At 36.2% G+C, this 72,089-nt stretch overlaps 4 protein-coding genes, 1 long non-coding RNA gene and 1 pseudogene across 7 annotated transcripts in view; 5 read left to right on the top strand and 1 right to left on the bottom strand.

The window, feature by feature from the left end:
• Window positions 1-1,932: 1,932 nt before the first annotated feature.
• Window positions 1,933-11,550, top strand: LOC104599083 (RNA-binding (RRM/RBD/RNP motifs) family protein). The gene is made up of 9 exons (XM_088897720.1): window positions 1,933-2,147; window positions 2,241-2,420; window positions 2,511-2,586; window positions 3,749-3,878; window positions 6,562-6,676; window positions 9,857-9,948; window positions 10,566-10,635; window positions 10,797-10,883; window positions 11,293-11,550. Exons 1-9 carry the CDS (start codon window positions 2,028-2,030, stop codon window positions 11,404-11,406), a joined length of 984 nt encoding a protein of 327 aa, XP_088753846.1. The 5' UTR covers window positions 1,933-2,027; the 3' UTR covers window positions 11,407-11,550.
• Window positions 11,551-22,668: 11,118 nt separating this feature from the next.
• LOC104599082 (putative E3 ubiquitin-protein ligase XERICO pseudogene) lies at window positions 22,669-23,662 on the bottom strand (annotated as a pseudogene).
• A 12,116-nt stretch (window positions 23,663-35,778) lies between these two features.
• Window positions 35,779-39,840, top strand: LOC104591024 (uncharacterized). Of its 2 annotated transcripts, XM_088897259.1 has the most exons (3): window positions 35,780-36,059; window positions 36,227-38,956; window positions 39,113-39,840. In XM_088897259.1, the coding sequence occupies exons 2-3, from the start codon at window positions 36,340-36,342 to the stop codon at window positions 39,469-39,471; spliced, it is 2,976 nt and encodes a 991-aa protein (XP_088753385.1). In that variant the 5' UTR covers window positions 35,780-36,059; window positions 36,227-36,339; the 3' UTR covers window positions 39,472-39,840. The 2 variants fall into 2 exon arrangements, with proteins under 2 accessions (XP_088753384.1, XP_088753385.1); XM_088897258.1 differs by having other exon boundaries at window positions 35,779-38,956.
• Window positions 39,841-45,614: 5,774 nt separating this feature from the next.
• On the top strand, window positions 45,615-56,602 carry LOC104599354 (glutamate receptor 2.8-like). The gene is made up of 5 exons (XM_088897264.1): window positions 45,615-46,065; window positions 52,898-54,225; window positions 54,335-54,647; window positions 54,946-55,355; window positions 55,782-56,602. Exons 1-5 carry the CDS (start codon window positions 45,789-45,791, stop codon window positions 56,232-56,234), a joined length of 2,781 nt encoding a protein of 926 aa, XP_088753390.1. The 5' UTR covers window positions 45,615-45,788; the 3' UTR covers window positions 56,235-56,602.
• A 643-nt stretch (window positions 56,603-57,245) lies between these two features.
• On the top strand, window positions 57,246-59,096 carry LOC148802116 (uncharacterized). The gene is made up of 2 exons (XR_016082859.1): window positions 57,246-57,961; window positions 58,046-59,096. It is a non-coding gene; the product is annotated as an uncharacterized LOC148802116 (long non-coding RNA).
• Window positions 59,097-69,236: 10,140 nt separating this feature from the next.
• LOC104599353 (glutamate receptor 2.7-like) overlaps window positions 69,237-72,089 on the top strand; it is a 4,924-nt gene continuing 2,071 nt past the window's right edge. The window contains exons 1-3 of one of the 2 annotated variants that reach the window (XM_088898601.1): window positions 69,240-69,821; window positions 70,838-70,935; window positions 71,056-72,089. The exon at window positions 71,056-72,089 is cut by the window's right edge and continues 79 nt beyond it. In XM_088898601.1, the coding sequence (XP_088754727.1) occupies window positions 69,557-69,821; window positions 70,838-70,935; window positions 71,056-72,089 (1,397 nt within the window). In that variant the 5' untranslated portion in view covers window positions 69,240-69,556. Of the gene's footprint in view, window positions 69,822-70,837 lie in introns of both variants that reach the window. The other variant, XM_088898600.1, reaches the window with a different exon arrangement.

Raw genomic sequence — 72,089 nt, 5'->3', positions numbered from 1 at the left:
ATCTCTTTTTGGTCGAGCCGGGCGCTAGACTGGTACAGCTGGACGGAACGCGCAACAACGCAGCTAAAATACCGATGCCAAATCCACCCGGCGCGTCATGACCTCCCCGCATTGGGTCACCGCCGCCAGCGCAGGGAATGGGGGGCAATTGATGGAGGGTGATTTGGCCCGACCTCGTAGCTCAGGTACACGTGGGCGTGACCTTGCTCAAACAGTGACTCAGCATGACAGCGCAACGGACGTGAGCACAACTCAAAGGGAAAGCCCCGCCGAGTTCAGCACGGCAACTCGATAGGTAAACTACTCGCCGAAAGTCGCCTTGCCCGCACCTCCTCCCCGGGGTTAAGGCACTTCGGGGGGTCCCGAGTTCGGGGCACCCTGACCCCTTTTGAGACCCGAGCTCCTCCCAATGGACCTCGAGCCACTCCCAAGCAAGAACGCACCGATTCTTCTCCGGACGCCCCGAGGCACAAAGACCTCGAGTCGGCTAGCTCGGCATAACCGACTACAAGCAGCCTGTTACTCAAAGGATAGCCCAGTTCAAGGTAATTCACAGGAGAACAGTTCGGTATACCATAGGAGGGCTTCTTGCCTGACCGCCGTACCCGACAAACTTGTGGACAACAGGCATGTCCCCCTCGCCGCGCCTGCCACCTTTAGAAAGGCATCCCACACCTGACAGATACGTACCCTGCACAACGGCCCCGCATGTGCCACCTCAGCCCTGCCTGTAATGGCTGTGGCAGACTGACAGTGGCGGTTATACCTGCCCTGTCAGAGGTCAGAGGGCCTGAAGCAACGGAATTCAGTTATAAGGGGCTTAATCTCAAGGAACAAGGTATCTTCAATCACGCGCGCAACCTGCACTCTTAGCCTTCGTTTTCCTTCAGCTTCTTACACACAATACTAACTTAAGCATCGGAGCATTCCCGCCGAGAAACCCCCCGGGAGTTCTTCCTCTTTACTCTCGTTTTAGGTACCTTTCAAGAGCCACGCGAGTGCCAGATAGGAGTGACCGGATTGCGCTACATCACTTTAGATCAACGAAGAGATCTTTACCGTTATATTCCGAAGGTTGTCGAGCAAGCTTTTCCTCGAGATAGATGAATAGAAAGAGAAGGAAGACGGGGATAAGACAAAAAGGTGAAAATCTAATGGAAGGGAGACGTATTGTGATTCAAACGCAACATGTGTCAAAAATAAGCCTTTCGTAAGCACTCCAATTGTTATAAGAATATAGTTAAATAGATTAGATAGTTAGATATGCATGCTATATGTCAGGCCCAGTCTGGTCCGGTCCGTATAGACTTAGATCGGGCTTAGACCTATTCATGGGCCGGGTAGTCCGATGGCTCGGCCCGCACCCTGGTTGGGCTTGGTCATGTAATTAGGCCCATGGGCCTGACCTCGGGCCTAACACAGTAAGCCCAACTGTGTTTCGGGTCGGGCTCGGGATTTGTCAAAAAAGCTCGGCCCGACTCAATATTATATATTTTATAAAATACATAATATGTATTTTATATATTATATAAAATATATAAATAATATAATATTTATTAAAAAATATATATTTATAAATTAATATATATATTTTTTATTTTTTTCTTTATAATTTCTCTCTCTCTATTCAGTCGCTTCAGCGATAGTAACAGCATGGGCTAAATTTCGGGCTCAGGCCTAGACCTGGGCTTCGGGCTTTTTATGAGGGCCGGGCTTGGGCTCGGGCCTTAGTAAAATTTGTTAATACATAGTGAAAGCCCGGCCCGGCCCGGCCCGGCCCATGAACAGGTCTAGTCGGGCTTATGTTTCAGACCCATAACTCCGGGTCGGGCCGGGCCGGGGCCTACACTATGTTCCTTGTCATATGTACAGAGCCCGGCCCGGCCCGATTACCCTCTACTCTCTAGAAATTAGAAAAGCCAAGCTAGAATCGAACTCGTGTTACTTTGCTCAACGAAAACCTCGTGGTTCGACAAATTGGAAGTAGAGAGAACGCCCACTCTGCTAGTGCTAGGGTTTTAACGGCCATGGCGGGTGCGGGAATCCATCCTTACCATCAACAGTGGCCGCCAGCGCCTGCTGCTCCTCCTCCTCCTCCGCCTCCTCCAATGCCCGTTGAAAACCCTCCCCGTCCTACCACAGACGAGGTAACCTCTTTTGTTGTTTGTTTCTTTTCTTTTCTAATCTTAATCCGGATGCATGGTTTTGCCCATGAACTGATATTTGATACTTGTTTTCAGGTTCGGACGATCTTTATATCTGGTCTTCCGGAAGATGTAAAGGAAAGAGAGCTACAAAACCTTCTAAGATGGTTACCAGGTTACGAGGCTTCGCAAGTGAATTATAAGGGGGAGCAGCCAATGGGATTTGCTCTTTTTTCAACTGCTCAGCTTGCAATGGCAGCCAAAGATGCTCTTCAGGTAGGATTTGCTTCAAAACTTTAAGAATTTATTTGTTCTTTTCAGTTATGGATTGTATGAAATGAAATTTGTTTTCTTTTCGTCGCTTAGGACATGGTTTTTGATGCGGAATCTAAGTCTGTATTGCATACCGAGATGGCAAAGAAGAATCTTTTTGTTAAAAGAGGTGAGTTTTCAATTATTTGGGGCTTTATTTTATTTGGCGATTTATTTCCCGATGGGCAGGGTAAGTTTACCCCCCTCTGGATGGTTTAGTTTTTCTGGGTGCTTTAATTAATAGTCTGTCCTCTGCTCCATTTCTTGGAGGGCTTTGTTTGCTAGCTCTCCCCTTTATTTGAGGATTATAGCTATTTGATTGATTTCTCTCTTCCGCACCGGCTACCTTTGTTTTTTACTTGAATGTGGTGGAAAAAGCTAAAATTTTATTTTGCCTTCCTTTCCTTTTTAGTTTGAAACAAATACAAATTCAATAAAGTTTTTATTGCCTTTGAATGAACAAAGGAGAATCAAATAATGGACACTAAACAGTTAAAGGGAAATTTAAAGAGATGAAATAATTAGTCTTACATCTCCACTTGAACCATGGTTGGTCTAACTAGTCACTAGTAACGTGTCATCATTAATAAGGAAGATCATGGACTCACACCATACAATAACTTTGAGCAAAAACATCTTCAATAGAATGGAAGGGGGTCTTACATCATTGCTCCATGCAAATTTATTCTAGTATTTTTTTGATAGCTAACAAGAAAATTTATTCTAGTCTTATAAATTAGTTGATATATTTCAGGTATGTCTTGAAGTATCAATATTCGTAGTAATGGTTACAGTATTATTTATCAGTAGTAGCTTTTATTGTTGATAGGAGAGGGGAAATAATTGCTGTTTGTGAGTTTGTCACACTTTAGTATTCCCTGATACAATCTTAGCAATAATGGCTGTTTGTCACACTTTCGTGTTCCATGATACAATCTTGGTTGAAACCCATGCAAACTGCCAAATAGATTGACAGTTTGAGAACCATCTTCTATCACTTAGCTGGGTTGTGGTAAGACATTCTGAGGTTTATAAATTTCCAAAGACGTGATACAAATTGCTTTCTTTATACCTTTATTAATCAAGTGAAAGAAAGAGGAGTTATTCAGTCTTTCAGTTTCAAGCGAATGTGTTACTTGCAGTTGCAGTTTGGGCTCAATAATAACGAATATAATGATATAAATACGTAACGCTTTTCAAAATCGTGCTTTCATGTTGCTATTCACTATTGGATGTAGTTATCTAACTAGATACATTTTAATATTTTAATGCTACTTGCATTTAATATACAGGTGTAGTAGCAGATTCAAGTTCCTTTGATCAAAGTAAACGCTTGAGAACTGGTGGTGATTATACACATACAGGTTATCCAAGTCCATCTCCATTTCACCCTCCTCCGCCGCCTGTTTGGGGACCACAGGGGTAAGAATTTATTTATCTTTTAGTCAATCTATTGTTTAGAGATCTCGCAATAAAGGATCAAAGAGCAAAGTTGCTTCCTGAAAGGGAAGCATGAAGAGTGAGTTGCCACCAACTAATTAGGTACAGTTGGGCATCGAAATAAATTAACACAAAATTGACTCCATTATATTCTGTAAACATGAGTTCTAGGCAAGGGGATTCTCAGTGATTTAATAGGTGCGCCTTAGGCACGCCTAAGTGCACAAGTGAGGGGTTTGCATCTTGCCTAGGCCCACTCACAGCCCCTTTGAAAACGTTTGTGCCTAGTGTGCCTTGCACCTCAGCATGGGTGTGAGCCTTGGTTAAATTTTGTGCTTTTTGAAGCATGGTGATTGGGTCGGGGGCTCTGCCCTTGGGCCACCCATCCAAGCCTCTTGTGGCAAGTCCAAACAAGTCCATGTTAGGGTCTTAAATTCATAATCCTTACATCATTGCCAAAAATGGTTTTATAATTTTAATTATAGTTCCTTATCTTTTAAAACATGTCATATTAAGAGAAATGAATGAACAACGTTAAAAGATAAGTGGCACAGACAGATAAGCCTCGCTATTCAGCCTCTTACAATTTTCAGTTTGGGTATCAGATGGGAATAGACTTACTTGTGAAGGTGCCCAAGGACTTGAGCCTTGGGATCCAGGGGCATCAATTTGCAATTGATGTTTACCCACTTGAGTTCAGTGGTGAGACTTGGTCCTGGGTGTCCAAGGTCCCTCAGGCTGGAATATATTAATTCTGGACTTCTTGGTTAGTGGTCAACCTTGTTACCTAACTAGGCTTCGGCCCAAGGTTCCTCAGGCTGCTGGATTGCAATCCATTATGAAGGCTGTAGCTCTTGGCAGCCAATTTTGTTATAGTTGGGCTTGGAGCCCACGAGCTAGGTTCAAGAATCCCCTATTTGGTAATGCTGTCCATTCATTCATCCTAATAAAATATTTTCTTAAAAGCAATTAAAACTATAAAATCATTATTTTTTGTGTGAAAACTCAGAACTTAAGACCCTAACATGGACTTGTTTGGGCTTGCCTCGAGGGGCGTGGCGCAAAGGCGGCTTGTAGAATTAGGAATGTAATATGTCACATTAGCTAATTGATTTAATTGAGAAAAAAAGATATTGTGGGTTTTATATGCTTGAAAATGTTTTAAGTGTTTGATTTCATTTTTAAATTCTCATTTGAATTTGCTTTACATATTATGTTTATGTATTTTAATTTTAGATAATAGGTTTTTTAAAACATTTATTTTAAAATTTAAGTTAATATTTTTATTAATATTATGTTTTATAATTTTTTTGATTTTTCTTTTGAAATTTTTGGCATTTTTTTGAATTTTTTGACGTTTTTTATTTTTTAGCTTTTTTTTTTTTAACTTGTGCGCCTTGCCTCAAAAAGGCGCCTCGCCTTGCACCTTGCGATTCAGGCGCAAAATGGCCCTTGCGCCTTTCGCTTTTAAAACACTGTCCCTACTCAAGAAGTGCTTGGGAGATGGTGATGTGGTCTGTCCCTCCTTGGCAAGCTTCACTGGAGAAGGCCACCTTAAAGTTGAACCCCTGAAAATTATTGATTTTTGCTGGGTCTGATCTGGGTATAAAATTTTACAAGAATCCAAGGTTGTTTGGACTAACCCTCCAGTTGAGGATGCCACATGGGAACCATACCTACACCTTCAGGCTTCAGCACCAATTTCCACATGTTGACGTTGTGGACAAGGCCCATATCAAGAAGGGGGGAACTGTTAGTGTCCAGCCTATTACCACTGGCCCAAACCTCCCAGTTCAGTAAGTGTTCACTTGAAGGCCACATCAGCCAACAGGCCGGCTAAGGATGTTACAGCCTAGAGGTGATTCAGTTACATGTTGACAGTGATATTTACGTGAGGGAGCTCATATATAATTGGCTCTTCTCGGCCTAATAATGAGCGAGATTTGCCCTAATTTCCCATCTGTCTTTTCTTCTTCTCCAAGGAGGGTGAGCTTCCCTCAAAGAAGCTCCTGGGTTGGGCAGTAACCCATTAGAAATCTTCCTCTGGTGCATTATTGTTAGTAGTGTGCTCTGTATTCTTGTCAATAATGATTAGGTAGGTCATTATTTGTAATAGTTTGCCCTTCATAACTGCATCTTCATGTGGTAAATTGTCTGTCAGATTGGTTATAACAATAGAAATCTGACTTGATAGTTAGGAAAGCACCTGTACAAGGATATTTTGAATTCCTATGTTCATTGTTAATGATGACTTTTTTTTGTCTATTGACAATAAAGTGAGGCTTTGATGTATCAAAAGGTTCCTAGAAAATACAAATGCCTTGTTATTGCCAATAATGTGTGAATTATTCATTAACGAGTAAACAGTTTCCCAGGGAGTAGAAAAATGGGGGGGGGGGTGTGCTGTGGAGAAGTGGAGTAACTACTTTGTAGTGTTTTTTAATTATACATCTATTCTTAATGATTGGTTCAACATGAATTTTCATCTCATTTAGATGTTTCTGAGTTGTTAGCATGCTTCTAGTTAATTATTTAATTATACATTGTAATGTTCTTTAATTATACATATATTCTTAATGATTGGTTCAACATGATTTTTCATCTCATTTAGATGTTTCTGAGTTGTTAACATGCTTCTAGTTAATTATTTTTTATTTGGACTAAGGTACATGGCTCCAGCTCCTCCACCGTATGATCCATATGGAGGTTACCCTGTTCCTCCAGTACCAATGCCTACACCTGCTCCTGTGCCAGCTCCTAGTGGTTATGCACCTGTTCAGGTGATAACATATATCACTTGTCTCCTTGATTTGCACACACATTTGATACTTGGCCTTATGTGCATCTTGTCGTCATATTAAACATGTTTCTCTTAATTTTCTGCTTCATGGTCTTTGCTGTTAATACTTTCTTTTAAAATATTGAATCTGATCTATTTTTTAAATTTTGGCATGACTTATTATCTTGTTTGCTAATCTAAGATTTATTTGAGCCACTGCAAATGTTTGCTCTTATTTGTCTTATCATAATTATACAAATAAAATGAGTTTTTTAAAGATGAAGCATGGTTAAAGTATTGATACACATCATACCATATTGTATGATGTATATCAATTTTAAGGGCTACCAAAATGCCAAATACCGGGTCAGAGCCTTTTAATAGGTTTAAACATTAATAAATATCTTAGTATATCTACTTATAAATATAGAAACTGAAAAGTTAAATAAGGAGTATCAATTGTTGATATGTTATTTTTGTGTATCTAGAGTATTGATACTTTGAACCATGAGATGAAATGATTATCTTGTTCAGTGTTTTAAAAGGTGTGGGAGGCGTATGCCTCGAGGTGTGCCTCCAGGTGAGGTGCCCCCAAAACACCCTGAGGCATATGCCAGAGGCAATGACATCTCTGAGGTGCCTCATATACCTTTTTCATGAGGCGTGCTAGAGGTGTATGCCTCGTGTGCCTCACACACCTCATATAAAAAGACGAGAAAAAAGGAAAAAAAGAAAAGAAAGCAAAGGGAAAGAAAAAGAAAGAAAGGGAGGAAAAAAGAGAAAAGAAAGAAAAGAAAAGGGGAAGGGAAGGAGGCTTGCACCTTCTTATATAAAAGATTTTTATTAAAAATAAAGAAAAATGATATACTCCTTCCACTTCCTCCTTGTGCATGGGGATGTTGGTGGAACTGTGTTTTGGCATTGTTCCATCAGGAAGGCATTTCCACTTTGGTCTTCTTACACTTAGTGGCACTTGCACGTTTTTAAACTACAGTAAACAATTGTGCATTGGGCAATGTGCGAAAATACCTCACTTTCCTGATTTCTAATGCTATAATTCAGGTAAAATGTTGAGACTTACTGTGGTACCAAACACCCTCTAGGAATGGGGCAAATCCTAATTGATGAAAGACTAGGACTTCAAGACAAATCCTAGTTGTATTGGGAATATGACAAATCCTACTTACCTTATAATTTTGTCTTTGACCTAGCTAGTAACATAATTTTGATTTGCTAACACTACTCCTAATCCAATTAGGAAAACTAAGTCTGTAATTAGGAAACCCCACCCCTAATCTAACTGCGAAAGCTTCTAAGAAGTCAAATAATCAGAAAGTAGCTAGTGAGGATTTAAAGCAAATCTGCTACTACCCATAAATACATAGAATCAATTCAAAGACACAATTCAGGAGCTACTTTGACTGTATCTCAGATTTGAAACCTTGGACATGTATGTTCCTGTATCATCCTATCTAAAGTTCTTAATAGGACATGTAGATTCTGTTTATCTTTTTGAATCAATGTAAATACACAATGACATAAATTACAGTTGTGAGTTTATTCTTTTCCTGAAGCCTTCAGTTCTTGATTATGACCTTCTACTTTGTTGAGATTATTTTTGTATGCAGAGAAGCAAGTCAACCAGTTGTTCTTTTGACTTTTTGCAACATTGTATATGTTGATATTAAAGTTCTTTGTAGTGAGCTTTAATACCATATTTAAAAATGCTTGGGGCTGTAGATATGAAAGTTAAGATTTAATTATTCATATTTGGAAAATCTAAAAAATCAAGAAATTTTTCTAGAAACATTAAAGTAGTTACTAAACCTTCATGAGATCTCTATAAGAAATATAATGGATCATTTAAGGTTCAAAAAACCATAACAAAGAACTGCAATACTCAAATAGGAAAAAAATATTTTTGTATGCAGAAAAGCCCTCAGGTGTAGGGATTTCCTTCTCTCTATTTCCCTTAGGATCATTAATTAATGATAAAAAAGGGAATAGTTTTCAATGCGCCAAGGCAAAACTATTCGACAAGGAAGCAATTAGTTGCCTAGGCGTTGCTTAATGTTCAAAGAAGGATGGAATAAGGGGCCAAGCCCTTGTTTTTGTTGTAGAAATGTCAACAAAAGAAGGGGTGGAGGCCCTGTTCTTGTTATATAAAAAAGAAAGCAAGAATAAAAACCTCAGAAATAATGGAGAACAAGGAGAGGAGCCCCTGTTTTTTTGTTCCAGAAGAAGAAAAGAAGGGGCGGAGCCGAGCCTCTGGTTTTGCTCCAGAATAAAAGAAAGGGTGGAGCCCCTGTTTTTGTTCCAAAAAAGAACAAGAAAAAGAGGAACCCCTATTTTTGCTCCAGAAGAAGGGGTTGAGCATACCTTCTATGATTGTTGATTTTACTTGTTTCTTCAAAGACTTGGAAAGTTCGAATTACTATCCACATTTCTTCAGCCTTTGAATAGCTATCAAAACCCTATTGACATTAGAAACTAATAAAAAATATGCTATGTATGAAAGAAATAAAAAGAACAATTCAGTGTATCATACTTAATATAATAAGCTCAAAATATAAAAAATATAAGAAGAAAATTTAAAAACTTGAAGAGTTTATATATAAATGCCATGGCGTTTGGGCGAAGCGATTCCCAGAAAGCACCTACGTGCCTAGGTGTCGCCTTGACAACTATGGAAAAGGGTTAATCAGGATGCATTAGCGGTTTAAGCAGACCTTGTGAAGGTTGAAGTTACATTGGATGTTTATATGGACATTTACGAAATATGGAGTTCACTGCATGGTAGTCTTTTTATGGAGGCATAAGAAAGTTCTGTATAATCATGTCATTCATTGAGAATGCATAAACTCTGACCATCTGCTTGGAGATATGCACTAACGAATGCTTTTGAGGGATTTCTTCTTTCAATGATAAAAGAAGCGTTTTCCTTAATAGGTGGTTCTTCTGGAATTGTTTACATCTAATAGGGCTATTATGATTGATGATAGCTCAGCATATCTCATTTTATATTCCTTTTCCTTGAGAAAGGGTAGAACCAGTGTTGCATGTTTTGCATGTGTTACACCAATTTTCTTGTTGAAGATTCATGACATTCATTTCTTGTCTGTCTAATTGATTTGGTAGGAGGTAAAAATATTGATTCTATCTTTTCTTGTTTCCTCTGCAGAACACAAAAGACAATCCTCCTTGCAACACTCTCTTTATAGGCAATCTTGGAGAGAATGTAATTGAGGAAGAACTGAGGAATCTTTTCAGTGTGTATGGATCTTTTTTGTCTTTTACCAATTTATGATATGTGCATTTCCTATTGCTTTTATGATTTGCATTCCCAACATTGTGTGCACTTTATGCCCAATTAATATCATAATTCCAGTAGTCTTGAACTTTTCTGTTTTTCTTTACTCTATTCATTTATTAATTAATTTATTTTTTTGATGGGTGATATTGGAGTTAAGAGAGATCCTGACTGGGTATAGGAGGAAGAAATTTACATATCGATTATCTATAAACCTAACTGTCCACTTTAAAGAAATGTTAGAACATGCTTGGGAACCCATAGAAACATTTGCAATCAAACTTGTGAAGAAACTGAAAAATTACACTACAGTGGCCAAATCTTTTGTAACAGAAAACCATAAAGTTTGCTTCCCCATTACTGTTACCCATGTACAAGGCATTCACCCTCTTTTAATTGACAAGTCCTTGGGTTCTGCACTGATGAGAAGCCAGTTTGAAAGTTCAAGGCTACAAATTTATTGTTAACTTGTTTACCTTAAGTTTTCTTAATTCCCATTGCCAATCTGTTTTTACTTTGTTTTGCTTGTTTTCTCCCAGGATTTTGTATTTGATTTCCTTTTTTATGTTATTATATGCAGCCAACCTGGTTTTAAGCAAATGAAGGTTTTGAGGCAGGAAAGAAATACAGTATGCTTCATTGAATTTGATGTGAGTAGATAGATATATTTATATCATTTTAAAAGTTGTTCAAGTTTTCTGCTTTGACAAAATTAAAATTAGACTTTTGTTTATGATAGGCAGTAATCCTATATGCCTCTTCATTCCATATTGAAGATTTTATTTGACCTATGATCATGTTGGCTATGCAGGATGTAAACAGTGCCACCAATGTTCATCACAACTTGCAAGGTGCAGTTATCCCCAGTTCTGGACGTGGTGGCATGCGAATCCAATATCCTTTGTTTACCTTGTAGTTTGGTTTTTGGTGCTAAATTTCCCCACTCTTTATTTTCCTATTATTTTCATCTTCTGTTAGGCTATGAATTGTTGTCTACCGCTTCAGATGTTGATGATCAGTTGAGGCTGTTTCATTGGCCTGAAACAGTCACCACCCATTCTATAACTTGTAAAAGGAGAAATCCATTTGTCAATTTTAGGTAATGGAATTCATTGTCTGGAGGGTGAACTAGAAAACTCAAAAGCCATTTAGATCTTGTTTCCAAGGTTTGTCTAGTCTAATTGAGCAGGCGGACTCCTCAGACTTGGATATGGGTTTCGTTTAAATATTCTCACTGTTTCTGCCTTCTCTTTTTATTCAATTACGTTATTTTTATTCTTTGTTTTACTTGACATTTGGAAACATATTCAAAGAACCCGTTTGGGAGAAGGAAGGATTCAAGCAACCCTATTGCTGCTCCTGATGCCAATGCCAATGCCAATGCAAATGGTGTTCCTCCACTAGCACTAACTTACCAGTAGCTGAAGGGATGTATTCTGCTCTTTTTCTTCCTAATGAGTTATAGGAAAAGAACAATTACTACTACATGGTAGGATGCATCATGCAGCTGTTGCATGCATTATGAACGCATGTGGTGATGCCATGAACAACCAGTGGGTCCATATCGCTAGAGGATTGACTGTTTATCAAAGATATGCATTTGCTGGCATCCAAGAACTGAATGAATGGTTAGGTTTCATGTTTGTTTGTTTTGTTGGGAAGGATTTAGGTCCATATTTTTGGACTTTGTGCAGGGACTCCATCTTGACTATATTGTGCATTGTCATTAGGAATATAACACTTTTGATAGGCAACTCTGCCATTTCTCTCTTCCTTGTAGGTTTTCATTCCATGTTTTATGAAAGTTCTCTAATTTCATTTCATGTCATGAGATGGTTAAGGTATGAACATTCTGGATCATGTCATCGGTTCATGATTCTTGTGGTCGCCTGCATATCTCTATATTATTCTTAAAAAGTACAATTGATCAGTCTTGCACACAACTGGTTTTCTTGCTGTCAACCTCTAGGTTCTTAGGCATTGAACAATAAGCCAAAGAATGTGAGAAATATATGATGCTTTTTGTATTCAGGATTTTCTTATGGGGACTTCATCTTGGCCATAACTTTTGTTGACATTACGAATGACATTTTAGTGGCATCTTTTATCACGTCATTCTCACTCCATGTCATTTGGGGAAGTGGTTCCAAGTTCCATGCCATGTCATGACATAATTGAAGCTGGATAATATCATTGGTCCATAGTCCTCATCACAATGGTTTGAGCAGCATCTCTTCATACATTCATCCACAAAACATCTGTCCAAGTTTATCACGGAACTGAATTTGATGCTTCTAACCTCCAGGCTCTTGAAACATTTATTCAACAATCCAAACAAATGGCAGAAATATATGATGCTGTGATTTCTATGCAGGATTTATCTTAAGACTGAAAATTCTGAGCTGCATTTGCTCCAACAATGATTTCAGGGATGTTGCTGCACCACTTCAGTTTCAGGTAACTTTTTCCTAACCAGGCACCGTTACAGGGCACTGCAGATTGACTTGATGGATTATCTAGGATAAAAAAAAATTGTTACCATCTTCTGAAGCTGCACCTAGTTTTGAGGTTTCAAGCCGCTTTTATTTGCCAATCATTAAAAGTAGATTGTATGAAGCCAACTTTTCCTCGGTCTTTTTTCCTTTTAATTTTTGACACCTAAACTTTGTGGGGACAATTAAGGTAAGCTCCAAGTTCTTGTATTTTGGTCGATGCATGACCCAATTGTACAGGGATAACGTAGGCATAGAAAATAGGGTGAAACACTTTCTATCTGCCTGTTCCACCAAATGAGAATTTTAGGGGGTTGTTCGCCAACATGAATATATTGGTTTTCCATTTTTCGGATTTTGAAAACATCACATCAAAGAAATAAGTAAATAGAAGAGAATAAATGGAAATGCTTTCACGTAGTTGATTTTTCCATTCTTGGAGGCAGTGAAAACATTTACAGTTTGATTCAGAAAAATATCTTTTCCCTGGTGAGAAAATATGAAGACAATCAGAATCTCTCTGAAATGCACCATGCTAAGAAGTAAAACAATAGACTGCAAAGTGTTCTGAGACTAGAAATTCAAGACTGCATACATTTTTTTTTCGGATTTTGAAAAGAAATTTATACAAACAACAATGTGAGCTCAAGATTCGGACTTAGGGTGGGCTATCCCAAGTTGTGTAGCTCGTTTGCCCACAAATGGGGGTAGTAGCCCTTTCCTCAGCTAGAGAGCCCAAAATACGTTCTGCCAATCTTTTTAGGGTCCGTTTGTCACTTCTTGTATCATGAGCGCTTACAGCTTAGCTCTCCCAAAGGGCCCTAAGACCGGGAAGAGAACAAGTTCATAGAGGTACGAGTTAAAAAAATTAAAACTAGGAAATACATTGCAAAAATTTTCAATTATTACCTTGCTTTCAAAAAGTCTTTTCTGCAATCGAGGTGTTTCCATAGGAAGCTAGCATGGATGGGCATGGAAGGGGAGATAATTTTGTGCTCTCCATCCTCATTCTTCCTTATTTTTCTTGTTCAAGGTTCAAAGTATCTGCCTGTATTGGCCGATATGTATCGTTCTGGCACCCCACTGGTATGCCCCTACAGTGGGTGTATCGGTGGTCTGACTGGTTCAGGGTGTGGTGAAAACTTAAACCAGCTTCTCTGAACCAGTTGGCGAAAAAAAAAATTAAAAAAAGCACCAAAAGGAGTATGGGCATATCGATATTTTGAACCTTGTTCTTGTTAATTAAAATTGATGTCTGGTTAAACACATCAAGAGAGCGCATCTGCTCCAATTTGGTCCTTCATTTGTTGTCGCAAGGGTGTGTTGTAGCAGATACCATGGTATATTCATCTCTTTTTTATTGGATGATATGCTGGTGACGATTTGTAGTGGGGACAGCTGGGTGCATGAAAGCCCACCGATCAGTGTCATGGAGAGCTTGTAGATGTATGGGTGAGAGTAACCAAATTAAGACAATGGTTTCAAATCTGATCCAGAGGTTGGATTGTTTTTTCTTCTAGATCGTTGGTCATCGGTTGATTAGGTTTAACGGTTAGACTGTCATGACTCGTGCATGTGTGAACATGTATTTTATCAATAAATAATGTATAATTATATTTTACATTTTATATTTAATTAACAATTTAATTTTATTTTTGAAAATGCTAAAAATTGCATTTTAAGGCTCACAAAAGGGTTGGTTGGCAAAAATAGTGGGCAAGTCTCCTTTGTGTCTTCGGGACATATTGATCTCAAAAAGTTGCCTATAATAAAAAAGGGTAAAATACAATGGCCCCCCTTGTACTGTGGGGATAGTGAGAGATCCTTTTATACTTTAATTTGCGATAAAGGCCTCCTTAACTTTAGACATTAGGCAAAGCCCCCCTTCTATTAGCCTTTCGTTAGTTAACTTAGAAAAAAGTTTCATTCAACTGTTTAAAATTTTTTAAATTCATAAATTTCCCTTTCTTATTTATTTGAACGGTGAGAAGATACCACTAACCAGAGCACCATGGATTCCGATGACCATGACGATTGATTTGTTCAATCCTCTTTAATTGGTGGTTTCTATATTGGAAATCAATTTTTTAAATTCTTAATTTCCCTTTCTTATTTATTTGAACGGTGAGAAGATACCACTGACCAGATCACCATGGATTCCAATGACCATGACGATTGATTTGTTCAATCCTCTTTAATTGGTGGTTTCTATATTGGAAATCCACTTGTCTTTGGTGGTTGTACTAGCAAGGTCATCCAATTTTACTTATTTGTGTGGGTAGGCGGTAGTTGATGTTGAAGGTGAGTGGTGATTGGCATTGGTGGGTGTAGAGGTGAAAGAAAGAGGAAAAGAGAAAATAGTGTTTGGTGAGCAATAAAAATCGGGGAAGGGAATATGAAGATGGGATTAGGTTAAGGTTTAACAGAAAAGGGCAATGAAAAGAAAATAAAGAAAGTTCAGGAGGTTTTTACTGCAAATTACGGTTGTTCATGGGTTGGTTTGGTTGGGTTGCACCGAGGAAAACCGAACAAGTGAGGAAAACAATTTTTATTTTTTTTTTCATTTTATTTGAAAATGATTCAGTCGGTTTAAATTGAATTGAAATTTTAATGTTTTACTTGAAAAAAAAAGTCAAATTTTGATTGGATCCAATTGTATGGCTATACCTACAATTATCACCAACAATAGGGGTTATTATACCTACAATTGCATATCGGTCAATCATGTCAAAAGTATGTCCAATTTTCCACAAGCATTGAACTCACATCTCTGATTTCTTTCTTGCTCCCTTATACACCATGCAAAACGTGCCGAGGGACTGGTAAGAAGGGGGGAGGGTGGAGAAAGGGAGAGCAACAGAGGTAAATGAGGATGGGTTTTCTTTGACTTTTGCGATGTCCATGAAAGCGTTACACATTAGTGACTTCAACAAAACGTGAATATGACTTGTTTGTGTTTCCTACTTTCCTATTTGCGTTTTGAACCGGCAACTTTCAATGGAGGTGGGCTCCTACAAGCGAATTGTTGGCTTTGCAGCGCTATTCGTTGAATCTCTTGGCATCATCAACACTTAAGTCCTGTCCATCAGCAGACATCCGTTTCCACTTTCCTGGTAGACGATGACGAAAAATTGTCTTATACATTGGAGATCGAACAACCGCATGATAACTACATTTGAATTTGGTTCAATCTCGCTAGGAACAACGAAGCCATCGTCTCCACCATGAGATCAAGCACTGTTCGGTTGGCGACACTGTCTGCTTCGAGTGCGGCCTGGTCCTCGAATGGTAGAGGATCTTAATCTGGAGGAGGTATGTATCGCCTCTACAAGAGAACTGCCGCTGTTCAACAAGCTGTGTTCGCCTGTTGTAATCCACGGCGGAGACACCACGCCGAAGGCCCCTTCACAGCCACACCACGCCGAAAACCCCTTCAAAGAGCAATAGCCCATCGGTAAATGATCAACGTCCACAATTGCTGCTGCTCTGCTCTCGTCGAAAGGGGATTCTTACTATCGGAGGGAAGGGGATTCTTCTCAAGATGTCATCACTCTGTTCTTTCAGATCTGCAACTCCCATATCTGCTACCGGAATACGAAAAACAAACCTTAATATCTTCTTCAGGAAGGAAACGAGGAAAGGACGAACAGAGGGAAATGTGAGAGAGGAGAGATGCAAATTGTAAAATTGAAATGTATAAACACCTTGTCCAAATACGTGATGATTGGATTAAGTTGTTAAGTTTTAAATATGACTAATAGGCGTACTTGCTCCGCTAGATTCATTTTTTTTTGTAATGCTTTATCCTTTTTTATATTTTTTTTTTGTTCTTATAAAAAATGTAAGATTTAAATAGGAAAATGATGTGAATAGTAGTAGTTTAATTTATAATTTAAAGGCACAATTAAATAGGGACTAAATCTAAAAATGAGTATTTTAGTTAAAAGAAAGTTTCACAATCTTATTCATATTTTTAATAGTAGTATAAAATATAGGATTATATATGTATTCAATTTTTTTTTTATATTTTTTGTATTTTTGTGTAGAAATAATTTTGATATGTCATACTTACTTTTTGTTTAATATGATTTTATACATGTGCTTGAATATTTTTTATTTTTGCAAAATTTATGTTTTATTTTTATTTTTTGTATTTTATCTTTATTAATTTTTATTATTTATTTATGAAATTAAATGTTAATACATTTGACCCAAAAGTTAAACTATTGATTTTTGCCTAACAGTAAAATAATTTCATTTTGGTGAGTTCTAAATTATGTATTTCATTTTTATTATTAATAAAAGTAATTCTTGTTTATTGCACTTATTGTTTTAATTTGATTAATAAAATATCATAAATGTGTTTAGTTTTTTTCTACATTTTTGTAATTTTCTATATTTATTCCTATTTTAAAATTTTTATTACCTAATTATGACTTCATAGGTTGATTAATTTGATTCGAATGGTTGAATTTCTTAGCCACCACTTGGATAAAGAATAGTTTTGTTTTTGAGTTAGTTTTAAGATATATGGGTTTATTGTTTAAAATATCGACATAGATCTAATTAATAGCATTTATTAGTAAAAAATAACTTAAATATATGATTTAATAAGAGAAAATGAGAGTTAATAATTTAAGTATAAGAGCTTTTTTGTTTGATTTGAAGTCTAATATCTGAAAGTGCAATAATTGCATTAAGAGGTATATTGGTGTTAGTGAATTTTTCTTTCCTCTGAACTTTAAATGCAGAGAATGTTGTTTCTGAATTCTGAATTTTGAAAATGATCAAATATCCATTTTGACCCCATATATGAGAGTTTTTGTTTGTTTTTTTGGAGTGTCATTGGAAAACAAAAAGTTGTATGATTGTACTTTAAGAGATAAAAGATAAGAGGAACGAACAACCTTTTTTCTCTTAAAGTTAAAAGATTTCTCTTAAGATATAAGAATTAAGAGGAAACCAACATGCCTTAAGACTTAATGAAAGGGGATTAAATGAGGTGGGAAGTAATAATTGAAGTTACATTTTCAACGCTTACCATTAGAGATGGACTAAATACACAATTATGGGCATTTTAATAGCCATAAAAGCTGACATTAAAGTTGTAATAAAATGACTTTTATACCCTTTTTGAAACAAAGAAATATAGAATAATTTTAGTCCGAAAGAAAGTTTCACATTGCATTCCCACTTTTATATATAGTATAGATATTACATTTATTCATCGATTCAGGTCGGTCTTAAGTTGGATTACAAAGTCATAACATGCAACTAGGGGTGGATTCGAGGCGAGTCGAGCCGAATACTTGGTTATTCGAGCTCGACTTGCTAAAATTGTGTTAGGCTTGAGCTTGACTGCAAGCCAATTTTTTTTCTAAAAAATAAAAAATAAAAATATATATTTTTTATTTTACTTACAAAAAAATAAGAATCATAAAAATTATTTATTATTATACATATAAAAAAAATATAAAATATACATATAAAAATGATTTTATTTTACATGCAAAAAATAAAAATTATATATAAAATATTATTATATATTTATATATGTATATGTATGTATATATTAAAAAAATATTTATTTATTATACTAAGCTCGATTAGGCTCGCGAGCCTCACGAGCCGAGCTTCACTGGGCTCGATCTCGGCTTGATTAGCAAACGAGCCTATATATCAGTGTTGAAGTTCGATTTAAACCGAGCTGAGCCGAGCTCGAATAGCTTGTGAGAAGCTCGGCTCGTGGCCACCGCTACCTATAACTGAACCAAATTGTTGGGTTCTACTATTTTTTAAACTGAAACCGACCGATTGCTTTTTGAAATTGACCATCTTGGGTCGAGTCGGTCCAGTCTAGTCGGTTTACAATATTTTATGAACAACCCTATTGCAAATTAAAGTATAGGGGGGTCTTTGTCATTTTCCCCATAGTACAAGGGGGTCTTTGTAATTTAGCCATAAAAAGTAACCCCAATCGATTGTCAAATTACAAAGTTATGGCCTCCTGAAATTTGCACATATGTTGAATGTTCAACCCATGACTCTAACTATCCTGCAGGTGCCAATTGTTCAATTGCCTGATTTGGATGGTTTTTTGTATAAAAAGATGGTTTTTATGAGAATTAGACTCGAAATCATGGTCGGATGATAGTTTGAAAGGTTCAACTGTTGGGTCAATGGAAAATTGAAAACATTGATTTAAATATATCATTTGGGTGGCATTTAGTATTGTGGATATTATGTTCCATTGTTTGATTTTGAAATACACCGCACTAGGGGTGTGACATGTTTTGTGTAGTTTTGAAACACAATATATGTACCAAAAAAGAAAAAAAGTATAAAATATTACAATTTCTCATATACACCATACCAAAATATTGCATATTGGGCTAAAATACTTTTCATTGGATGATTACCATGTATAGTATAATAAATGATTAAAATGGTTTACTTCTTATTTGTGTGAACAATTCGTCCACATGACAATGCAAAACACCTTATGTTGTGGTTTTAACTACATTATAGTCGGCGTATAATTCCAAACATGCTATATCATATAGAGATCACACCATTCAACAGCCCTTGGTGGGGGTATTTATAATATGTCCCACACTATCAAATTAAATTGAACCAAATTGGAAGGGATTTTTGGCTATGCCAATCTTTAATCTTTGCGAGAAAAACCCTTTAGACCCTAAATAATTAAAAAGGGCACTTTAAATCCACATGGCAATGCAAAACACCTTATGTGGTTTATAGTTAGGTCTTGTAGTTTCAAATTAACATGCTATACGCCAATACCTGCATCACACCGTTCAACAATCCTTCGTAGGGGTATTCAGAATATGGTCTGGAGTCTCCGGACTGTCAAATTAAATCAGTGTTTTGAAAATCGGATTGGACCAGTCGGTTGAACCGTGACTCGGGGCTCTGGTTAGTTCAGTCATACCCCAATAATTGGATTAGGGATGTCAACGGGTTGGATTTGGCACAGGTTTGCCTCAATCCTAATCTGACCTGCCAGCACTCCAACCTGAACCCGATTCGACCTGGCTTAAAAAACATATGATTTCCGAACCTGACCCGACCTTAAAGGGTTTAACCCAATTTCGACCTGATTTGACCCGTATAGTGTTAAATGTATTTTTTAACATATTTTGAAGACTTAAAATACATTAATTTAAATAAGGAAATTGTTTTATAGATTCTAAGGTATTATTTTTTTCCATTTAAAAAAAAGAAGAAAATCAAAATCAACATATAAATAAATTATAAACTTTATGCCTATAAAGTTAGAAGTCAAAAAATTACAAAATACTGGGCATATGCAAGGTATCATGACCCAGCAGGGTGGGTCAGCCAAAACCTGAACCCAATTCGGGCCAAAGAGTCAAAACCCTAACCCAACCCTAAACAAAATATACCTGACCCGAACCCATACTTGGGTCAAGCCGGGTTTACCATTTAACCCGACCCATTGACATCCCTAAACCGTACTTACTCAAAACCCACTAAAAACCAAAAAACCGGTGAATTGGTCCCGGTTTCATTTTAAAGAAAATGAAAGTTAAGGCTTGAACCCTAGTCATTTGTATATGCCATGTTATATATAGTATTTATATATAAGTATATTAAAATTTGTAAAATATATTATATATAGTATTTATATGACTCGTAGTATATATATGTATATGCCATGTTATCACGGTTCAACTTTTGGTTTGACCCCGGTTGAACCTTTAACCCACGGACCTCTTCCTTCTCCAGTTCTATGCTCGGTCTGATTCTCTGAACATTGAGTTAAACTGAACCAAAATAAAATGGATTTTCAGCTGTGATAACCTTTGAACTTTTCCAAAAAAACATTTAAAACCCTGGATAATTAAAAAGAGCAACTTTTGCTCTTCAATTATGACGGAAAAGTCACTTTTAAGACAAAAATAAATAATAACGCCTACTGATATGATGATATGATAGAACAAGTAAAAAATATATGAAAAATTATAAATAGGTCCCACTTATTTATTCTTGGTCACAAATGACCAAGAATAATTGAATGTGGCTAAATGTTTTGCTGTTGTCAACGGTTCAACTGTCAGAGACGGTGGATTGTAATTTCACCTGCTTGGACATCTAAACATCCCTGATCCACCGGTCACCGCTAGATAGGTTTCCTCTGTAATCCCCAAAGTAGAAGCTATAGATAGCCTTGTATTGGTCTCGTGTTTGAAGGTTGAAGATGAAGCCTGAGAAGAATATTGTTTGAACTTTGAAACGCAAAGGGCATAAAAGTCATGGCCTGTATCGTAATGGGTTTCTTCTTCCCTGGAGCTGTGTAACCAATAATAACACTCCATGTCAGCGATAAATGTGTATATGTCCCGCTACCATTCGATCTCTTACTTCAATTGTATGAATGATGTGGGGCATTATTATTGGTTAAGCTTTACCCCTAACACAGCCATTAAGTTACAATTAATCCGGGCTCGGGCTGGGCTGGGTTTCAACTCAACCCTATGGTAACTATATTAAAATATTCTGATTTCTCTGACCCTGTGGTTTGATGTAAGTTGGATGGGCTGGCCTGGGTTTCAACTCAACCAGGCCCAACCCTAAGAATTGGGCCTAAGGCCCAAGCCTGAATTCTACAACCCGGGCCCAACTAAATGAAGCAGAAATAAAGGCTTAGTGTGTGTGCGCGCGCATGCACACTATACAAGAAGATATAACAGATAAACAGTGCAACTGCTTTAAATCAATATATTGTAAGATCAATATATTGCAATTATATAAAATAGATGAAAAAATAAATTCAAATAACTGTAGCAAATAAACACAAACACACAACTCAATATATTGTAGTAAATGAACAAGAAAGTAAAGAACAAATATAAATGTAAAGTAATTGCTTGTTAGTGTATTTAGTAGAATGTTAGTTTGCAAGATAAGTAAATAACTACATAAACTAAAAGTAAAGCACAAAGAAAACAAGAAGAATAGTACATAGAATTTTTATAGAGATTCGGTCAACCTTGACCTATGTCCTTTACCTTAAGCAACCCCTTCAGGATTTCCACTAAACCAATTAGATTTTCAAGCACTAGCTAATAAAACCTATACAACTAGTAGGACTTCTAGGTGTTTACGATACCTTGGCAAAACTTACAATAAGGTTCAAAAAATTGACACGTATTGGCTGATACGTATCGTATTGGGAGCACCCCGATACGCCCCTACAAAGGGTGTACCGGGTATCGGGGTTTTGACCAGTTCAGGTGGTGGAGGAACCTTAAACTGGCCCCCTTGAATCAGATTTGAAAAAAAGTACCGATATGCCCCTATCGACGTATCGGGTGTATCTATATTTAGAACTTTGACGTACTGGTGCCCATCCAACCTAACTTGGTAGAACTTATGGATGTTTATCCAACATAACTTAGTAGAATTTATAAGTGTTTTTCCAACCTTTAATAGTGTCCTATTCTCAAATGATATTACTAATGCTTGAAAAATTGACTTGAAATTGGAACCACTTTGGCCACTGGTTTTTAGGTCAGTGGTTTGACCATCTAGTTCAAATAAATGGCTTATTCCAATTTTAAAATAAAAGAAAATAAAAAAAAAATAAAAAATGATAAAAAACTGTTGTTTAGGTCAAATAGATTGATGATTTGACTGCTCGAATCAGTACATCGCTGACCAAGCCAACGGTTTTTGGCCAAGGAACGAATTAAAAGTGAAACAGAACTGATTGACTGGATGATTCTTTGCCGAGCAATCTGATCGTTCAAGTTAATGATGATTCGAAAACAGTAGAACCTTTTAATGGTTAAATGACTTGAATAAATTGATAGCCAACTATAATTAATCTTTTTTGTCCTCAGGTCCTTAGGTCGATTGGTTTGATATACCATGTCTCCCTTGCGAGAGGTAGTTGACTAATGATAGTTCCAATGCTTAGAAAGCGTGGAAATTTTAATCCATAAGTTTGGAGATTTTTCCCTGTGAATGTCAACATTTTAATCTTTATTTCAAGTCTAACAACCAAATCTATTCTAGTCATTGGTCTTTAACATTGATTTAATTGAGTTTAATCTCGTTGAGCTCAAATATTATGCATCTCAAACAAATGATTTTATTAAAATCTGAAAAAGAATGAAACACGAGTTTAAATCTGCACCCCACCCATTCTCGCCCCACACACTAATCCAGATGAGATGAGTGCCATCACATTCAGCAGCACCCCCACCCAATACGAACCAGTCAGTCTCCAGTGTCTACCAAATGCAAGAAGACGCTTCTTCTTGCATCAGAGGAGTTCTGCACAGAGGACACGTGATGTTCCAATAATCCAACCACTTCTCCAAACTAGTGATTTATCTTGGAATCCGGTTCAAACCGTGTCAAGCAGACAGAACACTCGTGGTCAGAGCAATTGTCGTCAAAAATAGAGCTGAAGCGAATGGCTGGAACCCGATATCGGAACTCCTCCATGAAAGTACTTGACGTTGTTACACGAAACTCAAAGGGCTCTGGTGGTGCCGTCTCAAAGGAATCTGATGGCGACGATAATGATGATAAACGGATTCCAACAATGTGAAGGTTGGACCGAAGGATGCCTTTGAAGATTGAGATCGAGAGTGCTGTATTTATAAGGAGGACGCAGAGAACTCCTTCGGATGGTGCAGGGAGACTTGATAGACCCATCTTGAATGAAGACTTGAATTTGGGGATTGCGGGGTTTTTTATCTATTAATTAGTTATCAGGGGAAATTGAGCAGAGCTAATGCAGAATTTGATGTTGGACGCAAGATGAAAATGGGAATGAACGTCAACAACCAGCTGAAATTCTAAGAAAAAGTTGCTTAAAATTTATAATCTGCAATCAAACAGAGGACGAGAGCTCTACGACAACTGCCGAAGGACAGGGGCATGAAAGAGCGGTCTTTTTCTAGTATTACTGTCGGGATTCAGGAACTTTAATTTCTCAATTGAAGTAGAAGGACGAGCTTTTATGTGAAGGGACAGCGGAAAGAAGAAGCACGTCCCGTTAGCCCAGCACGCGCTACAAGCGGAAGCCGTGTGAATTGATGCTTTATTCCTTTTTTATGAGTACGTGTAGCCAAGTTTTAAAATTGAAATATGGATATGGGATACGCATGGAAATCAGACGTTTCGTTTTTTTTTTCATACCTATTTGACCCATATCCAGCGTATCGGGGTGTACTAAAAAGATACAGTCAAAAACTGAAAAAAAAGGGAAATACGAGTTTTTTTTTTCCTTGAAATAAGCATTCTTTCACTCCCAAATGATTTTAAAACTCCAAACCTCATTACTAGAGTGTTAGATTAGCAAAAGATTGTAAGAAACAAGTGTGAATCATTATATTTTTTTAATTTTCAAATTTTGAAAAAATATGGAAAAAATAGGTAATTCTTTTTCAATTTTTTTATAATATCTTGTGATTTCTTTTTTTCTTGAATGTTTAAATTTATGTTGATCTACATTTCTTACATTGAAAATCATATTTTTTTTTGTGTTATTAATAAATTTATGGAAATTTCATGAAGATATTTGGAGAAAATATAAATTAATAAAAATTTGAAAATGTAATTTTTCTTTGCCTATAAAGACTAAATATGTTTTACATCTATGGACTTCTCTATCATATCTATAGAGCAATTGAAATTTCTTCTTTAGTATTTTTTTTTATATTTTTAGAATTAAAAAATAAACAATAATTAATTATATTTTATCATTTGATCACAACAATTGAATATATTATAATTCTATGGATGATCTTTCATATCCATTGACCAATTGAAATTTATTATTTAATAATTATTTTTTTTATTTTTAGAATTAAAAAATAAATAAATAATTAATTATATTTTATCATTTGATCACAATGATTGAACATATTATAATTCTATGGATGATCCATCATATCCACAAAGTGATGGAGGGCCAGCTCACGAACCAGCCGAATCAGCCGACGACATCTAGGGAGGAACACGCATCGGATAATGATGCATGCAGTGGATAATGGTAATGATAGATAAGATCACGTATCCAACATGATAGTGGCCATCGGACGGTGGACGTCAAGTCCAAGTCCTAGTTGTTTTAGTTGTTCTATTTTCCTAATTATTCTACAAGACTACCAACATGTATTATAAATACTTCAGTTTCTAAGCTCAATAGACACACAAGAATTTTCCTTAGCAATTCTCTACTAAGGCTCTACGCCTAGCTCTTTACGTGAGGCTTCCAGTTCGAAGCCGATTCGATCGTCTGGGTGCTTGCATAGTCAGCCCGGTTGAGCGCGTCACGCTGCGTCAGGTGGTATCAGAGCGGGAGTTCGCCCAGTCAGATGGCCAACCAAGACGGTACCAGTCGCAACCCACCCCGTGACGGAGATCAGGGGTTGCAAGCTGTTTGGAGAGCAATCGAAGAGCAGGGCACAACCATGCGTAACATTGAGCAGTAGTTGGCAGAGATCGCTGGACAACTGCGGACTTTGTTGCGGGAGGATGTTCCAAGGAACCGGGAGAACCCGTACCCAATCGAAGGAGACGACCACGGTAGACCCCTCGTCAATCCTATACCCCGACATCCTGTTCTTGATGATGATAGTGACGACGAGATGGAACTCGGCGTTGCCCCAGTTATTCCCAGTGACGGCAGAAACGACAAGAATTGGCGCAACCCCGACAACTTTAATCCCCGTCGGAATACTGATGAGTTTAAACTCAAGGTAGATATTCCTACTTTTAGTGGGGATCTGGATATGGAGGGCCTTCTAGATTGGATCACAGAGGTCGACCATTTCTTCGAGTATATGGAGATCCTAGAAGAAAGAATGGTGAAATTAAAGCTTTCCGACTGAAAGGAGGCGCATCTGTCTGGTGGGAACGGATGAGAGAAACCCGAATCAGAGAAGGAAGAGGTCCTGTTCGAACCTGGAGGCGCATGAAACAACTAATAAGAGGTAGATTTTTACCCCCAGATTATGAGCAATATATGTTTGAATCATATCAACGATGTGCGCAGGGTTCAAGAAGTGTCAATGAATATACATCTGAATTTTTGAGATTGGTCGAACGAAATCAGCTATCTGAAAGCGATAACCAACAGGCAGCCCGCTATCTGAGCAGTTTGAGACCGGCTATCAGAGACAAAATTGGCGTCCTAATGGTTCTTAGTGTACAGAAAGCAAGGAACCTAGCTTTGAAGGCTGAATTAATGTTCCAAGAGAGGACCCGAGGTGATAATTACCGCCGGTACAGTGGAAGCGACAACAGACCGGCAACAGTTGACAAGAACAAATCAGCCCCAGGAGTACAACCTCCTCACTTGGCGAGTACAGCTAACGCCAGTAAGGCCCTCATGGGAGGAAATACTCGAGGTAACCCTTCCAACCCTTATAAACCCAGTAATCCCTAAGCAAAACCTACTCCTTTTAAATGCTTTAAGTGCAATGAAGTGGGGCATAGGTCTAGTGACTATCCCAGAAGGAAGGCAGTTAACATGGTAGAGAGGGAGGAGGAAGAAGATGTTGAAGAGGAAGTATATTGTGGACCTGATGGGGAGGACGAAGAAGGTCCATATGAATATGAAGAATACACCTGTGTTGTGAGGAAATTAATGCTGTCCCAAAGAAGCAAAGATACCACTCAATGACACCGACTGTTTCGCACTAGATGTACTGTACATGGTAAATTATTTGATTTAATTATTGATAATGGAAGTCAGGAAAATATTATTTGCAGGGATGTCATACAGAAATTGCAACTACTTCCTGAAAAACATCCGAACCCATATACAATTGGGTGGATCAAGGAAGTCGACGGCGTACGGGTGGAGGAACGCTGCAAGGTCCCTTTCTCCATTGGTAAGTACTCTGATGAGATATACTCTGATATTGTAGATATGGATGCTTGCCACATTTTATTAGGTAGGCCTTGGTAGTTTGATACAGATGCAAAACACCTGGGTAGGAAGAATACCTACCAACTCGAGAAAAAGGGTGTACGCTACACCTTATTACCTATAGCAGAAAGAAATTCCCCAAAGGCTCCAAAGGTAGACGAGAAAAATTTCCTGACCATTTACACATCACCATGCTGAATTTTTTAAAGAATGTAAGGATACCCGCGATGTACACTTGTTGGTGGTAAAGGGAGAAAGCATGAATGAGTCACTAGAGGAAAACAAAATTCCAGTGGAAGTGCAGGGAGTACTTGATGAGTTCCATGATGTAGTTCCAGATGAATTACCTAATGAACTCCCACCCATGCGAGATATCCAACATCATATTGATTTTGTTCCTAGTGCTAGTTTACCTAATTTACCACATTACAGGATGAATCTTAAGGAAAATGAAATCTTATGGGAAAAGGTAGAAGAATTATTGAGAAAGGGGCATATTCAGGTCAGTATGAGTCCTTGTGTAGTACCAGCATTGTTAACACCCAAGAAAGATGGGAGTTGGAGGATGTGTGTCGACAGCAGGGCTATTAACAAAATCACTATTGACTACAAATTCCCCATTCCCAGGCTGGACGACATGCTAGATCAACTTGATGGAGCTGTAGTATTTTCAAAAATCGATCTCAGGAGTGGGTACCATCAGATCAGAATCCGTCCCGGAGACGAATGGAAGACAACCTTGAAAACTAGAGATGGACTGTTCGAATGGTTAGTCATGCCCTTTGGATTAACCAACGCACCTAGCACATTCAAGAGGCTAATGAATCATGTACTATGCCCTTTTATTGGTAAGTTTGTTGTGGTATATTTTGATGACATCTTGATTTACAACAAATCTATCATTGAGCACCTAGGACATATCAAAGAGGAAAACAAATTATATGCTAATTTAAAGAAGTGCACTTTCATGAGTGATAATTTGTTGTTCTTAGGGTTCATTATAAGTAATGATGGAATTAAGGTGGATGAGGGAAAGGATGAAAGCCATTAGGGAGTGGCTGACTCCATTAAACGTCACGGACGTAAGACGTTTTGCATGGGTTAGCAACTTTCTACAGGCAATTTATCTTAACACTTTAGTAGTATTGTATCTCCCATCACTGAGTGTTTGAAAAAGAGAAAGTTTCAATGGGGAGAAGAACGAGAGCAGAGTTTTTCCCTCATAAAAGAAAAATTATGCATTGATTCTGTCATTGCCTTACAAAGTTTTGATAAACTATTTGAAGTTGAATGTGATGCCAGTGGATTTGGCATAAGGGCTGTATTGTCCCAAGAAAAGAAACCCATTGCCTTCTTTAGTGAAAAGTTATGTGAAGACAGGAGGAAGTGGTCCACTTATGATAAAGAATTCTATGCTGTAGTTAGAGCATTGAAAACATGGAAACATTATTTAATTGCGAAAGAATTTGTTCTTTACACCGACCACCAAGCTCTTAAGTATCTCAGTAAGCAAAAACAGATGAGGAGTGACCTGCATGCAAGATGGTCTGCTTTTCTTGATAAATTCCCATACAAAATTATGTATAAGGCTGGACAGCAAAACTCAGTGGCCGATGCTCTTAGTAGACGTATAGCCCTCATCAGGACTCTCAGTATTGAAATTGTGGGGTTTGAGTGCTTGAAAGACCTGTACGCCCAGGATGAGGACTTCCAACAGGTGTGAGAAAAATGCATGAATTGACAGCTAGCAGGTGATTTCTACATTCATGATGGGTTCCTTATGAAGGGGGAACAACTGTGCATCCCTTGCACCTCCCTCCGCGAAAAGATCATCAAGGATCTACATGGGGGTGGATTAGCAGGACACCTTGGAAGAGACAAAACAATTGAAGCAGTCAAGGGGTATTACTACTAGCCGAATTTAAGAAGGGATGTGACCACTATTGTGAGTAGATGCTATATCTGTCAGACAGCTAAGGGGCATTCCTACTATGATTTGAGAAGATTTGTCCATGGATTTCGTGCTAGGCTTGCCAAAGACTCCAAGAAATATGGATTCCGTCTTCGTAGTAGTTGATCGGTTCTCCAAGATGGATCACTTCCTCCCATGCAAGAAGACCGTGGATGCAACAACGACAGCCAAGCTATTTTTCAGAGAGATTGTCCGTTTACATGGGGTACCTAAGACCATCACATCGGACCGAGATACGAGGTTCTTAAGTCACTTCTAGATGACCCTTTGGAGATTATTCGACTCATCATTGAATTTCAGCAGTACAGCTCATCCATAGACAGATGGATAAATAGAGGTGGTAAATCGGACCTTAGGTAACTTGATCCGCAGTATCTGCGGGGAGAGACCGAAGCAGTGGGATTTTGCCATAGCACAAGCAAAGTATGCTTACAACAATGCAGTTCATAACTCTACAGGTAGATCCCCATTTTCCATTGTTTATATGAAGGTACCTAACCATGCGTTGGACTTAGTGAAGCTACCTAGAGTACCCGGCCTCAATACTTCTGTCGAGCAGTTGGCAGAACAGATCCAGTCCGTACAGGAAGAAGTCCAATAGAAACTGGAGCGAGCCAATGCAAAGTACAAGGTTGCAGCTGATAAGCATCGTCAACACCGAGTGTTTGACGTCAGTGATGAAGTCATGGTGTTTTTAAGGAAAGAACGCATACCTGTGGCAAAGTATAACAAGCTACAACCTCGGAAGTGCAGTCCATACAAGATCATTAAGAAAATTAACAACAATGCTTATGTCGTGGACTTACCAGATCACATGGGTATCTCCAAAACATTTAATGTTGCTGATCTTCATCGTTATTTACCGGAAGTGACACTTGAATATCCCGATCATGACTCGGGGTTGAGTTCTTTCCAAGTGGGGAAGAATGATGGAGGGCCAGCTCACGACCCACCGAACCGGCCGAACCAGCCGACGACATCTAGGGTGGAACACGCATCGGATAAGGATGCATGCAACGGATATTGGTAATGGCAGATAAGATCACGTATCCAACATGATAGTGGCTATCGGACGGTGGCCGTCAAGTCCAAGTCATAGTTGTTTTAGTTGTTCTATTTTCCTAATTATTCTACAAGACTACCAAAATGTATTATAAATACTTCAGTTTCCAAGCTCAATAGACACACAAGAATTTTCTTTAGCAATTCTCTCTACTAAGGCTCTATGCCTAGCTCTTTACGTGAGGCTTCCAGTCCGAAGCCGATTCGATCGTCTGGGTGCTTGCGTAGTCAGCCCGGTCGAGCACGTCACGCTGCGTCACAAAGCAATTGAAATTTCTTCTTTAATAACTATTTTTTGAATATATTATATAATCTTTATTTACTTTTGATAATTTTTGAAAATAAATAATAAATAATTATTGATTATATTTTCACTTAAAAGTTGTGCTAATGCATGTTTTATTGTTGGATAGGAAAATTGAGTTTTTCCCATTCCATAAAACGTTAAAACTAAATTATAATTTATAAATTATAGTTAAGCATAAGATTTTTAATGAAGTTATAATTACCTACAATATATTTCTTCATAAAACCATTAAAATATATTAGTTTAATCTATATATACCTCATTGAAGTCTTATCTTTAGTGTTATTGAAGTATTTTTATGATTTATTAAATTATTTATAGTGTTTCCAAACATATGTATGCGTATCTTAATTTTTCGCCGATACACATGTGTATCCAATGCGTATTTCGATACATTTCTTAAAAATTTACAAGTTTCACTTGATTCAGATTAACTAAGGGATAGGTATAAGCCTAACCTGAAAGATAAAAAAAAAAACCAAATTTTTTAACCCAAACCCAATATTCAAAGGATGGAGAATCTAAATCCAAGTTGTGTAAAATTGTATGATTGATTGATTGGGCTTACTTGGACTCACTGTTTTCTAAACTAGACCGGACCAGACGGTCGGACCGGAAAAACCGGGAACCTGACCGGTTCCGTTTTCCTCCAAAACTGCTTTTCCCCCTAAAACCGTTGATTTTGATCAACAAACCACTGAATCATCCGATTAACCGTTTGAAACGTTCGAACAGTTATGACCGTTTTCCAATTTTTTAATTTTTAATTTTTTGTTAGAACGGGCCGATCATTCAAGTTGAACAGTCGAACTGTTCAAACCGGTAACTGGACCCCCACCTTAAAAACCATGCTTGGACCGGACCAAATTGCTCACTTCATAATTCAGCACCATACCTTTTTATATGATATATTTCCTTTGTGGGTGGATAAGGTGGGAATGTCAACTCATTATCTTTCGTGGAGCTATTTTATACGCAAAATCTTGTTTGATTAGACAAAGAATATATTAAATAGTCTAAAACCTCCGCCCAGAAATAAATTAACATGCTGAAATAAATAAATAATCAAAAGTGGCTGCGTTTTGGAAGGATCACTCCTCACGCACCTGAATTCTAACTTATTTGACCTAAACCACTTGATCCATTATCTAATTATTTAATTAATCTTCTTTTCGTTGACAGTTACTTCCTCCTAATCTATTATTGCATCTTGAGTAGGTTGAAGTCTCAATGTCAAAAATTAACCAACTTCAATTCCAACCGTAGAATTTTCTTTTCATAAAATGGATTCTATCTAAAATGTTTGACTTTTATAGTATAATTTAGTACGAATCCAAACATTTAGTTATAATTCTATATATGTGTGGGTTCTATAACCATTCAGAATTAGCCCACCTGAAATCTGGTTATGGTTGATTTTTGTAGAATAATCAGAATCTCCGGTATCCAAATTCCATAACCTGGATTTCCGAACTGTCACACCGCAACTGTGAATCCTTTATGCACAGTGGTGACACTGTCACACCGCAACTGTGAATCCTTTATAGAACCCAAAGTAATATATCATAAATATGGATTATTATATCAACGTTTTAGTATAAATTTACAGCGATTATGTTCTTTGATGCCCTTCTATGAAAATCGATACACCATCTTATCATTTCGCAAAATTTACGTTTTTTCTGCAACAACTCATAAATGTAAATGAACCAGTAATAACGTAGTGATATTTAAAGTTGTTAAAGTCTTTAATGACATGGAATTGAAATCGTTCAGGCCACCGGTTTTTGAATCAACAGTTCAATCCTCCAGTCTGAATGGATGGCCCCATTCTGATAAAATAAATTAAAAAATAATTAAAATTTAAAATTGGTCAAAACCCATTAAACAGGTCAAACGGGTTGACGGTTCGATTGTTCAAGTCAATAGATCATTGACCGATTCAATGGTTTTGGGCAGGGACAATGTTTGAGGTAAAATGAAACTGGTTGTCTGGATGATTCTCAGGCCGAATGGTCTGATTGTCTGGGCCAATGGTGGTTCGAAAACCATGTTGTGAAATGTTAATTAATTAAAAGTAGATCATGTGACATTTCGTATACAAATTTTGAAATGCAACATAATTGGACTCTTCACATTTTTATAAATGGGGTATTGTTGTATGCCCCCTTTGATTAGGGTTGCAACTTTGGAAATTTAGATTTAGTTCGGGTTTGGTGTCAATTGAGGCTCAACCTTAAGATTTAGACCTTGGTCTCAAGATTGGTCTAATCTGAGGCCAAATCCAAGATTGCCAATCTAACCTGAGCCTAACTTAACACAATTTGGTCTGGGCTCGGGCAAGCTTGCTTAGGTTTAAAAGGATTTTAACTTTATTATTGTTTCAATGCAATTTTTTCGAACTGTCGTTGACCCGGACAATCAGACTGTTTGGACTGGAAATCATCCAAGCAGTTGGTTATTTTTCACCCCAAACCCAGTCTCTGGTAAAAAACTGCTGAATTAGTCAATGAACCGTTGAACTGTTCAACTTGAAGAACAGTTTGTAGTTTATTACTTTTGACAAGTTAGAAAAAGAATGAAAAGAGAAGAAGATCTCTTAGATCTGAGATATACTGGAGAGAGATATCAGTTGAGGGATGTGTGAGACATTGAGAACAAGGTTCAAAGTATCGATACGATACATATTTCAGCCATATCGTATCAGTACTTAGAAACAACCGACACACACTTTTTCTTTTAGTTTTTTTTTTTTTTCAAAGTTTGGTATTTTGGGAAGCTTGCAAGATGTTTTTGATTATTAAAAATAGTTGGGGGTTTGAAACACTTAGAAACAAGCGTTTGGGACAAAAGATACGATCCGATATGCCCAATACAGGGCGTATTGTATCAATACTTTGAACCATGATTGAGAAAGATATGAGAGATCTCACATTTAGAGATATGGGAGAGCAGTCTAGACTCTAGATGACAGATTTGCGAGAGAGGAGTGAGATTTGAGACAAAGAAATCTCATATCTACTTTCATCGCCAATTCGCCACCATCGCTGCTTCTGTTGTCGTTGTAGTTTGCCATTGCCATCGTCATCACCATCGCTGTCACTGTTGCCGCTGTAAGTCATCGTCATCTTCTTCTTCTTCTTCTTCTCTCTCTTCTCAACTCTCTCAGTCATTTACAACTTCTCAAATCTCTCTCATTCTCAAATGGTCAAACCTTATTTCTCTTATATTTATTTGCATCTTATCCTAACATTCCAATCTAATTGGTAAGATAACATATCACCCATTAAAATATTTAAATTATTCGAACCATTTAACCCGAACGGTCGAATTGCTGACCCAAAAACCGGTGGCTGGAATGGTTCCGTTTCCGGGTCGGTTTTTAAAACCTTGCTTCAATGCCTCAAATCAAGCCCATTTAAGTTTAGGTTAGGCTCAACCCAAAAACTCAAACCCAATCCATGCAAAAGCTAGGTGGGCCCACTCAATTGTTGTAGTTAGGGGTGATCATTTCAGCCCGACCCGGCTTAGCCAAGCCTGACCTAAAAAATCGAGGCTTGGGCCTAGGTTTTTTGTTAAAGGTCTAATTTTTTAGGCTTGACCCGAATATTTATAAATAATATATATATATATATATATATATATATACCTTTATGTATATATATATTATTTAAAAATATTTAATAATTGATGTTTTATATATTAAATAGAGATTTAGTGTAAAACCACATGTTTTCATCAAAGGCAATCTTAACATTTAAAAATATTGAGACTATGACATCGTTGAACATTCTAATCTCGAGGTAACAAAGGGGGTGTAGATGTGCGATATTAGAAATTTCATGGGAGGACTGTACTATAAGCATAAAATAGGATACTGAACCACAATTATGAGAAAGTAGTTTACCCACAATGTTCATACAATTTTATGGACATTGTGCAATAAGCATAAAATAGGATACATGAGATGTTTCACTAATTTACCCTAATAAATATACAATGTCCATACAATTTTATGATCATGCGGGAATGGGGATCTCCTAGACTCCTACGTTGTAGTGATGTGTGGATAAGGTTCTTGTGTGGATAAGGTTCTTGTGGGCAGAAGATCCGATCGCCTTGTGGTTGTGTATAAATGTGGTCATGTGGATAGAAAGAGTTTGGAATCTCCTACCAAACAAGTTTGAACATCTCACTAACATGATCTGAATGAGATGTGCAGTGTCAGGAGATCTAGACATGGATAGGAGATGCTCATTTCAAAGGCAATCATAAAAAACACCAAGATTAAGGGTGTAAGTCGGGTAGGTTGGGCTGGGTTTATGGTCAATTATGCTCAACCCTAAAATTTGGTTTTAAGGCCCAAGTCTAAGGTGAAGCCCGATCTTTTCAACCTGAGCTATATATGTATGTATGTATGTTTGCATGAATGTGTATAGTTGGGCCGTGTTCGAGCTTCCTAAGAGTTGGACCTAGGCCTAGTTCGAAAAATAAAAAATCCCGACTTCTTGGGTCCGACTCCAGCTCGAGGACAAAAAATCCAAACCCAGCCCATATAAAACTTCAGGTTGGATCGGTTGAGGCTTGGGCTAAGCCCGCCCAAGTTGCACCCCTAACCAAGATGCCAAATTCCTTGTAGTAGCAGACCGTTGGATTGTTGATTAAGGGGGTGTTTGGAAAAATGACTGATTTTGTTTTTCAAAACAAAAATAATTATTTAGCAAAATCAATATATTTTTGCTGATGTGACAATCATTTTTGTTTTAAAAACAAGACCATACGTGTTGGTGAACACTGAGCACCCATAAATAGACCATAATGCCCAAAACGTTTCCAAAGACTCATTCAAAAGTTGGGTCAGGGTTGATCAATTCTGCTGGGCTGCATTGCCTGGCCATTTTCCGGGTATGGGACGATGTTTTTTTTCCAGATCTGGATGCCCAACTCGATATCTATGATTATAAAATTGAGCAAGCCCAGACACCCGACCCGGATCAGTCCGTGATCATTCCCATTGTTATTATTTTTTATTTAAAACATTTTATTTATTTTCAGTAAAATGACAATTTTAGATGCTCTTCAGGGATAAAAAATGATAAGTTTAGATATATCATTAGTGGAGATTCATACTCGGATTTTGTTAAACAAAAGTTAAATAATAAAAACATTTAAAAATAAATAAGTATTTTATATTTTAACTTTTAAAATAATTAATAATTATTTATATTTTATATATTATTTTTTATATTTTTTTTTTTCAATTAAAAGTAACAATAAAAATGTTCGAAGCTATCTTTTTTACACAACCGATTAGGGTGTTAATCGGACAGGAACGAGCACCCAATTCAAGTGCTATTAATATATTTGGACCGACCCTGTTAATGATAGACTAATGGGTCGGATCCCTTAGGTTCTACCGGGTTGACTCGCAGCATAAATAGTGACTGGCGTAATTCATTTTCAGTAATGAGATGGGAGACAAAGGGTGTCAATAGACCAGTTTTGGACTGGACCCCGTCCAATTTAAAATTAATTTGGACGGGTCAAAGATATAGTGGATGGGATTAATTGAGTCCAAAATGTTTATTAGATTGGACTGGACCTGGTCGGTCCATAATAATTTTTTATTGGATTTGGTTAGATTAAGCCAATATCTGATTTACTGATATAAGATAAGAATATAGATGTCAATAGACGGGTTTGGGCTGAAACCAATTTAAATTAAAATGAATTTGAATAAATTGGATGATCTGAACATTCAATTAGACTGGTCCAGAATGACTCAAATTATTCATTAGTTTGAATTGAACCTGGTCCATTTGTAATGGATTCACGTTGGACCGGATCGGATTGGACCAAATCCAATCCAATCGACACCCCTCATCGGACCAAATGAAGAGTGAAGGCGAACAAATTAAATTAAATAAATACTGAACTTAGATTAAATAAACATTGTGAAGTCATTGCTTAATTCAGTTTCAGTTGCCAGTTCGGACCGAAGGAGTGGTTGACTTGAAGCATAGACATTACTTAATCCATTTTCAAAACTGATTTTTTATAGACTAGAATTAGAGATGTCAAAGCTCAAAAGCATATGTGAGTTGTGAAGTCGTTGTTAAACTTAATTTAAATACTGAAATGAAACGAGGGGTGCAGAGGCCAGACGATGCAGCACCAGGTATCAAAGCTCAGTGAAATAGCTTAGGATTTAATGGTTTTTCTTCTCTTCTGTCTCTCGAATTACAGGTTCAATCCTCAAATGAAAAGCTAGAGCTTTGGGTCTCTTGCAGCATTTCTTCCGTATGGTGAGTGAGCATACTTGTTATTCATTCTACCTTTTTGATTTGTTCTTCTGTAATGGCTGTTGTGTGTAGAGGTTTTTTCGTCTTCTTCTTGGTCTTGTTTCTTGTTTTGATTCATGCTGGTTCTGGGTTGAACTCTGATGGAGAAGCTCTGCTTTCGCTACTGAAAGGTTTGACTGTGCCACCTTCGATCAAACCGAACTGGAACTCTTCCGTTTCCACGCCATGCGAGTGGAAAGGGATTCGTTGTGATGGCCTTGACCGGAATGTAATCTCCCTGAACATGTCGGGTCTGGGAATCTCCGGTTCATTGGGGCCGGAGATTGGTCTTTTGAGATCCCTCAAGGTGATTGATCTTAATAACAACAATTTCTCGGGTTTGATCCCGGCAGAGTTGTCAAATTGCAGCCTTCTAGAACACTTGGACTTATCTGAGAATGGTTTCACTGGTGAAGTTCTTAGAAATATTGTCAACCTGAGGAATCTGAGGTATTTATCACTTTATGGGAATTTCCTTAGTGGAGAAATACCAGAATCTATTGGAAATTGTACTAAATTGCAAGAACTCTATCTGACTGAAAACCAATTTGTCGGTGCTTTACCGGATAGTCTAAACAACCTGAAACTTCTGGAGTACTTGGACATCAGTTCAAACAGTCTTGAGGGTAGGATTCGGTTTGGTTCAGGTGGTTGCAAGAATTTGATAGTAATGGTTCTGTCATACAATCAATTTGATGGAGAAATCCCGTCGAGCTTGGGAAACTGCAGTAGGTTGACGGTTTTTTCAGCTCTGGGTAATAAGTTAACAGGTCAGATCCCTTCTTCGTTTGGTTCACTTACAAAACTAGAGTATCTTTATATTAATGAAAACCTTTTGTCTGGGAAAATACCACCTGAGATTGGGTCCTGTAGTTCCTTGAAGGAGCTATTATTGCAGAGCAACCTACTTGAAGGGGAAATTCCAAGTGAATTAGGATCACTGAGTAATTTAGAGGACCTGGAGTTGTATACAAACCGGTTGACTGGAGAGATTCCGATAAGCATTTGGAAGATTCCAGCCCTTAAATACCTCTTGGTTTATCAGAATAATTTGTTAGGGGAATTGCCTTTTGAGATGACTGAGCTCCATCATCTGGAAAACGTTTCCTTGTTCAGTAACCATTTTTCTGGAGCGATACCCTATAGCTTGGGGATTAACAGTAGCTTGGTACAGTTGGAATTAACTAACAATTCTTTCTCTGGTGAAATCCCACCAAATCTTTGCTTTGGAAAACGATTGAGGGTTTTGAATATGGGTGTAAATCTACTTCAAGGTAGCATACCTTCAGATGTTGGAAGCTGTTCATCCTTGAAAAGATTGATTCTTAAACATAACCATCTCACTGGCCCCCTTCCTGATTTTGTGCAAAACTCAAACCTCTCATTCATGGACATTAGTAGTAATAACATAAATGGAACAATTCCTTCAAGCTTGGGTAACTGTAGCAATCTTGAGACAATCAATTTGTCCATGAATAATCTCACAGGACCCATACCCCAACAAATAGGAAACCTTGTGAACCTGAAACTTTTGAATCTTTCTCATAACAATTTGCTCGGTCCCTTACCTCCAGAAATCTCAAATTGTTACAAGTTGTTGAAACTGGATCTAGGATTCAACTCAATAAATGGTCCAATTCCATTGACTATAAGGAACTTGACACGATTGTCCAATTTGATTTTGAGAGAGAATCTCTTCAGTGAGGGTATTCCAGATTTCTTTTCAGCATTCAGTAGCCTTCTAGAGCTACAACTTGGGGGAAATATACTTGGTGGTGAAATTCCTCCATCAATTGGATTATTGCAGGACTTAGATATTGCTTTGAATCTCAGTGGTAATGGGTTGACAGGAGAAATTCCATCAGGGATGGGGACATTGAGGAAGCTGATAAGATTGGATATATCTTGGAACAATCTGACAGGAAATCTATCAGAACTTGGTGCCCTTGGTGCCCTTGGTGCATTAGCTGAGTTGAATGTTTCATATAATCTCTTTAGTGATCCAATACCAGATGGATTGATGAAGTTTCTAAACTCCTCACCATCATCATTCTGGGGCAATCCCCATCTCTGTGCTCCTTGTCTTATTGGGGATGGTTTAAGTTGCAATGCGAATAAGAATATTAGTCCTTGCAATCGTCAATTGGGTGACAGGAAGGGCCTCACTAGAGTAAAGATTGCAATGATTGCTCTTGGATCATTGCTGTTCTGCCTTTTAGTGCTTGTTTTGTTCTATTGCATGTATCTCAAATTCAGAAGAACAAAACCAGAATTTGAAATCTCTGCTAAGGAAGGTTCAGCATTCTTATTAAGTGAAATAATGAAGGCTACTGATAATCTAGACCACAGATTTATGATAGGGAAAGGAGCACATGGAACTGTTTACAAGGCTGCCTTGGATCCGGGGAGAGTTTATGCTGTAAAGAAACTTGTACTTTCACGCCATAAAGGAGAAAATATTAAAAGCATGGTTAGGGAAATTGAAACTGTTGGAAAGATCAAGCACCGGAATCTGGTAAGGTTGGAAGCCTTCTGGTTGAGGAAGGACAATGGATTGATCTTGTATAAGTATTTGGAGAATGGAAACCTCCATGATGTTCTACATGAGATTAAACCAGCTCCAGTCCTCAGGTGGGAAGTACGATACCGGATAGCACTTGGAACTGCCCAAGGATTAGCATATCTACACGATGATTGCAATCCTGCAATAGTGCATCGAGATATTAAACCAAATAACATACTTTTGGATGGTGACATGGAGCCTCACATCTCTGATTTTGGCATTGCCAAACTCATAGATCAGTCCTCTGCCACTGTTCAGTCCATCACAGTTGCCGGTACCATTGGCTATATATCACCAGGTATAAATATCTCTATATTATCAGTTAGCTGTCTGTTATACAGTAACATTATTTTTGTTTGTGTTTAATGCTTTTTCAGACAATAGGTTCAATTTCTTCACAGCTCTTGGTATCAAGAGATTTGCTTCTAACATTCTAACTTACTTGCTATGACAGAGACTGCATTTAAAGTAGAAAAGAGTAAGGAATCAGATGTATACAGCTATGGAGTAGTTTTGCTTGAACTGATTAGCAGAAAAAGAGCTCTGGATCCTTCATTTCCACAGGACACAGATATAGTGCACTGGGTAAGATCAATCTGGAGGAGAGTTCAAGCCATTGACAGGATTGCAGATCCAAGCCTCATGCAAGAATCCATGGATTTCATTAGCATTAAAGAAGTGATTGATGTATTATTGGTGGCATTGAGATGTACAGCAGCACAGCCAAGTGAGAGACCAACAATGAAAGATGTCGTGAAGCAGCTAGTAGATGCCAAGGCTCGACATAGAATCAAATTAATTAAATGTAACTAGTGCTTGAAGTTATTTTAGAGAAGTAAAATATAGAAAAGATTCTAACACAAACATGGAGAAGAACACAGAAGATTCTTGAAAAATTCACTAATTTTCAATCAGCAGTACAAGCTGCGATGGGATCTCCTGGAAGAAAAAAACTCTGCACACACTCTGCAAGCATAGCCATCCAGTGCGATATTCCTTATGTGTGGTTGGATGCTGTGTGCGTAAAGTTTTTGCTTGCAGGAGATCCGGGCTCGTACAAAGTCTAGTGAGAAAGCTTCTATTTATTTCATTGAATGGCTCTGACGAGTGCTTGAACCATGCAAAACTCCTTACTAGTTTGGTTTCCTTGTGCTCTTAATACAACACATTTTTCATCACCTATTTTAAGGGTACTGTTCCTTGCCCTCCTATTATTTATTTATTTATTTATCGTCTTCACAAGACATTTATCATAACCTATTTTAAGGGTAGTTTTCCTTGCCCTCCTATTATTTATTTGTTTATTTATCTTTTTTTTTTTACATTCTTCGAAGAAAGTTCCTTATTAACAAAAAAAAAAAGGCAAAATCCTTCAATCAACAGTTTCAATGTACATCTCCATAGAGATTTGGCTTACAAAAAAGGAGGTTTAGACCATGATTTTGTACTCTCAAAGTACAAGGATGTTTTGCCAGGAACGGGATCTGCTCCTCATCATAGGCACATCCACCGTGCGTTGGGAACATTTCCCGTGAATAATACTTATAACTACGGGAGATGTTCCCAATGCATGATAGGATGTGAGTGTGAGGTCGATGTGAGGCGCCCTATGTGGGAGCAGATTTGGTCTCGTTTTGCCAACAAGTTAGGCTCAGTTTAAAAGGAGTACAAATGCAAATATGTAGAGTGCAAAACCTTATATTTTATATTATTTTGTATATATTTGTATTGTACATATTTGCATTTGTACTCTTTCCAAACTGAGCATAAATTACAGTTCTTACGAACATATATACTGGGCCGAGGAATGAGAGAAACACCTTAAAAAACTTCTGCAGTCAGCGATTGCATAATGAATCTTTTAAGGTTGATCACTAGAACAAAAAAAAAAAAAAAAAACGAAGGCTGTGTTTGGTTGTAATGCAAACGCAAATATGTACATTACATATTTACCCATTTTTTGGTTCATGAATACAAACACGGTTCACATTTTAAACCATTTTTGCATTCATCCTGTTTGTTTGAAATCGTTGCAAAGGTGTGGGCCCATCATTAACTGCTTCAACTATCTTATGCTCCAATGCTTCAACTTTGGTAAAAAAGTTAATTATCAAATGAATACAAAATTGTATCAAAATATAGGTACAATAATGCTCTCTTTTTAGAGTATAAAAGTGTCAAAAAATACAATTTTACTTTGATAATCATTACCTTTTTACGTTTCAAACAAATGTTTGCAAATGCAAATTGGGGTGCATAAATACCCCGGTTCGGTGTTTGTATCGCAAACAAATGCAGCCAAAAGAAAAGAAAAAAAAAAAAAAAAAACAGAATTCCAATACCACAGCCTTGCCCTCCTAATTGTATTGGAATGGAAGTAAGGTGGCATTTGATAACACTCTTTAGATGTTTGAGGTCTGAAGGCTTTGTTGTTCAAATGCCACTGCGATTTGGATATGATTTAAGTTTGATTAGAGGATCTGAAATACAAATTCAGATTTTAATTGGTAAGACCTAGTTTCATGTCTTACCAGAGTCAGACGCATTTCAGATGTGATAAAGTGACATTGCTAATAATTTATTCATTAAAATCAATAATAATATTAGTAATAATATTTATTTCACAATAATAGTAATAATGGTAATACTATTATTATTTAAAAATAAGTATATTACTACTAAATACTTATTATTATTAATTTATAAATGATATCATTTTAATTTAAATAAATAATAATATTTAGTATTAATATTTATATAGTAGTAAGAATATTTAACAAAATGTTTATTAGTAATAATTAAAATGCTTTTATTTATTATTAGTTAATAATAAATAAATAATATTATTAATTAAATAATAAACAATTATTTATTTCAAAAAAATCATAATATCTTTTTATTATTAAATACTATTTTTATTTAATATTCTTTTTATTATTCATACTATTATCAAATGGTCTATTTCTAAGGGTAAAATAGTAAACTTCCAAATATCAGATGTTGGGGAATTGCTCCAACTCAAATGATCATATCTTTTCAAAACCTCTAAAAAGAAGAAAAACATTTCTACTTCTTTTCAAATTTCAGACCCAAATAATAGCTTTTTAACTTTTCAGACATCTAATTTTAGATTTATTAAATGTCACCAGCTGACTATCATATTTTGGTATTAACTTGGTTCTCCATGCTTTCATTAGTTCATGATTCATTATTATATTTCATTTTACTTTTGATCTTCCCTACTGCTATTTTTTATAATTTCTCTTCTAAGGCCCTGCTAATTTTTTTGGAAGCTACTACATAAGTAAGTGCTTCTCAGGTAACACTTACCCATGCAAGTCCATTTACCCATGTTCTTTTATTTCCTAGGTAAATAAGACAATGACCATTTTAACCATAAAAAGCCATTATTAAAAGGTCAATTTTGTCCCATCCAAGTAATGGCAACTTTTTCCCATGTGGAAAAGTTAATTACCCACCTAGGATACCCAAGGAAAATGAATTTTTTATGGACCCCACATAAATCTAAAAAAAGAACATGGGTATCTCAATGGATGAAATACATTTTCCTTCCTTTTCCCTACATTTTCTTACCTTTTCCTACTTTTCTTTCAAACCAAACACATCCTAAAATTATGTTTTAATGAACTTGAAAACAATAATTGAAATATCGATAGACACATATGATACAGGGTGTACGCGTATCATATCAGTATCGATAGCATCTGGTATGAGTATGGGCCTCTACGATGCAGTGGCCCATACTCATCTCTACTTGTACATGCCCTTACAATCCTATAACGATGATATCGTCTCATCCACATAAAGAACGGCAAACATAATATGCTTGAAACATTTTCAGAAAAAAAAAAAAAAACAAAACTCTTCAAATAGGACTAACCTATACATAGATTGAGTTAGTTTTAGATGTATGAAAGTTAACCGGTATGTAGAAGAAATAAAATGAGGTTGTATTACCAAGCCCTTGTTAAAGTTGAGGCAAGGACTTTCGAAAATGACGAATTTGAGAGGAGAGCTATGGGTCTATAAAGCCAAGGCATTACTTTCATAAAAATGTACTTTGTTAGATTTCCATGAAGGTCTAAATACTTTGCTTATGAATGGCCAAATGTTTCTAGATGGAACAAGTAAAAACCACTTGAATGATGTGGGCTTAATAATGGGCCGAATTGAAAGTTTTTGCTTATAACCTAGAGTTGCATTTTGGTTAGGGATGGCAATTTTCTCTATCTCCACTGGGTTACCTACTTCCTTGACTAGATGAGGTCCGGGATGGAGATTGTCTTGGTGAGATGGGGGTGAAGATGGGGATTGATGGTAATACCCAACTAGGGACAGGGATGGGGATGGTCAGTGAATTCCCTACCCTGCCCCAACCCCGATTGTGGATATTAAACATGAACCGTATATAATATTATTTATGATATTGTTTATATTATATATATATATATATTAAAATTTATTTAAAATTCCTTTATGTGTAAAAAATTATTATTAATAAAATCTATTTTAAAAAACTTAAATTTAAAAATTTTGGGGATTCGGGTCCCCAATGTAGAATTATCTCCATGATTGGGGATGGAGGGTAATTTTTATCCCCGATGGGGATAGAGGTCGAAGATGGGAATTTATTTCAATGTTGAGGTAAGGAATGGGGAATATGGTTCTAGCCTTGAACTCACCCCATTGCCATTCCTAACTCTGGTTCAAGTTCATAGCAGATAAATGACTTATCTACCTTGTGGTTGAACTGAAAGACCTAATTACATCTAAACAATTTCGTATCAGGTATGGCTAACAAAAGGTTTATTTCATGATTGTAAAAGAGAGCACCAATTTCATTTGTCACTGTAACCCTCTATTTTGCATCTCTTTTCCCCTCTGTGAAGTAGTTGAATGCTTAGGCTCAAATTAAAATAAAGATAATGGATAGTCCATTGTGAGATTGACTTATTAATTCCATTCTTTTTGTTTAAGATAATAACTCTCATTCTCTCATTAATTCCTATATTTAAGGTTTTTTCTTACCAATAAATTTTATCAGTTAGATTTAAATTCAATACTTTTATCAATATTCATGCTTTTTTAATTGACCCAAGAATACAACTATTCTTTCATCTAGATGATTCGTAAGAAATTCAAACATTTGGGTCAAATGGATCAACCTATTACATTATAGTTAAACAAACGATTTTTTTAATAAAAATAAATACAAACATTTAAAATAAAAAAAAAATTTGTTGACAAATTTGGGCACAAGTCTAATATTTTCTATTAATCATAATAAAGAAAAAATGATTATGATGAATAAGACTTGATTTGTTGACAATGAAAATGAAACATAAAATTTTAAGCTAACCCAAAAATGAAATTGTTTTTTCTGTTTGGCAACTGGTCAAATGTTTAACCTTCTAGGTCAAATATATCAACCCTTGATGTGATAATTATATAATAAAATTAAAAAAGGATAAAAATTCAAAAAGTTATGAAAAATATAGAAATTTGGTAGAAAACATTTGAGCATATCTCTAATATTATATATTTATCATTCTAAACAAAAATAAATGTGATAAATAAGAATTGTTTTTATACACATAGAAATATAAAAAATGTGAAAAGATTGGACATATATTAATACTACTATTATTATCATCATCCTCTTCTAAAATTACTATGTATACATCATGTACTCATCTTTTAGTGTGTGTGTACTACATAAGCATTTCGTTTCAATAAATGCCTAGACTTTGGGATGCTTCACGCAAACAAATGAAAGCATTTTTATTTTTGAGTGTTTATTTGATAAATACAGTAAAACCAAATGGTGATTTCCAATAAACACCCACAAGACCAAACATAACCCTAATAAGCCTTAATTTTGCTAACTAGCCGTGAGCATATTTACTCGCTTTCAATATCTATGAGCACTTGACCTATAATTAATCCCATAAATGTTAGGGGTGTCCACGGTTCAATTAACCGAATCATGTGCATATTTTGCAAATCGAATCGGTGGTACCGGTTTTTCCATTTCTCTAAATCGAAACTGAACCAGTAGCACTGGTTAACCGGTCCACTGGTTTTGGTTTTTGACTGGTTCGGTTCTTTGATTTTTTGGTTTTTTATATTTATAATATATATTATATAAATATATTATAATATTATATTATAAATAATAAATGATATATAATATATTATAAATATTTTAAAAATATATAATATAATTATAAATACATTATTATAAATATAATATAAGTATATATTTATATATAATATATAGAACCAATCCTTTGTTTTTTCAAAATTCCAAACCAAAACTAAGTGATCGGTTCTATTAACCGCATTTAACGCTTCAATTTTCTCGGTTCGATTTTGGTTTTTATGGACACCCGTAATTAATGTACATGTTTTTATTTGGAAACAGGCCGGATTTGCTACGTGGAGAACTGTGTAAACAATAGCAAAACAGTTCTGTTTGCACAACCCAGTGGCACCAGTTTTGCTGCATGGAAAACAGTCTAGACAAGCAGCTCGGATCTCCTGAAAAGTAAAACCTCTGAGAGTATACAACATACAACTGCCACATGATTAAATCCTCTCTTACATGTAACATCAGGTTGATAGAGAGATATTCTTAATGGGTGTTTCCATAGCTTTTGCTTTCAAGAAAGAAACGGTCCAATTCACAGTTGGATGGTATAAAGCCACCTCTCCTAACTCCTTATTGTTTCTGAAAATTTTTATACATTTTGATTGTTAGGTATCTAACACATCCACTGTGGATACGACCGTGTCATAAGATAATTAAACTTTAGCGCGTTAAGACGGAATACATGTCCAAGGAGAAGAAAAAAGAACAACAACATTTACATTTAATGCATGTCTTAGTAGTTCTCTATTTCTCGTCTTTTCCGGCCGACTCTACAGTCTACTACTATGGTCCACAAGGCATTACATCACATCGGTTTCCGCGAAGCTGTGACTCTGATAACTAATGGCTTCCTTAAAGGTTAATCCAGTCTATTTCCTCTCTATTTATAAGCCATGAAATGGCAAAGTAGTTTATCTGAGCCTTGAGAAATCTTCATCAGAACAGACCTTGATCAAAAATGTTGAACCCACCGGCACAGGCACAGCTTCTCTCCTTGCTCTTCTGCATCTGCTGCTTGTCGACATTGGTGACTGCTCGATATGGAGATTCTGAATCCAAAGCTTCGATTCCCATCGGCGTGATTCTTGATTTGAATTCAACAGTCGGGGAGATGGCCGAGACCTGCATCAGAATGGCGCTTTCTGACTTCTATGCTGCTCATACAGATTATAGAACGAGACTGGTTCTTCACACCAGGGACTCCAACGAGGATGTTGTTGCCGCAGCTTCTGCAGGTATATATATTTCAATTCCTTATTACACTAGTTAGTTATTTCTCAGCAACTATACGTAAGTTTGTTCTTTCTTTCTCTCTTAATCACGTAACTTCTGTAGATGTGATCGATGAGATCATCTTTATCTTCTGGAGTGTTATCAGAAGTAAACGTATATTGGTGGGAAGGTGGGATCTTCTTGGTCCCTTCAAGGAAACCCATGAGACCATGTGCTTGGAAAATGGGTAAAAACTGGGCTCTCCAAATCATATAGTTTGGACCAGTCAATTTAATTGGGAAGTAATGAAAAACATTGTCACATAGAATAGTGAGGAGGTTGAAGTTCTCTGGCTAGTGATTTCAGATCCTTATTGCACCATTTGCTTTGATACCAAATTAACTTCACAAATAAGATTAGTTTGAGAATCAAACTTCCATTGACTAGACTCCTTGTTTATATATATATATACAAAAGATAGAGCGTATGATATATAGTTGAATATAATTTGAATGAAAGAAGAGAAGTTACAGGTAATTGGTGTAAGTTACAAATAGTTGGGAGTAACTGTTGTTTTCAAAAACCATTTGTTTTGCAAATGAATATATATTAATAATCTACAGCAAAATGTGGATGTATTTTAGGATGCATGGCTCAATGATACAAAATATATAGGTCTGATAATTTCAATGTGAGTTTTCTTTTGTATCTAAAAAGAAAAAAAAAAAAAAAAAACACAAAGTCCTCTCCTAACTCGTTTGTTCTTTCTGAATCATCTCCTTTCTCATGACACTTCAAGAAAATTTTCTCTCTCTTCTTGACTTCAAGTGAAGTCAAGAGAGTGAGTCTTTAAAGCCAGCTATTAAACGTGTTCCCGTACTTGAGCTAGAAATTTCATAATCAAACAGTCAAACTTCTGATTTGGACTCGGTTGGTAGAACTAGAAGGCTGTGTAAAATAGACTTTGAGGCCGTTTTGGTATAACATTTAAAAGACGCATTGAGATATTATATTAAGATTCGCAAAAAATTGCAGAAGTTTTATTTGAGCTTCTCTAAAATTGCCCATTTTAGACTCTTCGCATCTAAAAGACCGAATTACAGTCTGCCAAACTTCATTATCTTTCGTTGTTAGGAATGTTAAATTGTTTTTGTCCTTGATACATACCTGTTTTGGGAATTCATTTTTTATTAAATAATATATAAAAAATATGTTTAAAATTAAAAAGTTTATAGTTTAAAGTACCAATACAAAGACCGAATCGGGCTTCGTTTTCTCTCTCCAGTCCTTAAGGCCCATTTATTATCATGAAACGTGTCCTTTTATCCACCTTAGAAATTTCTAAGACATTTTGAATGGTTTCAAGGCAAAATCTATGATGCTATGAATTACAGGAGCAAAATTAAATATTTTTGAGCTAGTTATAAAACGAAAACGTTTATAATTGGTTCTTTAACATTGTTAAATTATAAATACATACAACAAATTAAATATCCCTAATGCATTGTAGTTGGAAGCTAGGGATACGGTTATGTATGCACTTGTTCAAGTAAAAATATAAGGGTATGATATAATAATTATCTGCTTTTAACTTTATGACCTACACAAAACAAAGCAAGTATTCCTATTTATTGCATTGATTTTGATATATAACATCATCATGGTCAAGATATTTTAAAATCATCTATTATTTTTCTATTTTAATCTTTTTGCATCTCATTTATTTAAACAAGTTCCATTCAATGAATGCATCCTTTGACCCGTCACCCAATCAGCACAGCTGGGTGTTTGGTCACTTTTTAATTAATGAGCAACCCTATGAGGAAATTAACCATACTTTCATAATTTGTGTGGAATTATTGTCTTCATCATATATTTTGAAGATTAAATTAGGTTTGATTTATAGTTAAAACCCATTTTAACTAGAAGAATGGTACAGACTTCTGGGGCTGGGTCTACCGACTCCCCAAATAAATGAATAAATAAATAAAATTGCATACCCCTGGAAGGTGGTAACAATTAATTGATTCCATATGCATGTGTATATCTAATTTATGTTTTTATTTCAGTTTTTTAATTTTTATATGCAAAACAAATGCTAAAATTTGGGATTTGAGTTAAAAGAAGGTTTTTTTTTTTTTTTTTCTTTTTGGCAAATAGTAGGACAAAGATATAAACTAGGCCGGGAGGGGGAGATCCTCTCTCTCTCTCTCTCTTTTTGGCAAACCGTTGCATGCCATATTGTTTTTTGTTTATCATACTACTGTTATTTAATATGATAAATATGTAATATTAAAGATGTGTTTAAATATTTTCATAAAATTTTGTAAATTAATGTAATACTTAAATTTTTTATCATTTAGATGGATGAAAGGTTGGTTTATTTTTCATGTTGGTTTTCAAGATAGGTTTTATACTAATAAAAATAGGGGTTTTTATTGTTTAATCCATCTCAAAAATCCTAATGCGCTCATACCATTCAGAACAGTGTCAAGGGGGAGATTTATCACAATTCATGGAGGTTGGGGTGGGGGTGGGGGGTTCGTGTGTCTTGGGGAGCTGCCGGTAGATACATTTGCGAACCAATAAAATAATCTGAAGGGATCGAACTGAACCATAAATAGGCCTTCAAGATATTGGATATAAGAAACAAGAGTACTTCAAACAAAAGTATTTAAGGAGATAAACGGGGATATTTGGGACTGTTGCATTTCACGACCATTCCGTTTTATAAGTGGTTCGTTTCATCTATTTTTTTAGAACAAAAAAAATGGGATGTAGACTAATTAGACGTTTAAATTGATTTTATTTAATATTGTAATATATTTATAATGACAACAGTGTGACATCTTAAAAAGTAGCCAATTTTTTTAAATTTCAATGTGCCATGTCACCAGTGCGATTCAGGATCACCTGGGTGATTCAAGAACAAAAATTTGGTGTTTCAAAAAAAACCCCTCCTTTCTTGAACCCCAAAGCTAATTATTACAAAAAAACGTTTTTTTTTTTTTTTTTTTTAAAGCAGGGCTCCCAAATGCCATTTTTTTTACCAATTCTGTTTATTTGCTAATGTGGCGTGCATGACACATCAGAAGAAATGGAATAGTCATGAAATGCACCAGTCCCAAACGTTCCCTTAATGAAAGGGAATTGAATGAAGTGGAAAGCAATAGTTCTTTAAATTAAATTTTCTGCCCATGCAGTTATAGTTAGGGATCAAATTCATAATTCTAGTGGTGTTTTAGTCAAGAAAAGTCTACAAAGTTCATCTATTTAAAGTGTTTTAAATATAAGATGATTTAGAGAGATGGAATAGAATGAATTTAATAAAAGTAATAGTTCAAATTAAAAAGTAGTGGTAATATATAATTTATTATATATTAAATATAATATTTAACATGATTTTCGAACCGCCGCTGACCTAAATGCTCAGACCGTTTAGCTTGGAAACTGTCCAAGCAACAATTTTGTGTTACCCTTAACCTGTTTCTTGGCCAAAAACTATTGACTTGGTCAATAACCTATTGACTCGGATGATTGAACTATCAACCCATTTGACTCGGATAATGGTTTTTGGCCATTTTTTATTTTTAATTATTTTTATTTTTATTTTTTAACTTGAAACAGGCTATTCATTTGAATCGAACGGTCAAACCACTGACCTGAAAACCGGTGGCCAAAGTGGTTCCAGTTTTGGGTCAATTTTTAAAACATTGATATTTAATATATTGTAGGGCAGGCTGTGCTAAAAATGATCCCTGCATTGTTAGTATTAAAACTCATGAATATAAATCAAGTAATTGAGTTTAGTTTCCCAATAAATAATCAAGCAATTTAATCAAGGTATGTTAGTTGCTTTAATTAAATATCCAAATGAAATTAAGTTGATCACTAAGGCCATGTTTGGGAGTTCTTATGTTAAAAATAAGTGCTTATTCAAATAAGCACTTGAAAAAGCACTTATTTTATATTGGGTGTTTGGTGGTCTTTTTCTCCAATAAGCACTTGTGACTTTTTTGTCCTTCATTTTCTTTCAAATTTTCAAAATATCCAATACAAAGTGAATGAACAAAAGTACTTTGATAGAAGTGATTTCGTAAAAGTACTTTTGTAGAAGTGTTTTCACAAAAGTACTTTGGTAATAGTACTTTCATAAAAGTGTTTTTATAAAATTACTTTATAAAAAAATGTTTTTATAAAAGTACTTTCATAAAAGTGTTCTTAGAAAAGTACTTTCTTAAAAGTGCTCTTATAAAAGTACTTGCATAAAAGTGCTCTTATGAAAGCTTTTACAAAAGTACTTTTATACAAGTGCTTCATGTAAAAGTACTTCCATAAAAAAATTTTTTCCTAAAAGTTCTTTCAAAAAAGCACTTTCATTAAATTACTTTTATAAATTGCTTTCGTAAAAGTGCTTTCATAAAAGTGCTTTCGTAAAAGGACTTTATTTTCCCAAAAGCAACAATATTGAAATTGTAAAATTGGTATTTTAAAAATTTACTGGGGACAATTTTGGGAGAAAAAAATTTGAATAAGTGCTTATTGTATGAACACTTAAAAATTGCTGAAAATTTGAGCTTAAAAAAATAAATCTTTATTTTTAAAATAAGCACTTATTTCAGACTTATTTCCCAAACACCAATAAATGCTTAATGGTGTGGTCCTAATCCAAATAAGCACTTATTTCAAATAAACACTTATTTTTAAGCACTCACAAACATGGCCTAAGAACATTTGACATCATTAAAAGTGCAAAAATTTTCCTAACCGTTGCCGCTTGGTGTAAATGTGTAATAATCTGAGACTGACTAGCGTGAAGATGGAATTAGGCTGGTAGGAGAGCTGATACTTTTTGTGTATTCCGTAAACCCCTCCCAAGACCCCAAAGCCCAAATAGCTTGAACCGGATGGCAATTGCTAACCCACTTGATACTTCCAACCCATCCATTTACAACCTAGGTTGCTACTCGGACCGGTTGGGTCAGGATTGTGGGCCAACCTAGGCCCAACCTTAACACTCAATCCTTAAGTTTGACCCTAGCCCAACTATATTTTATACATTAATTTTTTATTGAGCTTTGTGGCCTAATTACAAGTAGAATGGATTGGTCTTCAATTGCATCCAACCCAACCCAATCCATTCATTTGCTACACCTATGGGTAATGACATTTAACAATAAATTATTTTTTGAGCTTTTTTTTAATTATAATATTATTATCATTATTAATAGTGGTGTAGTAGTAGTAGTATGTTCACTAATTCTTTTAACAAAGTTTTACTTTAGGATGCAGAATTGTTCTGTTTGGAAAATCCATCATATGATCGATCGATATGTTAGTCATATTATAAATGCATAACAATGTGTATTTACATCTTGTTGTAAGTTTAAAATAACTATACACATAATATAAATAAGTTATATCATACACACATATATGTTATAAATTATACAACAAAATATATACATATGTAGATGTGCATATCCTACAATATCAATTGAGCTTGGGACTTGGGTTGAGTCAAGCCAGTCTCAGATCAAGCTTAACCTACCTGAAGCCTGAAAATTCAGGCCTAACCCGTACAAAAGCCTGAAAAACACGGGATGGGCCTGCCCAAGTTAATTACAATCCTACTTACATTTCAACCAAACTCACCCTGGTATGAAAATATGGGTTGAGCCGCCTATTGGGACAATTAAGATTGGTTGAACTAGGTTGGGTTTTGTGTACCCATTTGGGTCAACTATATTAAAGAAGTTTTTTTTTGGTAAATGTTAAAAAATTTTTAGTTATCTAATTCTTTTCTCAATCTGATTCTTCTCTTTTCCTATTCTCCCAACTTTCATTCCTCTCTCTATCCTAATCTTCTGCCCCATTTTTTCTCATATCTTCTCTCTCCCCTCAACCTCTCTCCCTTCACTTTCATCTTTCTACCCCTGTCTCTCCTCCCATCTCTCCCTTTTAGGGGGTGTTCATGTTTTGGATTTTGAGAGGGGGAAAGTTGGTTAATGGGATTTTGGTTCCCATTGAATAAGAATCTCATGTTTTTTTTTTCAAATTTATGTGGGGACTAGGGAAAGTTTATTTTCCTGAGTATCACTTGATTGATACCCATCTCTTAGGTGAGTAAATAACTTTCCCACATAGGGGGAAAGTTGCCAGCACTTGAATGAAACAAGAATGACCTTTTTAATAATGGATTTTTATGACTAAAATGGTCATTATCTTATTTATCTAGAAAATAAAAGAACATGGGTATGCACCTACCTGGGTAAGTGTTTCCCAAGAAAAACTTACCTAGGTAATTGCATTTACCCGGGAAGTAACTTACTGAAAAGTGAATGAAGCCTTATTTTCTCTCTTATCTAGTTCCTCTCTCTCCTCTCTCGGTCTCTCCCTCACTCTTCTTGCTTTTCTCTTTTCTCACTCCTCTCTCATTCTTGATTCTCTTCTCTCTCCTTTCTCTTTCTAACTAACCCAGACCTAGTGGTGATGGTCACACCATATAAAAAACCGAAAGTTTTTTTTTTTTCCTCAACAATCTTTCATTTACATATATTTAAATATTCAAGTGGGTCAAAATGGGTGTAGGTATTCTTTCAAAAGAAAGAAGTAAAAATAGTGTGGGTGGTTTGGAGGATGGATTGGTCTTCAACTGCATACGATCCAACCCAACCCAAGTCATCCATTTACTACACCTGTCGTAATGACATTTATCAATAAATTATTTTTTGAACTTTTTACATTATTATTATTGTAGTTGTTGTCACTAATCCTTATAAAACTTGATTTTAGGGTGCAGAGTTGTTTTGTTTGAAAATTCCATAATTACTTTATGTTTTTTTAAATATGCAGCTTTAGACTTGTTGAAAAATGATAACGTACAAGCCATCATTGGGCCACAAAAATCAGCACAAGCTAGATTTGTGATTGATCTTGGTGACAAGGCTCAGGTGCCCATCATTTCTTTCTCCGCAACCAGTCCTTCTCTTTCACCCATTCAAAATCATTTCTTTGTTCGGACAACCCAAGATGATTCATCTCAAGTGAAAGCCATTAAATCCATTTTCCAGAATTATGGATGGAAAGAAGTTGTCCCTATCTACGAAGATACTGATTATGGGAATGGAGTCATACCTTATCTAATTGATGCTTTCCAAGAAATTGAGGTCCGTGTGCCCTACAGGAGTGTGATCCCTCTATATGCCAATGATGATCAAATACTGGAAGAGCTTAATTTGTTAATGACCATGCAAACTAGGGTATTTGTGGTGCACATGACAGCTTCTCTTGGTTCTCGCTTTTTTGCAAAAGTAAAGCAGGCGGAAATGATGAGTGAAGGATTTGTATGGATGACTACAGATGGCTTATCTAGTCTACTGGATCCAATGGATCCCACTGTCATTGACTCCATGCAAGGCGTATTGGGTTTGAAACCTTACATTCCAAAGTCGAAAAATCTTCATGATTTCAAAATTAGATGGGAGAAGGAATTCTCCTTGAACAAGCCAAATAGAAAAATAGGAGAGTTGAGTCTCTTCGGGTTGTGGGCATATGACACAGTCTGGGCATTGGCTATGGCAACAGAGAGAGTTGGAGCCATGAATACTAGCTTCATTAAGACAGAAAGTAGTGAACATTCAACAGATCTTGCAACCCTTGGATACTCACAGATGGGTCCAAAACTTCTGCAAAAGATCTTAGCTACTAGATTTAGAGGATTGGGTGGTAAATTCAATTTGGTTAAAGGGAAGTTACAGCCTTCAACTTTCCAAATCTTCAATGTGATTGGGAAAGGAGAAAGGGTTATTGGATATTGGTCAGTAGAGAAAGGACTTCATCGAGATTTAAAAGGGAAGAGTAAATCAAATTCAGTGAACAATCTTAGCACACCAATCTGGCCAGGAGATTCAACAATCACACCAAAAGGTTGGGTTATACCCACTAAAGGGAAGAGGCTAAAGATTGGAGTTCCTGTGAAAGATGGTTTCAGTGAATTTGTGAAGGTCATCAATGATACTACTACCAATGCGAAATCTTTCGATGGTTTTTCCATTGATGTTTTTCGTACCATAATAAACAGATTACCATTTGCAGTCCCTTGTGATTTATTTCCCTACATGAAGCCCAATGGACAAAGTATTGGGAGTTATGATGAACTCCTTTATCAGGTTTATCTCAAGGTTGGGAATCTACCTTCTTACTTTGATATATATAGAAAGGAAGGTAGTTGTTCTTTTGACATTAAATGCATAGCTAACGTTTCATTTCCTTCCTTTTGGTATCAAACAGAAATATGATGCGGTTGTGGGAGATACGACAATCGTCGCCAACAGATCGTTGTATGTAGATTTTACATTGCCATACTCTGAATCAGGGGTGTCCATGGTGGTTCCAATCAGAGATGAGACAAGCCAAAATGCTTGGATTTTCTTAAAGCCTCTAAGCTGGGAGCTTTGGTTGATGACTGGTGCAGCTTTTATCTTCACAGGTTTTGTGGTGTGGATTCTGGAGCATCGTATAAATTCAGATTTCAGGGGACCTCCCACACAACAAGTCGGCATTATCTTTTGGTTCTCCTTCTCAACGCTTGTGTTTGCACATAGTAAATGATCCCAAGCTCTCATTTTAATTTCATTCAGTCATTAGCTGCATTTCGTATGAGTGCAAAAAAATGAACTGATGTGAATGCATATTTGTTCATTCATTCATTTCTCCCATTTGGAATGCTAAAACAGTGGTAAAGCCAAAACTTTCGTTTTAGTACAGAAGTGCATTCTTACCAGATACCTGCAAAATCGAACTGGAGTGCAATAGCAGCCTAGATAACAAAAGAAGAATTCATTCTTTTCCTATATTGATTATAAATAAATTAATTAATTGAATTGTCTTGATGGTTGCAGGAGAGAAAATAGTTAACAACTTGTCAAGGTTTGTGCTGATTATATGGGTGTTTGTGGTGCTCATCCTAACACAAAGTTATACCGCAAGCTTAACGTCTATGTTGACGGTACAACAGTTAAAACCAACACTAACCGATATTAATGAACTCAGAAAGAATGGGTTCTATGTGGGATACCAGAAGGATTCCTTTGTCAAAGGGCTCCTAATAAAAAGGTTGAATTTGGATGAAGACAAACTCAGGGCTTATAGCACTCCTGAAGAGTATCACGAGGCCTTATCTAAAGGAACTCAGAATGGTGGAGTTGCTGCAATAATCGATGAGATACCCTACATCAAGCTTTTTCTTGCCAAGTATTGTTCTAAATATATCATGGTTGGGCCAACCTACAAGACTGATGGATTTGGTTTTGTAAGTTGTTCTATCTTTCAATTATGTTAATTAAGTAGATTTTATACTCTTTTTCTTAAACAATAATGTCATGTGTTAGTAAAATTATTACCAAAAAACAATACAATAGAAAAATAAAGGGACACCATATTGTTCATTCTTGAGGTCATTGTAGATATTATAAAAGCCAATAATGTGGTTAATTCAAACTACAAAACCTAAAGAATTTCTTCTTTTTTTTTCCTCTAAATGATGGCTTAGAGACAGTAGATTTGATTCCAATATCAAATTTTGATTTAGCTCTCTGTTAGGTAATTAGGTTGGTCAGTGGCAATAAATGATTGATTTTTATTTTCATCAGTCTCTGTTTAGATAAAGAAGCTATATCACATATCAATTCTTCTCTGAATTCTGAATTAGCAAGTACTTTTCTTATATCTCTTACAGGCCTTCCCAGCCGGCTCTCCTCTGGTGCCATATATTTCAAGAGCAATTTTGAACCTGACTGAGGGTGATGAAATGGAAACAATTGAGAGAAAATGGTTTCAGTACCAAACCAAATGTCAGGACCAAAGCACAGAGGTCTCTTCAAATTCAGCAAGTCTCAGCCTCAGGAGCTTTTGGGGACTCTTCCTCATCACAGGACTTGCCTCGATTTGTTCACTTATACTATTCCTAGTTGGATTTCTTTATGAACAATGGCAAGTTCCAAATACTAGTACCCCTAAATCAACTTGGAAAAAAATTCTCTCAATGGGAAAACATTTTGACCAGAAGGATCTCAGCTCTCATACTTTCAGAAGAACTGAGTCTAGAGTTCATCCAATAAGTGTAGCTGAAGGTGTTGAAATGACAAACAATGTAAATGATTCACAAATAACACCAAGGATTCAAAACTAGGAAGTTTCAGATATTAGACCGGAGGAAGAGGAACAAAGACAACAACAAGGAATCTCCTCCCACAAACTGCAACCCAACTACAAGTTTATATCATGATTGATCTAATCCTTGTTATATATTTGATGGAAAGATTGCCATGGTTGATCAATATGTGGCTAGCTTTTTGTACAAGTGTAGTTGGAGGATGTGGCCTTGTAATAGACTAATAGTAATATGTGTGCATTGTAAAGTGTGAACACTCTTTAAATGATTATTTCAGTAGATTTATAGAGTTGATAAATTAGATGGAAGCATATGGTGAGAAATCTGATGATAGGATGATTGTTGAGGAGATTTTAATTAATTTGCATAAGAAATTTGATCATATTGTGATTATCATTAAGGAAACAAAGGATCTCACAGAATTAAGTGTTCATGAATTGTTGGCATCACTAAAATCATATGAGCAAAGATTGGCATGTCACACCAAAAAATCAATAGAAAGTGCATTCCAATCCCATCAAAATGTTAGTTCCAAAAGTCATAATAGGACATCATCAACTCATGAACATGGAAAATAAAAGTTTTATATAGGCGGTAGATATGCAGGAAAAAGAGGAAGAGACAAAGGTAATTTTGATAGAAAATCTAGTGATGAAGGGTCATCACAATGGTGTTCTATTTGCAAAAGAAAGAGCGATGTTGACAAAAATCGTTGGTTTCAAGAAAAACCACAATGTTATTATTGTAAAAAGCTTGGGCATCTACAAAATGATTGTATATTGAAAAATAATCAATAAGAAAATTTTACACAAGAAAAGAAAGATGAAGGAAATTTCTTAAACTACCCTTATGGTTTAGTTAATTGACTAAGTGTACCCTTACTAATTGAAAATTAACTAACCTTACCCCTATTGTTTCTGACAATTGACAAACTCTACCCTTACCATTAAGTTCCGTTAATATTCTGTCAAAATTCATTCTCACGTGATATATATATTAAAACCCAAATTTACACTCCACCTCCCTCCCCCTCTTTCTCTCTCTCCCCATCTTTTTTTTCCTATTGGCTTTACTCCTCTCCCTCCCTCCCTCTCTCTCTCTCTCTCTGTCCTATCCGTCGGTCTGGTTAGATCGCCATCGGCATCCCCTTTCCTCTTCCCATAAGAAACCATGTTGTAGCGGCAGAGGTATTCCTAAGCTTAGAACTTCTAGTGTTTAGCCGCAAAAAGTAAGCCGTGTTCCAGGACGACTGCCTCGTCCAAAACCCAACTCCACTCATGACCTTGCTCACCGTAATTTGGATCCCTGTAGCATATTAGTTCTACACCCTTGGCATAAAAAGCTGAAACAATCAATGTATTTAATGTACAATTTGTATGCAATTAGAGCCTTTCTGATAATGGTTTCTTCTTGTTTAGTTTTCTCTAGTATTGTTCTTGAACTCAATCCATCTCAGCCAGTTGCTAGAGATTCATGTTGTGCGTCAGTGCTGTGAAAGACGATGGGGGCTCGTGAAGGAAGAGAGGAAAAAGAAAGGGAAAGAGAAAAGCAACATGTTAATCGAACAACTAGGGATAACACCGACATCACTTGGTAAATCCCCATTCTCCAAAGATAGAAAAAGAAAGCAGGCTCTCAAATTCACATAAAACATGGAAAGTATTCAGTTCAAAGGGCTGCGGGACCTCAGTTGTCGACGTTGCCTCAGAATTCTAGCACTCCGTCAACTTCATTACCAGCTGTTGGTGAGTATTTTGAGTTGGTAGTCTTGGAAGTTTGGATTCTTTTTCCCAACTCTTTCTTTTGATCCTTTAGAAATCTCCTTCTAGGGCTGACGATGGCAGTCTTGGTTTAATGAGCATCTATAGCACCAAAGAGGAAAAGGCCGCGACCAGTAAAGTTTGAAGAAGATTCCAATCGGAGTCATCCAATTTTTTTCTAAATGCAAACAAGGATTTTGCATAGGGGGATTTTCATTAGATTCCAATCAAACTCCACATTTTTGGAGTTTTTTTGTTCAGATTTGAAGATTCGACAGTCACAGATTAGGTTAAATCCATTTTTAGCGGTCTGCTCTTGCTCTTGCTCTGACATCGCCCCTTCAAGTTGGCAAAGAGTCTTGACGAACGCCACCGATAGAATCGATTGGTTGACCTTTCTCAGTGATTCGCATCCTTCCCGGAGATTCTCCGTCGATGAGATTTTCAGCTAAGTTTCGAACCATTTCATATTTGCAGGAGCTGACTGGGATATCGTTGACGATGGAGAAAATCTGAGAGAGTGCTCAAGCGATACCGAAGTCTCCCTGGGTCAGGATTTCCTGCTTAACGTGGTGGGGTTTGAGAGGAAAGTCAGTCGTCGATTTGGTAATTAAAGAAGGGAAGATAAAAGGTAGGAAATGAAGAAAAAATAAGAGAAGTTGGATAAGAAGGTAGCGAATGAATTAGAGAAGCTTATATCCTTTTGATAAATTGAGAAGGATTTGTCAGCAAATATGAATATAAAGGTTACGAAATTCCGAAGAAGAAAAGGAGCCATAGCGGTGGCTGAGTTCTCCATCATCATCCTATCCTATCTATCAGGTTCTAGTCTGAATGTCTGGTTCTTCTCCCTCCGTCGGTTTCATTTCTGAACTACATTATTTAGCAGATTTATGTATCTGTGTAAATATGGGTTAGACCACCACTGGCAGATCCTTTCCTCTCACCGTCAGAAACCAATTGTAGCAGCAACAGTATTCGTAAGCTTAAAACACTTCTAGTGTTTAGCTGTAGAAACCCTTCCTGCCCAAGTCTCTGAAGTCTCTAAGCGACATTATTCTTTCCCTGTTTTATTTTGAAAACTTGAAAAAAGAATAAAGGATAAAATAGTTTTATTTTTCATCTTTCCCTTAACTGGCGCTAACGGTAAGGGAAGTATTAGTTAATTTTCAAACAATAAGAGTACACTTAGTCAATTAACTAAATCATAAGGGTAGTTTAAGAAATTTACCCTTAGTTTTATGCATGTCAAAGTGCTACTGAGGAAAATAATGATGTATGGTTCTTAGATAGCGGGTGTAGTAATCATATATAACAGGGCACCTAAATATTTTTCTTAACATGGACACATTATTTAGCTCAAAAGTAAAGTTGGGAAATGGAGAAACTGTTGAAGTAATGGGCAAAGGAACAATTGGTGTTGAAACAAAGAAAGAAAGAAAGTTTATACATGATGTGTTATTTGTCTTTGAGTTGAATGAGAATCTTCTTAGTGTTTGACAACTTTTAGAACATGGTTATTCACTTTATTTTGAAGATCTTGGTTATATTATTTATGACCATGAGAAACATGTAGTAAAAAATGTGAAAATGAAGACAAATAGAAGATTTACACTAATATTAAATTATGCAAGAAATGTTGCTATAAATTCCAAGGAGGTTGATGAGCCATGACAATAGCATAGAAGATTTGGCCACCTAATTTTCAAGGAACTAAAGTTGCTATCATAAAAGAGATGGTTAAAAGGCTTCCAAAATTGAAGAAAAACATGAAGTTCGTAAAGGTTGTGCACTTGGAAAGAATCACCGACAACCATTTCTAGAAGGAGTTGCAGGGAGAGCCAATAAAGTGCTAGAATTAGTTCACACCAATGCGTGTGAACCCATGAAGACTCCTTACTCCCAAAACAAGTAATTCTTTTTATTGATGATTATACTCGTATGACTAATTAGGTTTATTTTGTGAGGGAAAACCTGATGCATTTACTATTTTTAAGAAATTTAAATGTCTTGTTGAGAAACAAAGTGGCTGTTAGATTAAAAAATTAAGAAGTGATTGTAGTAAGGAGTACACTTCAAATGAATTTGATAAATTTTGTGAAGATGAAGACATTGGAAAACAACTTATAGTACATTATACTCCTCAAAAAATTGCAGTATTAAAGAGGAGAAATCAAACTCTAATGGAGATGGCCAAATCCATTCTACATGAAAAGAAATTTCCAAAAGTTTTTTGGCTGAATCTGTTAACACAACTGTGTATTTGATGAATTGATGTCCTATTGTTTCTATTAAAGGAATGACTCCATTAGAAGCTTGGAGTGGAAAAAACCATCAATTTGACATTTGAAAGTGTTTAATACTATGTGCTATGTCCAAATTCCAAAAAAAAAAAAATCAAAGCTTGATGAAACAAGTGGGAAGTGTATTTTTGTTGGCTATAGTTCTCTATCAAATGGTTATAGGTTGTGTAATCTGAAAACAAATAAGATGATTATTAGTAGAGATGTGTTGTTTGAAGAGAAAGTTATATGGAATTGGGAGTAAGAAAAAATTGAAGAACATGTTCCCATGTCTAATTTGGAAGAGAATACAACACAAAATAATGAAAGAACTTCTCAATCATCTCCAAGTTCAAGTTCATCTTCATCGAACTCAACTCAAAGAAATATGAGGAGATTGAGTGATGTTTATACAAGGTGTTATTTTTGTGTTATGGATAAGGATTCAAACGGATTGAATCGGATTCGAATCTAGGTATATCCGAATCCAATCCGACACTATTCATGTCGAATTCGATCTAGTCAGACTTGATAGGCCTCGATCTAAATTCGAATCTTATCAGTAAGTCAAATCTTCGGATCTGATCCAATACTTGTTTTCTTTAAAAATTAATAAATTATTAAAAGAAAAATAAAATATACTAATTTAAATAAATTAAAAGCAAAAATACAAGTGTTTTTTAATTGTTTTCATCATATATATACATGTTTTTTATAAAAAATTATAAAAATACAATATAAATAATATATTTATAAATAAATAACATATTTTATGTATTATATATATTATATTTATAAATATATAACATATATCAGATTAGAACTTCTCGAATCGAATAGGGGTGATCCGAATCCGATCTGATTTCTAATTGGATCCTATTATCCGATCTGAAGATCCAAACAAGGGTGACCTGAATTTGACCAAATAGGATCAGATCAGATCATGATCCAATCCATTTGCACCCCTAGTTATGGAATTAAAAAGTTTTGAAGTTGTTAGGGAAGAAGCTTGGAAATAGGCAATGGAAGAAGTTGCTATCATAGAAAAGAATAAAACTTGGGAGTTGGTTGATAGACCAAATGACAAAGAAGTGATTAGTGTTAAATGGGTCTACAAAGTGAAGCATAATTCTGATGGTTTTGTACAAAGAAACAAAGCAAGGCTGGTTACTAAAGGCTATGCATAACAACCAAGTGTTGATTACTTTGAAACATTTGCTCCCGTAGCATGGTTGAATACCGATAGAGCTCTCATTACACTTGCTGCTCACAAAGGGTTTTTTTTTTTTTCAAACAAAAGAGTGGTGATTAAATTATATTGTGAGTAAAGTTGTACAAGGTAACATGTCCATAGTAGAGTGCCTTTGATATTTACAAGCATAATAAGCTAAAAAGATGAGCCTAAGTTTTCTTAGTTCTAGATATATAAATGAATTTTAAATCCCTAAATTGACTTTGGAGATGCAAAATCCATCCAAAACCAACATTTGCTGTTCACAAAGGTTGGTTGGTATGACAACTTAGTGTTAAATCAACTTTCTTAAATGGAGAATTAAAAGAAGAAGTATATGTAGAACAACCACAAGGCTTTGTGATTCAAAGCAAAGAAGAAAAGGTGTACAAGTTGAAGAATGTCTTATATGGGTTAAGACAAGCTCCAATGGCATGGTATAGCCAAATTGGTGCCTACTTTTTTGAAAAAGAGTTCATTACAAGGAAAAGTAAGCCTACTTTGTATGTGAAAAAACAAGGTATGGATGATATTCTCATTGTTGCTATGTTGTTGACTTGGTTTTTACTAGAGATAATAGGAAAATAATAGAATATTTCAAAAATGAAATGGTGAAAAATATAAAATGAATGATATTATACTATTACATCACTTTCTTGGTATTGAAATTTATCAAGATATTGATATGGCATATTCATTTGTCAAAGTAAGTATGATGAAAAGGTCAGAATGTTTGGATGCACTTTCCTCTCTCAACCCAATTGTCACCTTCTTATAGTAGTTCAGCTACTGCGTTTTGAGGTTTATTACCAGTCCTTTGAATGCTTCAATACTTGCTATGTCTTGAAATGCAGAGGCGTGCCTTTGGCGATTAAGACCGTAGATGCACCCAAGTTCCAAGAATTGCTATGTTTTTCGTGCTTAAAAGCATTGAGGGAATATATAATTAATTTATAAAATCTACATATATATCAAAAATGAATTTTAATTTCAAAAAATTATACAAATAGAATATTCATAATAGATTAATTATTTTAATACTTAAATTTTATAAGTTTGCATATGGTATATATATCTTAAGTTTTTATAAATTATTAATTAATATTTTAATTTGCATTAAATAACAATGTATTTATTATTTACAAAAATAAAAGTATTGTTTACAAAGTATTTGAAAATATAATATAAATTGAATATATCAAATCTATTAATCTACATTTTATATAAAAAATAATTTTTAACTTCAAAATTTTATAAAAATAAAATATTAACAATGAAATAATTATTTTAGTAATTTAAAGTTATGAATTTTCATATGATATGCATTTTCAAATTTTAATAGATTTGATATATTTTAAGTTAAGGTTATATATTTTTTATAAATTATTAATTGATATTTTAATTTGCATTTTATAATAACATATTTATTGTTTACAAAAAATATAAATATTATTTATCAAACATTTAAGAATTATTTTTTTAGTTGAATTTTTTGTTAATGTTAAAAAATAAGAATAGAAGAATGATATAATAATTCAAATATAATAGTTGCATATGCTTTATGCCTTATATTTTAATAGATAATAAAATAATATTGGCTTTTTGCATGTATTAATTTGTAAAAATCTATATAATATTTGCCTTGGACTTTTGATTAAAGCATTATTAATAAAATTGTATATATAATATCTACATGTCCTATTATATTAATTATAATATATTTCTTCATATGTATATATATATATCATTTAAATATACAATTCATATACATTTATATATTATTTATAGTTGTTTTGACACTAAACTTAATGCTATTAATATATTTATGGAATTTGTGTGCATTTTATTAACATAACCAAGCGTTTCCATATTTTTTTGTTCATATCAATACATTTCCCAAGTGTATTCGTATCCGTATCCAAATTGTCTAATAGCGTACCCGATACCAATACTTTAGTTCTTGACCGGGAGATGATTAAGCACCTTCTCTAAGATTTGTCTTGAGGACTTAATTGGATACAGTTGGGGAGCTCACCGCTTTGTTTTGATTAGAGGTTTTATTGTGTTTTTCGTTTTGGTGTTTTGAATGCAACATTAGTTAGAGGGTGCATGGTTACTTTTGTATATCCTTTTTTCTCCTTTAATAAAATTTTCTCTTCTTATTCTTAAAAAAAATGATCTTGACTCGAGGACGAGTCTTTCTCAATCTTGGGAGTCTAATGTAGGAGCATTTAATGCAAGTGACATTAAAGGGGCATGTAACACCTCAAATGAGAGATCAAAGACAGTTATTACAAGGTCATTATAGTATTAAGCATAACCTCTATTTGGGGAGATAAAGGGAACATGGTCATGAGTTACTTCAACACAACGGTTGAGATTTAATTAATTTCCGATTCCAAGCGGAATGGCAATCCCCCATTTAAGGAATGGCCATTCCCCCGACCCATCTTCCAGGAATCGGATTCTCATTCCAGTTGGTTAAATCATTAAAAAGTAAAATAACGGAAAAAACCCCTCAAACCCGAAGTGTATTAAATGATAGGTTTCTGCAGTCAAAAAGGTGAGCTTCATCTAGGGTTTTATATGGTGTACTAAATGAGTTACAATGGCAGTGGTTGCACGGTGCAAGTGTTAGCATGTCGTGAGTAAGTACCTTTGGATCAGTTTTGACCCTCCCAGTATAGCAGTGGTGCTGTTTTCTTCAATTGTTACAGTCATGTGACTGTGTGACCTGAAAAGGTCCAAGAGTGTCCATTGTTCTGGAGGGCAAGTTGCTTCTGGTGGTGGAATGGGCAGGCATGGGTTTACCTGTGTCCATTGTTCTTCTTGATAGACTAAACTACTAGGAAAGGTCCAAGAGTGTGAAGATGATTGCTGGAGCTAAGGGAAAGTTGGGGTATCTCATTGGGAATGCTAAGAAACTTGCTAGTGAAGGGGCTGATTATGAGAAGTGGGAGCAAAAAAATTATATGATTATGTCATGACTTGCATCTTCAATTCAGCCTACTCTTAGAATTTTATGTGGGCAGAAATAGCCAAGAAGATTTGGGACCAAGCAAAATCAACATATTCAGAACAAAGACATTTTGTTTGGATTTACCACCTCCAAATTGAGTCACGGCATGGCTTGCATGTGGAGGGAGGTGGACACTTGGACTATTACAAGACTATTAACTGGTAGGGTGAGGAGGATGCTCCAGCCTATAGAGAGTTGATTTCCCAAGAAAGATTTTTTTTTGGCTTCTAGCAGATCTGAATTCTATTTATAAACCTATCTGTGTTCAGATTTTGGATGGTCAAGTGCTTCCAGGTCTTGAAGAAGTTTTTGCATTGATTCAGTCTGAGGAAAGTAGGAAGACTGCTATTTATTCCACTGAGGAGGAGCAGGTGGCTTTATTATTTAAAGGTGAAGGCAAGAAGGGTGAAGTGCAAAAGAAGGGTGAAAATGATATGGATCAGCTTTGGTGGCGCCATTGTAAGATGCCTAGCCACACAAGAGAGTTTTGTTTGGACATGACTGATTAGCCTAAGAAGTTCCAAGGGAAGCAAAGTAAAAGGCCTAATGCAGCTATTATTGCCTCCTCTGCAACTAAGCAAGAAAGTCAGCAGCAACCAAATCAAAGTATCTCCTCTCTAGTTCAACCTATGGGCTCTATATCTAAAGGTCTTCTAAGTACCACAACATGATCAATTTAAACAGTTTGGGCATGTTCTCAAACAGGTTGAGCATGGTCTTCTAAGTACCATGCTTTTTATGTCTCAATTTCACTTCTCAATCACAGTGGATTATTGAAGCAGGGTCCACAAACCACATGACTGGTGAGTCTTCCCTTTTCAGAGATAAATTTAAAATTGTTGATGGATTCTTTCCTACTATTACCAAGTAGGAAGTTATCTCCCTACCCATGGGCCTTCGCTTATTTGATGTTTACCATGTTCTCAAGATGTCCATCAGTCTTCTCTATATTAGTTGCATTACAAAGTCCTTGAATTGTTTAATAACCTTTTCCCCCAACACTTTTGTGTTTCAGGATTTGGCTTTGGGGAGAATGATTGGTAGAGGACACAAGTTTATTGAAATACTCAAGTTAGCACAAGAGTCATTTGCAACTAGCAGTAAAGCATACCTTCTCTCCCTTACTACCTTCATAGAGTATGAGAGATGGTTTGTACTTTGCCGGCAAGAGAGCAGAATTACAGACTATGAGAATGAAAAGCAAAATGGTCGATCACTGATCTGAAAATTAAGAAAGAATCGAGCCCAGCTGGATTTGGAATTTGTGAGGAGATATAGAAGGGGTGGAGGGTTGGAGAGCCAATTTCCCAATGCGGAATAAGAATCTGAACCAAGTTGTGTTTCCTTTCAGGAGAGGGTGGTGGAAAACCTCTTCTTGCTGCTTCTAAATACAAACTGGTGTTTGGTTTAATACATGGTATCTAAACCTCTGCTATGAGTTTGGAACAATTCAGATGCAAAGAAGAAGTTTTGGTGGTCACTGATACAACACTAGTTAGACAACACTAGTATACATGGTTTAATACAAACAAATGGAAGACATTGGTTTAATACAACACTAATCACATTAGAGAAAAAAAAAACATTATTTAATACAACACTAATCACTGATGAGAGAGCAACACAACATTTCTGCTTTTCCTCCAGGCCCTAGTTAGACAACAAGACCCCCTGAAACAGTTCCCTATAACTTGCCATGCATCCTACAGACATCTGGCAGGTCCATCTGTCACTCCTATCCAGGCTCCTTTTTCTCCAACAGTAAAGCATGGTTCCTCTGCACCTAGGCCGTCTCATACAATTCAATCCGCCAAAGTATGGGGGAACTTGTGTCTCCGACTTTTTCTGTTTTATCTACATTAGATCCTTGTGAACATTTGCTCATCAGATTTTCTGTCAGCATGGATATGTTTTCTTCCCCAAAACTTCTCCTTCAGGTTCTTTGCCAAGGAAGCCAAAGATGCCATTATCCCCATCAGCTCAAGCTTTACCCCCCCCCCCCCCCCCCCCCCCCCCCCCTCCTAATGAAGGTAAATAAATTGTTGCCGAGAAGATTATGACTGTGAACTGATGGAGAAAAGTTTTATAAAGTAATACTCCAATTAGTTGAGAAGCATTATTCAATGTTAGGGATGGATCAGATCCACCCCAAATAAAGCCAAAACTCTATTGTTAAATTATGAACACTTAAATCATTTGTTACTACTTCAAACCAAGCCATTTTTGTCTGTCCCTGGCCCTTCTAGCCCATTTGGATTCTATATGTTGGATTCAGTATTGTTAACTTCAAATTTTTGCTTCTAATCTATGTTGATCAGCTTTTTCTATTGTCATCAATGGTAATTAGGTGATGGAAGCAGCACAAGCTTCAACTGGAATGTCAGGCAGTTTTAGCAGGGGTCACTTGCAGAATGTCAACCACATTGCTCATCTTTCTGGTGCTCTGGTTGGTGTAGAGCTTTGGTGTGGCTCCTCAGCAGGGTTCCTTCTCAACCTCCGGATCAAAAAGTTCCACATTTGAATAGAAGAACAGACAAAAAAACTTGATAATGGGTCATAGCTTTGCCAACCAAGGGAGCATACTAGATTTTATTGTACAAACTCTCAGTTTGCTATATTTTTTGTTGTTAATGTGTAAGGCTTGAAGGAATTCTAAAGCTGGTGTGTTGAAATTACACCAGGAAGAAATTGAGAAGGAAAACCCTTTTAAATTACAGTGCATATTTGGCATATTTGCATGACATTACTTCTGCTGATTTGAAGGATCAATTGATTACAGTACTTGATTTTAGAATAGAAATTTGTGTTATCTTGGAAATCTGACGATGTGCCATTGTCCCATTAATGAATTGCAATTTTTTCTCATTGCAGCACCTTACAGTTGAGTGAAAGTGAAGCAAAAGGTCTAGCTCCAATTGCAATTTTTTCTCTTTGCAGAGACTATACGAATTGGGGGCAGAATTGGAAACTTTGGCTGATTCCGATTCCAGCTTCTAGTTGAACCAAACAGCAGGAATCGAATCCGATTCCGATTCCTGACTGAACCAAACAGATGCCAGGAATGAACCATTCCGATTCTGGTTCCGATTCCGGCTGCAAACCAAACATCCCCTCAATGTAGTGCAAAGACATTGTGTAGCTTTTGAGTTCTCTTATCTCTTTCTCAACTTCTCTAGCTTTTAAATTTTGGGAAGCCTAGATCTTAGTTACAGTGTGGTTAACTTGTGATTTTCCCTCTTAATGTATATTTTGAAGAGCATTCAATTAAGTTCTTTCATCCTTGGTCTTTGGTGAAAGACTTTTTTTTAAGGCAAAACGCCTATTAAACCAGACAGACGAATATCATTAAGAATAAAGCTTGGCAAAACAATCACTTAAGAGAGTTTCATCAAGAAACGATGGTGCACAAGACCATGTAAAACTGTTTTTTGAATACCTAAAGCATGCTTAGCCAACTTATGAGCTGCTCTATTAGCATCCCTAGGGATTCAATTCACCGAGCTATGAGGGAATCAGGACAACATGAGCTTGCAATCTTCAATAAGGATTATAATCCCCCAAAGAGAGGGAGAATCAGAATTCAACAAACTCTTGATGACAATATGCGAATCACTCTCAACTATTAAAGTATAAACACCCACCTCCAAAGCAAAGGAGATGTCATCAAGGGCTGCATGAGCTTCAACTAACAAAGGGTCCCCATACTGCATCTCCAAACTTCTGGGAAAGCAAAATTCACCAGAGTTGGTGAAAGACTTGGGCTGCATTATACATGGACAAAATTCATGGATCCTATATGCCAAGAAACCCAAATACCATAGAATTTATTAACATTCCTCCCATGGTCGTTGTATGTCCTTTATTATTCAAACAAAGTACGCAACATACAGGCCCTTAATTGGAAAAGGACAACAATACAAAAACATGTTTTATAGAAAATAATCCTGATGCACCAGAAAATATATGACTAATAAGGGGTTTAATGCCTGAAACATTAGTTTTAGGCCCGTTTATCTTTTTGTCTTCTTGTGTTTTATAGGGTCGTCATAAGATACTAACTGCTTGACCAATCTTATGTAATATGGAGTTGACTGTTATCTTCACATTGCGTATTAAGGAACACAGTAGTTGGGGTTTCTTGATCCATTAAAGATTTGGGGTTTCTTGATCATCACCGCAGTAGTTGGGGCAATGATGATTGATGGGAGAAGAAGCTTCAATATTCACCTAAATGTTCTTGAGAAAATAAATGGGTTCCAATTTACTAAAAGGTCTGCTATTCCCAAAATCAGCATAATCAGATCATTCCTAACCATAAATATTTGTTTTTGTAATATTTTTTGCTGGTGCTTCTTGTAATTTTGATGGATATATTGGAGATGTCATAAGTTATGGACCCCCAGACCGATCTACCGGTCTTGTCCAGAATTCAACATCCAGAGTTCCAGACCTAGTCCAAAATTCATCACATAACAGAGGGCAAGTGTAAATTGTTGACCAGAAAATGTCCTTCCATGCTTGCATATCCTCAACAGCAATTACCTTGAAGGTTCCTCTTTCATTTTAATGTCTTCTTCCTTTCTTGCACAACCAAACTTACAAGATAACAAATTAAGGCTTGCAATATTTGAAATCTACAGAACTTGGGATCCTCTTCCCAGACTCTGACAACCTAGAGAACAACTCCCCCAGTAAGCCATAAGAAGAGGTAGAGTACACATTCTGAATTTTGATTAAAATCTAGATGAAAAGTCAGCCAATTTGTCTGCTTCCAACTCATCTGCGCGACACGCGTTTTATCCAGAAATCTTGCAAACAAGAGCTGAATCTTGAACACAGCGAGAGATGCGGTCTTAATTGCCATTTTGTCAAGTTTGAAATTGAAACCTAATAAGCTTTCTTCCAAGGCAGGTTTTCTTACTTCATCTATATATAACTTCCAATCATCTCTCTTCCTCTCTGTCTCATTCTTCTCTCCCTCCTCCAACGACAACGAACACTAATGCACTAATTAATGATAGACTTCTCTCACGAAAAAGATACTTGAAATGAAGGCGATACATCTTTCAGCCACTTTCATCTCCTTATTTCCCTTGGTTGTCTTCCTCGGGGGACTCGCTACGGCTCAAAACACGACAATTCCGTTCAACGTCGGAGTGATTCTTGATTTAGACAAGTGGGTCGGAAGAATGGGTTTGAGATGCATCTCCATGGCGGTTAACGATTTCTATGCCACTAACAACGACTACAAAACCAGACTGGTTATCCACGCTAGAGACTCCAAGAATGATGTCGTCGGTGCTGCATCTATGGGTATGTATTTTACTACAACCTTTCAGAAAAAACTTTGGGTTCTCTTCCTTAATTTCTATGAATTGAATGATTATTTGTTTTGGTTTGCATCCAAATCGGCTAAATTTATCCAAGAAAAATGAAATCACTGAAAGAGAAACGGAGAACTGTGACATGGATGTCAAATTCTACTTGAGTTAATTTGTTCATTGAAAATATGTCTTTAATTATGACTTGTTTATCTTAGTCATATCATAATTAAGGTTTATATGTCATGAACTAGTTTCTATTATTGCACTCCTTTTAAGTTTTAAAATAATGAAATGTGCCGTGTGGTTCAGCTGCCACGTGGCTAATGGATAAAGGGTGTGGACCCTCATCTATGTGAGACTCATATAATAATTGACTGTGATGTGACAGTACACAGTAGTATCTTAATTTAAAAAAGGTAGAGTATGGTGATTTTGGAATATAGTTAAAGAATTGCCTAGTAAAGGGATGTTGATTATAAATCAAATGCTTACAAGTAGGATTAGAGATGTCTTCGTTTCTGTCTTGAGAGAGAGAGACCTCGTTTCAAATGATGAATTTGACATGAGGGTAAGCCTGATTTTTTGTCCAACTTATGTGGTATGCACATTGGATGGTGGGTTTTGATGAACAAAAAAATACAGAACAGATGGCAAAATTATCTGAGCCGGTCCTTAGAAGTATATGGATCTTGCCTCCCATAATCCCTGGTTTTGATCATGTTGCATCTATATGGTTGTTTGACTTGATATTGGGCAATGTTTGATTGTTGACTTTTCTTTTATACGTGTGGGGCTGATCACAACTAGACACCTCATTAATGGTGCAACTTGCGACCTGGTCAATCATCAGGGCATACTACTTCCAATATGTGTACTGTTATCTTTTTGTGCAGGTTAAATTTTGGTCACAAGATACAGAATCATGTGTTTTATTTTCTTCTTTTCCTTCGTATATATTTTCCTTTGTAGTGAAACTTCTTTGGCATTTGTTTTCTTCAATCACAGCTTTGGACCTGTTAAAGAACACACAAGTACAAGCCATAATAGGGCCACAAACATCTGCAGAGGCCAACTTTGTGATAGATCTTGGAAATAGAACTCAGGTGCCCATTGTCTCTTTCTCTGCAACAAGTCCATCCCTCTCTTCAGCTGAAACCCCATATTTTGTGCGGACTGCATTAAATGACTCCTCTCAAGTGAAAGCAATTGCTGCCATTTTCCAGGCTTTTGGATGGAAGGAAGCAGTACCCATATATGAAGACACCAATTATCGAAATGGAATTGTACCTTTCTTAACTGATGCTTTCCAACAGATAGACACCCGTGTCCCTTACAGGAGTGCTATTCCTCCTTTTGCATCTGAAGATCAAATTCTTGCACAACCTTACAAGTTGAAGACGATGCAAACTAGAGTGTTTGTTGTACACATGACACCCTCTATCGGGTCTCGCTTCTTCTTGATGGCCAAAGTGGCTGAAATGATGACTGATGAATATGTATGGATTCTCACAGATGGGCTAACTAATCTCCTTGATTCCATGGATCCTTCTGTCATTGATTCCATGCAAGGCGTATTGGGAATAAGACCCTATGTTCCAAAATCCAAAGAACTCGAAAATTTCAAAGTTAGATGGAAAAAGAAGTTCCAACAAGATAGCCCATTAATGAGCAACCTAGACATCTTTGGGCTATGGGCTTATGATACTGCCAAGGCACTAGCAATGGCAGCAGAGAAAGTTGGAGGTGAAAATTCTAGCTACCAGCAGATACAATTCTCGGAGAATTCCACCGACCTTGCCACACTTGGAGTCTCTCAAATAGGTCCCAAGCTTCTCCAAACAATTCTGAAGACTGAATTTCGAGGCCTAAGTGGGGAATTCCGCCTTGTTGATGGGCAATTGCAATCATCAGCCTTCCAGATTCTGAATGTGATAGGGAATGGGTGGAAAGAAGTAGGATTCTGGACTCCAAGAAATGGAATTCTGAGAGAAATGAATGTTACAAGTACACAAGTTTATTCAACTTCGAAGGGCAATCTCCGCACTATTATATGGCCGGGTGACACTACAGCTATACCCAAGGGTTGGGTGATTCCTACCAGTGGAAAGAAGTTGAGAGTTGGAGTTCCAGTGAAAGATGGATTCAGTGAGTTTGTGAAGGTGACACGAGATTCACATACTAACCAAACAATTTTCACTGGATACTGCATCGACGTATTCAAGGCTGTAATGGAGGCATTGCCATATGCAGTACCTTA

This window comes from Nelumbo nucifera, chromosome 2, assembly GCF_055504915.1.
Source record: "Nelumbo nucifera cultivar China Antique chromosome 2, China Antique-T2T, whole genome shotgun sequence".
Classification (NCBI taxonomy): domain Eukaryota; kingdom Viridiplantae; phylum Streptophyta; class Magnoliopsida; order Proteales; family Nelumbonaceae; genus Nelumbo; species Nelumbo nucifera.
The sequence above is the reverse complement of the archived record's forward strand: the minus strand, read 5'-3'. Positions and strand labels throughout refer to the sequence as shown.

What these genes read in the sequence shown, in the direction of transcription:
- LOC104599083 (XM_088897720.1), top strand. Translation starts at nt 2,028, where the DNA reads ATGGCGGGTGCGGGAATCCATCCTTACCATCAACAGTGGCCGCCAGCG. An exon ending in CTGAGGAATCTTTTCAGTGT is followed by an intron (nt 9,949 to 10,565) that starts GTATGGATCTTT and finishes TATTATATGCAG; the next exon opens with CCAACCTGGTTTTAAGCAAA. An exon ending in GTGGCATGCGAATCCAATAT is followed by an intron (nt 10,884 to 11,292) that starts CCTTTGTTTACC and finishes TTGGAAACATAT; the next exon opens with TCAAAGAACCCGTTTGGGAG.
- LOC104591024 (XM_088897258.1), top strand. Translation starts at nt 36,112, where the DNA reads ATGGCTGTTGTGTGTAGAGGTTTTTTCGTCTTCTTCTTGGTCTTGTTT. An exon ending in CATTGGCTATATATCACCAG is followed by an intron (nt 38,957 to 39,112) that starts GTATAAATATCT and finishes TTGCTATGACAG; the next exon opens with AGACTGCATTTAAAGTAGAA.
- LOC104599354 (XM_088897264.1), top strand. Translation starts at nt 45,789, where the DNA reads ATGTTGAACCCACCGGCACAGGCACAGCTTCTCTCCTTGCTCTTCTGC. An exon ending in TTTATCAGGTTTATCTCAAG is followed by an intron (nt 54,226 to 54,334) that starts GTTGGGAATCTA and finishes GGTATCAAACAG; the next exon opens with AAATATGATGCGGTTGTGGG. An exon ending in AACGCTTGTGTTTGCACATA is followed by an intron (nt 54,648 to 54,945) that starts GTAAATGATCCC and finishes TGATGGTTGCAG; the next exon opens with GAGAGAAAATAGTTAACAAC.